The sequence below is a fragment of the Apium graveolens genome, chromosome 7 (genome assembly GCF_009905375.1).
Source record: "Apium graveolens cultivar Ventura chromosome 7, ASM990537v1, whole genome shotgun sequence".
NCBI lineage: Eukaryota > Viridiplantae > Streptophyta > Magnoliopsida > Apiales > Apiaceae > Apium > Apium graveolens.
In genome coordinates, this window is record NC_133653.1 from 266271310 (window position 1) to 266343398 (window position 72089).

The 72089-nt window shown below is 33.4% G+C and overlaps 7 protein-coding genes across 12 annotated transcripts; 3 read left to right on the forward strand and 4 right to left on the reverse strand.

Moving 5' to 3' along the window:
• The first annotated feature begins 5455 nt into the window (after positions 1-5455).
• LOC141671592 (pentatricopeptide repeat-containing protein At4g39620, chloroplastic) lies at positions 5456-8008 on the forward strand. 2 transcript variants are annotated; one of them, XM_074477874.1, is made up of 3 exons: positions 5456-5866; positions 6489-7747; positions 7834-8008. In XM_074477874.1, exons 1-2 carry the CDS (start codon positions 5522-5524, stop codon positions 7635-7637), a joined length of 1494 nt encoding a protein of 497 aa, XP_074333975.1. In that variant the 5' UTR covers positions 5456-5521; the 3' UTR covers positions 7638-7747; positions 7834-8008. The 2 variants fall into 2 exon arrangements, with proteins under 2 accessions (XP_074333975.1, XP_074333976.1); XM_074477875.1 differs by having other exon boundaries at positions 5728-5866; positions 6497-7747.
• Positions 8009-8134: 126 nt separating this feature from the next.
• Positions 8135-11595, forward strand: LOC141671593 (cytochrome P450 71AU50-like). Its single transcript, XM_074477876.1, has 2 exons — positions 8135-10645; positions 10766-11595. Exons 1-2 carry the CDS (start codon positions 9773-9775, stop codon positions 11381-11383), a joined length of 1491 nt encoding a protein of 496 aa, XP_074333977.1. The 5' UTR covers positions 8135-9772; the 3' UTR covers positions 11384-11595.
• Positions 11596-14488: 2893 nt separating this feature from the next.
• On the forward strand, positions 14489-18304 carry LOC141675084 (glutathione hydrolase 1-like). Of its 2 annotated transcripts, none has more exons than XM_074481800.1 (7): positions 14489-14586; positions 15660-15979; positions 16276-16794; positions 16887-17119; positions 17217-17481; positions 17591-17728; positions 17847-18304. In XM_074481800.1, the coding sequence occupies exons 1-7, from the start codon at positions 14565-14567 to the stop codon at positions 18075-18077; spliced, it is 1728 nt and encodes a 575-aa protein (XP_074337901.1). In that variant the 5' UTR covers positions 14489-14564; the 3' UTR covers positions 18078-18304. The 2 variants fall into 2 exon arrangements, with proteins under 2 accessions (XP_074337901.1, XP_074337902.1); XM_074481801.1 differs by having other exon boundaries at positions 14586-14723.
• Positions 18305-19019: 715 nt separating this feature from the next.
• Positions 19020-26978, reverse strand: LOC141675085 (TGACG-sequence-specific DNA-binding protein TGA-1A-like). Of its 4 annotated transcripts, XM_074481803.1 has the most exons (10): positions 26502-26978; positions 26099-26161; positions 25187-25440; positions 25008-25082; positions 23978-24037; positions 23780-23857; positions 23584-23647; positions 22068-22336; positions 21156-21380; positions 19020-19597 (listed from the first exon to the last, which is right to left on the reverse strand). In XM_074481803.1, exons 3-10 carry the CDS (start codon positions 25367-25369, stop codon positions 19442-19444), a joined length of 1110 nt encoding a protein of 369 aa, XP_074337904.1. In that variant the 5' UTR covers positions 25370-25440; positions 26099-26161; positions 26502-26978; the 3' UTR covers positions 19020-19441. The 4 variants fall into 4 exon arrangements, with proteins under 4 accessions (XP_074337904.1, XP_074337903.1, XP_074337906.1 ...); XM_074481802.1 differs by lacking the exon at positions 26099-26161 and having other exon boundaries at positions 26502-26977; XM_074481805.1 differs by lacking the exon at positions 26099-26161 and having other exon boundaries at positions 19020-19594; positions 26502-26969.
• Positions 26979-31460: 4482 nt separating this feature from the next.
• LOC141674888 (uncharacterized) lies at positions 31461-32468 on the reverse strand. Its single transcript, XM_074481587.1, has one exon. It carries the CDS (start codon positions 32466-32468, stop codon positions 31461-31463), a length of 1008 nt encoding a protein of 335 aa, XP_074337688.1.
• Positions 32469-39254: 6786 nt separating this feature from the next.
• On the reverse strand, positions 39255-42757 carry LOC141671899 (UBP1-associated protein 2B-like). The gene is made up of 2 exons (XM_074478330.1): positions 41543-42757; positions 39255-40011 (listed from the first exon to the last, which is right to left on the reverse strand). The coding sequence occupies exon 1, from the start codon at positions 42696-42698 to the stop codon at positions 41553-41555; it is 1146 nt and encodes a 381-aa protein (XP_074334431.1). The 5' UTR covers positions 42699-42757; the 3' UTR covers positions 39255-40011; positions 41543-41552.
• Positions 42758-48490: 5733 nt separating this feature from the next.
• Positions 48491-49192, reverse strand: LOC141674889 (uncharacterized). Its single transcript, XM_074481588.1, has one exon. It carries the CDS (start codon positions 49190-49192, stop codon positions 48491-48493), a length of 702 nt encoding a protein of 233 aa, XP_074337689.1.
• Positions 49193-72089: the final 22897 nt, after the last annotated feature.

Below are 72089 nucleotides of genomic sequence, written 5' to 3' on the forward strand. Positions count from 1 at the left end.
ATATTGGCTAGCCCCGCTAGCCTCTTACGTGATTGGACTAGTCCCACTAGCCTCTTACGTCCCTGCCCAATCCATCAGGAATTTATTTGGAAAACCTTTACGTTGGAAGGTATAGAAGATTTGACTAAATTAATTTTTACATTACCAGATATGTGAAATCATTTGGACTCATTCAAGTCAAAAATTATTCTTTGGTTAAATTCAAGAATTCAAAAAGGTAATAAACAAATTGGAAAAATGAGGGATCGTAAGTTAAGGAAATGACCAAACATTAATAAGGGTATAACAAGGTTGTTATCAGGATAGTTCTAACGAACGATACATAAACAAGGCATAAGTTTATTATCATATGAATCTAGGTTAACAAGGTATGAAAGAATATGAAAGGTTTATTACGTCTCTTAGGGTCAAAGAATCAGAAATATAGCCAAATATGAAAACAGGGTATAAGTGCTTGAAACAAGGGGTTACTATCAAGGTTTATCACAAGGATCAATAACAGTATTACGAAGATTCTTTAATCTAGCAGTGCATAACATCAATAACCTCTCTATAATCAATTCACAATATAAGGCAGAGTTACTTGCCTCGAAAAGCTTTCCTATTTTACGGAGTTCAAGCTACCGCCACCTAAGACCCTTTTTCCATTCCTAGCCTGAATGTCTTCGCTTTCCAAATCTACAATACAATACGAACCCTAATTAAAAATCATATCATTCCCTGACGTTTCTTAGAACGTCTTACCGTCTACCCCAATCATATTATCTCAATATAACTAAATCATATAGAACACGTATCGATTAACTATTCGTATATCCTTCATACCAGTTATAAGTCATTTACTTCACATATAGCACATAATCACGAATTCAATAACCGGACACATTCCTGTATAACCAAAACTTTAAACTTATACTCTATACATATATACTTCATTTTCGAAAACTGAGCGTGTCGTATTCGCAAATACGTTAACCCTTTAGTCAAAGACAACAATCAACCAAACCTTTAGTCGTTTATACTTAAAAATAGGTAACATACACTTCACCTTACGCGATTAAAAATCTAACAATTAACATACCGAATCAAACATGCAACTTGATTAATGTTCTTTATCACCGAATATAAACCTTAGTGATCAAATTCAAAACCACATTCTATACATGCAAATTATATCTTAACACATATCATTTCAAAATCAATTGAGTTTAATCTTATATCTTATAATTACATACATTCGGATTTAATCAAATAATTAGAACCGATTTATTCAAAATTTCGAACCAAATAATAATTCTAAAATCTAAAATCTTCACTTAACATATTCAAACCAAAATGCAAGAACCAAAAACATATTCATTGAGTTTAACAAACAAATCGAACCCAAAATTCATTTTAAACCGAATATCTCAAAAATATCAACATGCATAACCTCGAATCGATAAATCATGTTAAACACATAGTTTCGACTTTATAAAAATCAATACTCAAAATTAATTACTTCAAATTTCATACCAAATCGACATGCATTATCTAATTTAATTTAAATAATCATTGTAGGACTCAAACAAGCATCATAGTCCACTGTCGGCTCGCCGGAGCTCATCACTGACGGCGGAAAGGTCTCGGAGATACCCCAATCGGGGTTTTCTTCAATGAAACCTCACCGATATCTCAAGAATCCAGTTAACAACCACATGCAAGCATTCATCAACAAATTTTCTGCATAATGGAACTAAAACCCGAATCAAAAACAAGAACTCGGGAGAGTTCATCACCGAATCAAGCACAAACACACACACATATACATGCAACCATGTACGTATATATAGAAGATGAGAGGAACTCAAATCCTAAATTAGGATTGTGTTTTATTAAGAAAGTCGAAGAGAGCGGGAAGAGAGTAAGAGAATACCGAGAGTAGAAAGAGGGGAGAGGAGAGTTCGAAAGAAAAGAAAGAGAGAAACGAGATAGTAGAGCTGCGGGGAAAGAAAAAGAATGGGAGGGAGTGTATATATACTTGGTGCAGGGGCACCAAGGTAATTTCACCCCTAAAAACTAAAAATCTGATTTCTCTCTTTATATATTTCTATTTATGCCAAAATTGAAATAACAAATATAATTCAACTTGATTCAATACGCAAATGGCTCAACTTTTATTTTTATAGCATAAAAATTTCAGGACTATTCCAGAGATAATAAAACAAATTTCACACCTTAATCATATTTTAATGATTTTATAAAAATATATATGGATCAAATAATAATCCTTATTTTTATCCATAAAACCCCTTTTGAAAATAATTAAAAACTGGAAAATCACAAAATCACACTTATAACTTTCAAATAACATATGTTCACATAATAACATCAACCACATTCCATATTTGCACGCCTCAATACGTGATTTCCCTTTTAATTGCTAATTACGTGTATAACAATTATTCGGTAATTCACACAACAATATATATACTTCACAATTATGAATCCATATAAGAGGAACACACATAGGACTAGATATCTTTTCATATCGTAATATAATTCACACTTAATCTTATTCTTAATCCCTCTTTCATTTAATCCACTTTTCATATAACAGGTTTCGTTCAACCTGACGACCCGACAACAACGGATCAGTTATACTTCTCAAACATATTTTTACCTTTTATTGATTCATCAAACTGGAACGATTCATTTTACGTTCCCTTTTACTATTTCACAGAAGTTACACATAAGCCACCGAATTATATAACTTAATATTTTATACTCATAAATCCACGTAATCCACAATTATAACACAAAACTGTATTTTATTCATATAAATACATCGCGAACTTGGAACCACAATGATCCACAATTATCTGAAATACTATATTTGATTATAACTTGGAACCGATCAAAATCAAAAAATATATTATCTGAACTGAATATGACGCGATGTAAGTAATATTCATACATAAAAGAATTTTATGTTTATGATAACATAATTATTTAATCATAAGTTTTTATAAATGTATATTATATTATCTTAAGAATATTACATTTAATAAAAAATACTTTTTTAAGTCTCACAAGTTAAAAAATTAAATAAGTTATGATCCGAAAATATTCGAACCGAATTTAATATGAACTAGATTAATTTGTCTGATCTTAATATATGAATTTCAATCGATTTTAATCTGAATTAGACCTGAACTGAATGACATTCCGATATGATCTGAATGCTCTCTAAATATATCATAATTCAAATGTGGATCCAATCCGAAATTAATCTAATCCAGAACCGATCCGGTTATTTGAATTGTCGGATCTATGTATAACTTTTTTTAAGGGTTATATGGTAATTTCGTCACTCAACTGATGTTCAACTAGTAAGTGGATCATCAAACTCAGAAAACTTTCAAATGAGTAATTCAACTAGTTAATCTTGCAATCCGGTCACTAAAAATTTAAAAACTTCCACGTCCGTTAAGTTGAGTTTGACTTTAACGAAAGTCCTTTAAATTTTTTTTAATTATCATAAAAATATATTTCATAATTATTAACTAAGTTACAAATAAACCATAGTTTATATATAAAATCATTATCTGAATTATTAATTTAATAATAATTAGTCAAATTTTATCAAAATTAAAATTTGTCATAGTTTATCTTTAATTTATATAAATTGAAAAAATATATGAAATGTATAAAAATATTTTTATTACCTAGCAGATAACCTACATTTTAATTCCACCCAAAAATTAATGTAAGTTTTACTTTTCTTTTCTCAAATATAATTTTTACTAGATAATTATCAAATTCGTGTATACACTCATAATTCTTTTAATAACTTCACCACTGTAAATTATTATCAATAAAATTTATAGTTAAATATTTACATCAAATATATTATTATTATAATATTAATTAATAATATTATCTCATAATCGAAAAAAGTAAATTAATTAAAAATATAAAATAAATAAATAATTTGATGACTTTATTGCAAGTTTTTTAGTTCGATGACCCATTTACACGTCGGTTTATGTTGAATAGTATTTTACCTCTCTTTCAGTATTATACATCATTTTTTTATTTTTAATATTTTCTACTGGCAATAACCCGATTAGAAATTTTAAATAATTTAGTGATTTGACCGCAATCTTTTTGATTTAGGTAACTGATGATCCACCGGCAAGTTAGACCTTGAGTTAGAGTGAACTTTTTTATTTAACCCAAGTTCTTTAATAAAAAAATTGATGGCGTTAAGTCATTAATAATCAAGTAATTCAAGATTTACAACACGTTATTCATAACACGTTTTGCAGCGGTTTTCAAAAATAATATTTCATTTTTTTTATTTCTTATTTGATCTTGGTCATTCTAAAATTATGAATAATAAATAAAAATAATAAATCAAGAATTTTAAAAAACATCTATTTCGTTAAACATGTTTACTCCAATGAGTCGCTCTCTCGTTATTCACAAATCTGATATCATAAAATTATATTATTTATTAGTTAATAATAAATATAATAATTTTTTTTAATAATATAAAATTTTGATAAAATTAAAAAAATAGATTGAAACGATATCGGAGGCTCAACTTCACCGCCCTCGTCTCCTCCTTCACATTAGTATAATAATATAACAATACATTGATTTTAAAAATATTGAAAAAATATATTTATAAATAATTGTCTTTGTAATATTTCATTGGCTATAACTTGAAAAAAAGTAGGAAAATGTGATGTTGTAGAAACATTAGAAGAATATTACATGTCTTTGTAATATTTCATGGGTTAAAACTTAAAAGAAACAAATTAGGAAAATATAATATAATAAGGTGAATTTAGGAGAAAAAGAAGAAATGATATTAAAAAGGAAATTTAACATGGTAAGTTTATTTAAAGAGAAATTAAATATTTTAGGAGAATATTATGATGATAAGTTAATTTCGAAAATTTTAATTGAAAATGATGTAGTAATTTTAGGAGAATATTAAAAATAATACTAATATATTTGAGAATTTACCAAAAATACTAAGTTTTCTAAGTTTTCTTGCGATTTTATTATTTTCTGAATTTTTTTTTCAAAAATACGGAATCAACCAAAATCAACCGGATATACAATTAGTTGAATAAAGATTTTTTGGTTGATTTGAGTTTGCATGTAGTTGTAGAAACTGGTAAAAGGTTGCATGCAGTTGATTTCAGTTGCCAAAAAACTGTATTTTTGAAAAGAAATTTGAAAAATAGTATTTTTGTAAATTTAAAAGTATTTTTACAAATTTTTTAAAAAAATGACAGTACATTTACAAAAGTATTTTTAAATTTGGATATTTTTCAAAAAGACCGTAATATATTTAGAAAAATATAAGGGTAACCGTAAATTTTGATATTTATTAACTAAAAAAATTAAAAAAGTTAGAAAAATAGAATGTGACTCTGAACGACTAATGTATATTGATTGATTTCTTACTCCCATCACATAGTTGTTCAATTCTTGAGGCCATTTCCATTTTGTTTATGCAAGAAAAATGTCACTAAATTTCCAATCTTTATCTCTTCACTTAAATTCTTCCCCTCAATTCACCTACCTTTCTCCTTCAAACTTGATACATACACACCCATGTATACATACACCAAGACCCAGGTCCAGTTTCACCTGTTTCTCCATGACCCGGCCCGGAAGAAAAATGGGTTACAAGACTGAACTTATGTCTGAGTCAGCAGAGTTAGTTAGGACACTAATGAGGAACATTAATGATAGAAAGCCACTGACAACCACCTTAGATAAGTATGTTAAGGTTGTCAGAACTGATCATTGTTTTCTTCTGTTTGAAGAACTTGGGAGGACTGATAAGTGGCTTCAGTGTCTTGAGGTATGTTTGTGTGTGTATATATGTATGTAAAGTTTTAATTTTTACTGCTCTTTTTTGGGTTGTGGGTGTTTTTCGATTTCTTGGTTTTTGTTTTAGTATTGTTTGAATTTTTATAATTTTTGGGTTTTTTGTTGGTCTATCGGTTTCGAATTGAGATAATTTTGGAATGATACAATGTGCATGGAATTTGAATATGGGAATGAAGTAAGAGGTTATGATATTAATGATAATGATCTTAGTGTATACATGTACTTCTTGGATTGATATATTTTGGATCTTGATAATGTGTCTCGTATTAAGTCATTAGTAAGTTAATGTTGTTGCGTAGATTAGGTTCTTATGGTAGTAATCTTGAAGGTTATGCTAAAAAAGGTGATATATGATGCTTGCTTTCTAAAGAGCAATTTGAATATGTTGTATGGGAATCACATTTTCTTGTTTACGATAGTGGATCAATTAGTTTTGTTATTTATAGTCCTTGCTAGTGGCAGCATAACTAAATTTATATTGGGGGTTTTTGTTTACCGGAGTTGCCTTATTTCAAGATATGTGTTTATAATTAATAAAAGTTTCAGTTGTTCTTGTCTTGGATATATTCTAGACTTAACTTTATAGTATTTAGGTGTTCAGATGGATGCAGAGACAAAGGTGGTATATAGCAGATAATGGAGTTTACTCGAAGTTAATATCTGTAATGGGAAAGAAAGGTCAAACCCGGATGGCGATGTGGCTTTTCTCTGAGATGCGTAACAGCGGATGCAGGCCTGACACATCTGTTTATAATTCTCTAATCAGTGCCCACCTGAACTCACGGGATAAATCTAAGGCTTTGGACAAAGCTCTTGGATACTTTGACAAGATGAAGGGAATGGAACGATGTAAACCGAATATTGTGACGTATAATATTCTACTGAGAGCTTCTGCTCAGGCAAAAAAGGTAGATCAAGTGGAGGCCTTGTTTAAAGATCTTAATGATAGTGTCATTACCCCTGATATCTTCACTTTTAACGGCATGATGGATGCCTATGGTAAAAATGGAATGATCAGAGAAATGGAGTTACTGCTAACTCGAATGAAGAGTAACCAGTTGAAGCCTGATATCATTACTTTTAATTTGTTGATCGACTCTTATGGTAGAAAACAAGAATTTGAGAAGATGGAACAAGTGTTCAAGAGCTTGTTACGCTCCAAGGAGAGACCAACACTTCCCACATTCAATTCGATGATCACAAACTATGGAAAAGCAAGGCTCAGAGAGAAAGCCGAGTTAGTTTATGAGAAGATGACTGGCATGAAGTATACACCAAACTTTATCACGAAGGAGTGCCTTATCATTATGTATGGATACTGTGACTGTGTATCAAAGGCAAGAGAGATATATGATGGAATGGTAGGATCTGAGAGGGAGATGAAGGTTTCAACTCTAAATGCCATGCTCGAGGTTTATTGCAGGAACAGTTTACCAAAAGAAGCAGACACTCTATTTGAAAGTGCACGGATGTCTAGGGTGTGTAGAACAGATTCGTCAACCTACAAGCTTCTTTATAAGGCATACACCAAAGCTGACATGAATGAACTGTTGCAAAAATTGCTAAAACTCATGGACAAGGATGGTATCATTCCAAATAAAAGGTTCTTTCTGGATGCTCTTGGTGCTTTTGGGTCTTCGAAGGCAAATTCTTTACAGGCAAACCAGTTACCTGCTACGGACAGAAAATCTCCTCAAAACAGAAAAGCTCCTCTAAAGGCGGCTACTTTTATAAAGGCATAGTTATGCGTGCTACATTTATCAGTACAGTCTTAGCTACGATTCGTAGCAGACAAATTAAATCAAGGAGATAGTTTCTGAACTGCTGAGTTGATTTGATTTCTAATTACATGGTATGCCTACTGACTCTTATCCAAATTTGTAGTCATAGAGATTGTTCCGAAAATTACTCACTTACAAGTATATACATGTTTCCCAGGGAATGAAGCAAATTATTGATTTCACCAAGACGTCAAGTTTCATGTTTTCTACAATTCCCATGACAGGTTATACTTCAACAACTTGTACTATAGAAGCAGTTTTTAAGGGATATTATCTCTTTGTAATGTATATCTTTGTCAAATTTATTATATAGTATTTATGTTTGAATCGTTTCCCGGAAACCAATGTTTACACTGAGATATTTAAAACTCTTTTCCTGTTGTTATTTCAAACAAACTGTGGTACCTAGGTAACTTTTATGCTAATATGTTATTTCAAGAATAGGCTGATAGTATGTTAAATATGCTATCAATATGTGCAGATACTGCTATTTACAAAACCGATAGTTGATACCTGTGTTTCTTGGTTGTCTTATTTATAGTGATTTCGTTAAAAATATAAGTTCAGTACCAAGATACAACTGACCAATCCATACTTGAATGTACTGGCAGTAATTTTTTCAATGATTATCACCTTTTTCTGGAAGACCGATAAAGACGACTTTCTCCCTTTTTGTCCCCGTTGCAAATATAAGTTTCAATTCCAAAGTACAATGTTATCCAGACTTGGCTATGGCTGTCAGACACAGCTGCGGATCCAAGTCTCAGATTCTTAATAAATTTAGAATTATTGGACATGTATCCGATATCAAACACAGGGGCGGGGTTTCGCCTGTAAGCTTAAAATAAGTGAAATTTCATATAGTCTTAATCCATTTTACAATTTAAAAAGAGTGTCTTGCATACTAAAAAAAATAGCGCCTTCTGACCAATAAAACTTGTTCACATATTTATACATGTCAAATTCGTCACATAAAGTCAAAAGGCTAATACTTTAAAAGTCATTCATGAACCTCAATCTCTATAACAAGTTGGTGTAAGGCCTTAGATATCATTTTGAACTTTGATGTTTGCAAAATGTGTCCGATTTTGAACATGAAATAAAAAAACCGATCCCATATCCACACCCGTGTCATTTCGTGTCATGTTATGTCCGGTTGACAGAGATTTGAGGAAAATATTGGAGAGTTAGGGTAAAGGAGGCCCCCAAATTCTTTTTTTCTTTTTCTGGTCATGTTTGTATCCCCAATTCTGAATAGGCTAACAAAGTAGAACTTGCAAGGACCGAAGTTACAAAAGCAAGTCATAATGTAAGATATAAGATTATAATGTACTCAGCATTATGTTTGATGATAATTGACATGTATTGTGATGACTGTGTTTAAGCAAGGCATCACTGTTCATGCCAAATATGCTTTTCAGTCATAAATAGCATAAAATATAACAGCCAAGTAGTGGCTATATTTAAATATTGAAACCAGCCTCAATATTTAAATATATGCAAAAAATAAAAGCCAAGAGGATGAATATAAAATTCAGCTATTATTTACACTCTTGCTGCATTATAGATGCTGAAAGTGAAAGAATTGACTATATACAAGTAATGCATAAATTAAACAAATGTCTTAGTCTAAGACCCTTTCAAATCTTACATCTTCACCTAAAAAGAGTAGGAATATAGTCTATAAAAAGAACAAATATTAAGATAACATTACTTGATTGACACCTGTGCCACCTTGTTCCTGCTTCTATTTCCTTTTAGTCTGCTGCCGTCCCTTGCTTGATTCCGCTGTGCAGATAATCTTGTGTTCTTACCATATATAAAGTTTGTAGCTTTTTTTCGAATCATTAATGCAATTGAATACGTACTTGGTGAATGAGATTTATATTTACTGTACTACCATGACTAGTCAAAGATTCTGAATCGGCAATAGGAAAAAAATTGTGTTGATATGCCGTTTGCGTCTTTAGGCAGATACAGTCACCCAGACAGAGTCATAGTGGTTGTAGTCTGTTTGTCATTTTGTCCAGCAGAAGGAAATAGATACTTTATATAAGTAAGCAGTTTGCGTAGCAGAAGTCTAAGCCACCTTAGTCATGGACTGGACTTGGCTAGCAATTGCAGTTGTACTTGCTTACCTTCTCCAAACATGGTTAAAGAAGAAAATTCTAGGAAGAAAATTACCGCCGGGTCCAAGAGGCCTTCCCATTCTGGGACACCTCCATCTGTTGAGTAAAAACCCTCACAAAGATTTGCAAAAATTAGCCGAAAAACATGGTCCTATAATGTCGATGCGTTTTGGATTTGTTCCAAACATCATTGTGTCATCACCTCAAGCAGCTGAGCAGTTTCTTAAGACGTATGACCTGAATTTTGCTGGTAGACCATCTCTTGAGTCTGCTAAATATATTTCATATGGCCAAATAAATTTGTCATTTTCAACATATGGTCCTTACTGGCGCAATATGCGCAAGTTGTGTACCCTAGATTTGCTCAGTAATCACAAGATCAATTCCTTTGAAGCTATGAGAATGGAAGAGCTTGAGCTGTTGGTAGATTACATTAAAAATGCAGCTCAGGAACGAACTGCTATCGATCTTGGTACCAAGGTTTCCTCTATGATCTCGGATATGACTTGTAGGATGATTTTCGGGAAAAGATTTGACGATAAAGATTTAAAAGGGAGAGGGTTCCAAACCGTGATTCAAGAGGGCATGCAGCTAGCAACTGCCTTTAACCTTGGTGATTATTTTCCTTATCTTGGTGTACTTGATCTTCAGGGAATGACTAAAAAATTGAAGGCTATGGCAGAACTATTTGATGGGTTTTTAGAAAAAATTCTTAATGACCATGAACAGTCAAAGGAGGATAAGCAAAACAAGGATTTTGTTGACACCATGTTGGACATTATGAAATCTGGAGAAGCAGAGTTCGAGTTTAGTCGTGCCCATGTCAAAGCTACTCTACTGGTAATTCACTTTTCTATATGTATATACAGAATTTTGTTTTGCTCTTTTCCAGTGCATTCAAGTCTGTCAGCTCATGTGATATGTCCCAACATGTTAAGTTTTTTGATTTGTTTTTTGCAGGACATGTTTGGTGGTGGAATAGACACAACTGCAACTGCCATCGAATGGCTAATCTCTGAACTATTAAGACATCCGCGAGTAATGAAGAAAGTCCAGAACGAGTTGGAACAAGTAGTTGGTATGGATAAGATGGTGAAAGAATCAGATTTAGAAAGCTTAAAATACTTGGATATGGTAATAAAAGAATCCTTCAGGCTTCATCCAGTGGCACCATTCTTACTCCCTCATGAATGCATAGAGGACTGCACCATTGATGGCTTTTTTATTCCTAAGAAGTCCCGAATAATTGTGAACACATGGGCTATAGGCCGGGATCCCAAGGTATGGACAGATGCAGAGCATTTTAACCCAGAAAGGTTTGTTGATAGTAATATAGATCTTCGAGGACGTGATTTCGAACTTCTTCCATTTGGCTCTGGAAGAAGAGGGTGTCCTGGAATGCAATTGGGTCTCACTGTCCTTCGCCTAGTGGTAGCGCAATTGTTGCATTGTTTTGATTGGGATCTTCCGAATGGTATGCTACCCTCAGAACTTGACATGACTGAGGAATTTGGGCTTGTTGTTGCAAGGGCTACACATCTCATGGCCATTCCGACTTGTCGCCTTCACAAAAGTTGATTGCAAATCGGCTACTACTGCTTGCTATGAACATTACATGTTATAATTCTGTTTTCTTCCATGATTTGGTAATGCACTTAAGTGTCGTGTACACAGGTATGGTGATCCAGACTTGTTCTTCCAATTTGGACAGTAATGTGTTCATATTTTGGCACTTCATGCTATATAGCCTTATCTGTTCCTATTTGCAATCTTAAACACAAGGATTATGATGCACACTTGTTCTTCCAAGTGCCTTTATGTTTTCTTCAGGAAGCTTAAAAAGCATTGTCCGTTTTTATGTCTAATCAGTCATCGAATATAATATTTCTATACCGAGCCTCCATCATTCCTACAAATTAGTTTTATGATCACCATTAGATTCCCAAAAATATAGTCATAGTGTCATACCAAGATCGTTGAACTTTTGCATTCAACTGGAGAATGAGAAGGTCCTAATATACGCAACTTCTATCCGCAACACATTTGCTTGAAATTTGAGACTCTAGGCTAAATTTTTTGATGAAATGGCACGTGTTATCTTTTAATTCGTGGAATTCATATTAATACATGAGTGGTTCATTTTATTTATGAGTGAACATTCAATAACACGTTGACAACTCATCATTCGGGCATGGTTTTGGGAAGCGTTTTTTTGGAGTCGAGCATTTCTCTGCTCCTTTTTGAACAGAAAGATAAGTCTGCATTGAAGTATGAACACCTGTAGTGTATAGTGATTTTGACATCCATTATAGTTCAATTTCTATGGAGTGCATGTTTTAGAATCACGTTTCAGTTCCAGATTGGTCCCGGAATACTGTAATGATAACACTTTAACATGCCAATAACCGAAAGGTCTTCTTATCTCCTTGTATATCGAAAGATCTGTTATTATTCTAGTCCAGCTTCATTAGTTCTGTTGTAGTACTAATTTTGACACTTAAAAATTAATGTAAGTAATAATAGCTTATCTGTTGTTGTCACGGTTGAGTTAATTCAAGTAATAATAGCTTATCTATTGTTTTTCTTTTAGATTATGGGTTCGCGAAATGATTGGATTTCGCTTGTATTTTTATTTTTCTCGGGTCTCGAAATTCCTTTGAGTATATACGGTGAAACCTCGTTAAAGTAATAGGGTCGGGAACAAAAAAAAATATTACTTTAACGAGTTTATGTGTTCATTATGTTGGAACCGGAGAAAAATATTATTTTAACGAGGTTAATATTTTATCTATTATTACTTCATCGAAATTTAACTGTACTTATTTGTAAGTTATTTAATTCTAATTATTCAAGAAGTCAATAATCAAATGGTTAAGCTAAATGTAATCACCATGTGATCAACAAACTAAACAACAATGTACCTTAACTTGAGTATTTAAGCCTAATTATTCAGAAAGTCAATAATCATGTGGTTAAACAAAATCTAATCACCCTGTGCTCAAACTAAACGAATGTATTTTAACTTGACATTATAATTTAGCCAGCATATATAAGTAAATAATCAATTTGAACAATTATATCGTGGTTCCTTGCATGATGGGATCTAATTATATTGAGAAGAAAATACTTAATCGGTGTGTATTTCTTTTTAAATTTAAGATTTAATAATAAAGTATTGCCATACATATCCTACTAAACATTGAATTGTCTCATTACCCTACTTGGATAATATTTTATGCTATAATATTAGGTTGACAAAATCTTTATAAAATTTTACATGGTTAGGATATCTCTTAATTAGTTTTATTCTATCCTTTTTCGATTTGGATTTAAACAATATTGGATGGAAAAGTAAGATTTAAATTCAGAAACGGAATGAAGTTTAGAAAGAAAAATCAGCACAAAAAAAATGATACTGAATTGTATTATTCATTGAAATTGATTTAAATTCACAAACGGGATATAGTTTAAGGAGAAAAATAAAAGAAAAAAGAAATGATAATGCATCGAAATTATCCCTTTGATTTGATTTAAATTCAGAAATTGAATGAATGTTAACCACTTGCCTTTGTCTGGTTGGTACGATCAAGAAAGGGAATAAAGTTGTGGTTAAACAATACTGCACTTTTTTTTGATGAAAACAATACTGTACTTTAACTTGACATGATAACTTAGCCGGCAAATTTAAGAAAATAATCAATTTGACTAATAAGTTTAGGGAACGGAATATGGTAGTTACTTCCGCTTGATGGATCTAACTAAGAATTCTAATGCATCGAAATGTGACTTAAATACAATTTAACTTGATAATCACACGTGATTTGTAAGCTATTATATGAACATATAAGGTTTACCTAGTGCGCCTAAGTGGTTTGCAGGCTATTACGTCTACGTGAACTCGTGGGTTTACTTAGCGCGCATCTGAAGGGTGTAGCTGCAGGTTACCTATGATAAAAAAAAATTACTGTTAAATCTCGAATATTTATTTATTAAGGTTCTATCGTAATTATATTAAAAAGTATATATTTAGGGGTGTATTGAATTAAGATTTTTTAATTCATTTATATAATCCATGAATTTTAATAAATTATATCTGATTTTGATTTTACGCGGTATCTAAATAAAATGTTGTAGAGTTGATAAAGAGTCTTTAGAATTTAAACACATACACAATTCTTGAAAATCTCATAATTAGGATTAGATTTCAAAAATCATAAAATACATTGAGCAATCCCACAAAATCCAGCATTTTATGAAGTCCAAAAAAATCCGTCATCACGTGAATACCATCAGATTTTAATGGATTTTAAATAATTACAGTTGAATATCATCAGATTTTTAAGCATAATTTAAAATTCTCATTGAATACCACCAGATTTTATAGAATAATTTAAAAACCTAGTTGAATATAATAAAATTCTGATACATTTTTTAAAATCCCATACGCCAGGATTTCATGAATGGAAAAAAATATTTTAAAATCTCAATTCAATACACCCCTTAATCAGTATATATGCTTTTTTAAATTTAAGATTTAATAATAAGGTATTTGCCATTCTAACAACCATTCAATTGTCTTATGCTCTTACTTGGATAATATTTATACCATAATATATTAGGTTGACAAAATCTATATAAACATAGTACATGGTAAGGATATCTCTTCATTAGTTTCATTTGATCCTTTCTTAATTTGGATTATAAACTGCTCTTCTCTCTGCTCCTCTCAACAGCTTCAGCTGGGGCTTGAAATAACCAAATGAAGGCCAAAAACATGTCATGTGAGTTCACAAACACATTCATAAAACACATTTTTTTTCTAATTGATTACGCACGCACTCAGGAATCGAACTTCTAACCTTTCACAAGGGGTATAAGAGCTCAACCGCTCTTGTCGTACATTTTAGTACAAGTTTCTGTGAGTATTTCTTAACAGCTTAGTATAAATTTATAACATCTTCTCATTTTTTGTACTTGTTTAAGAAAACTATAATTAGTTGATTATGTACACAAAATGCATATTATTTTGATCCTGCTGGCTAACTTTTACAAAGTAAAAAATGGTTACCAGAATTGTTTGTACTACTCTAGAGACTTTAGGAAATATGTTGTCCCAAGCAAATTTGTACTCATAATATTCGATCAAGATTTTAAAAATTTATTTGAATTTTAAAGTACAGAATATATTCGAGTTAGATCTTGATTTTAATTTCTTTTAGTTAAGAGAATTTCATGTTTTGGACATCTTGATGGATGTAAAAACGAACTTGAGCCTTATGGAATAGTTCAGTTACAAAGGGTTATCCCATGTCGTTCTTAAAATTTGTTAGAACATACTCCCTCCGTCCCTCCCAAATGTTTACATTTGGGTGGGGCGTGGAGTTTAAGAAAAATGATAAAGTAGTGGAGAAAAGTTGAAAAAGTGAGTAAAGTAGTGGGACCGATTAATATTATATGTATAAAGTGGGTATAGTGGAGGAAAGTAGTGGATGTAGTTAATTTAAAAATTATAAAAACCTTACTATTTTTGGAAAGTTTTGAAATGTAAACAATTGGAAGGGACATCCAAAAAAGGAAAGTGTAAACAAATGGGAGGGACAGAGGGAGTATATGTTTTATAAGACATAAGCTTATTTATCGAAAAAAAAAGTGTGCTGTCACCGTCATCCATCGAATTTCTCGTGTGTACTCTGAGCATTTAAGTGTCTGCATTCTGTTAGGGGCCCACGCGGCCACCCCAGTGGGTAAAACTTGTCTGTACTCTGCAATATTACAATGGCTAGAATTGAGACAGGCATTTTTATTAGTGATTTTGATTTTTATTCCAAATGTTTATAAAGAATCTGCTTTGCAGATATGTTTGTTATATGGGCCTTTTTACTGGTTCTGCTCCTTTCTCCATCACACATTGCTGCCACATCTCGACGAGAGGTGATCACAGCGCGCCATGGTGCTGTTGCCACTGATGATGGTAGATGTTCATTAATCGGAAGAAATGTGCTTCGTGAAGGAGGTCATGCTGTTGATGCAACAGTTGCTGCGGCTCTTTGCTTAGGTGTGGTGAGCCCTGCTTCTAGTGGCATTGGTGGAGGTGCCTTTATGGTTTTCAGATCAGCTAATGGAAAGGCACAAGCATTTGACATGAGAGAAAGTGCTCCAATGCTGGCTTCCCAGGTATTTTCTGTACTATAAACACCTGATTACAGCCTGATAAAACCAAAATTACCTAGTGGTCTGGTCACTCTTATATAAAAGGTCGTACACAGTACACAAGACTCTCGCATTAGCAGGAAAGATCCAATGTAGGCAGCATTACCCCAATTTTATATATTGCATATGTTACTCAAAAGAAAGGCTTTTCTTGACACTACTTTACAGAGGATGCAACTTTGGGAATTTAAATTGAGTCTTGCTATTCCAAATTTATATAAAATGGACTTAAGTTTTGCAATTTTGTTACCTTCCTGTAGAATATGTATGGTGGAAATGCTGCTCTAAAAGCTAGTGGTGCACTCTCCGTCGCTGTCCCAGGAGAACTTGCAGGCCTGCACAAAGCTTGGGAACAATATGGAAGGCTCCCGTGGAAAAGACTTGTAAGACCAGCTGAGCGTCTTGCACGTAGAGGATTCAAAATTTCACCATATCTACACATGCAGATGGTTAGAACAGAATCAGGTATAATGAAAGACAAGGGACTTAGTAGCATATTGACATCGGATAATAGTCTCTTGCAGCCCGGAGATATATGTTATAATAAAAAACTAGCCAAGACCCTTAGAGCAATTGCGGAAAATGGAATCAGGCCTTTCTATAATGGCTCAGTTGGGCTTGATTTGGTTCAAGATGTGAAAAAAGCTGGAGGGATACTTACAATCAAGGACCTGCAGCAGTATCAAGTCAAAATGAGAAAACCAATCTCTGCTGAGACTATGGGGCTTAAAATACTTGGTATGCCACCTCCTTCTTCAGGAGGCGCTGCCATGGTTTTGGTACGCTTCTCTTTCAGGACTCAAAATTACGTTCTTAAGAAAACTGCATTATACACTCTACTAATAAGACATTTTTAATTTTATGGTCGTAGATACTTAACATTCTAGCTCAATATGGAGCTCAAGGCCTTTCAGGCTCCCTTGGCATTCATCGGGAAATTGAAGCTTTGAAACATGCTTTTGCAGTGAGGATGAATCTTGGTGACCCAGATTTTGTAAATGTCAAAAATGTTGTAGCTGACATGCTATCTCCTAAATTTGCAAAGGAGCTCAAGAAGACCATATATGATAACATGACTTTCAGCCCTAGTCATTACGGTGGCAAGTAAGCAGATTATTAATCAGGAACATATTAATCTCAGCAGTTAACTTATTAGCTACATATCTAAAGTTGTACATGTAATTTTCCCCCTCAATCACAGGTGGAATCCGATCAATGAACACGGTACCAGCCACCTGTCCATTATAGATAGCGAGAGGAATGCTGTTTCTATGACCAGTACTGTAAACTCATATTTTGGTGCACAGATTATGTCTCCAACTACTGGTATAGTCCTTAACAATGAAATGGATGATTTCTCCATGCCAATTAACACCACTGGAGGTGCTGCACCTCCACCTCCTGCAAACTTCATAGTTCCAGGAAAACGACCACTGTCATCAATGACACCTACCATCGTCCTTCAGGTATTACAATCATCATCATGCGACGTTCTTAAAATCACAGAATCCTCTTGTTCTGCACCTTTTATTTAATTTAATTCTATGCTGCATTCTTCTGAATGCCTTTTTACAGGGTAAACGCTTGATAGGCGTTGTAGGTGCAAGCGGAGGATCCATGATCATTGCTGGAACTACAGAAGTATTCTTGAATCATTTTGCCAAGAAAATGGATCCTTTATCTTCTGTCATGGCTCCAAGAGTATATCATCAGGTTCTCCCTGGAATCCTTTTCCATAATTCTATTACTTCATGCATCATTAGGGTCTCGAGAAGATCCCAATGTACGCACATTGCTATCATCCAACATCAAGATATGCTTGTGTGTGCAGTTGATTCCTAATGTGGTGCAGTATGAGAACTGGACAACAGTCATTAACGATCACTTCGAAGTTCCAGCAGAAACAAGGGCATCTCTCCAGAAGAAGGGCCATGTCCTGCAAGGTCTTGCAGGAGGAACAATATGTCAGTTTGTAGTGAATGAGGAGGTAAAACATTCGAAATTAGGAAAACTTGTAGCAGTAAGTGACCCAAGAAAAGGTGGATTCCCAGCTGGTTATTGAATTTTGAGAGGCTACTTGGGAAGCAATTGCTTGGTCTAAAAGATGGCCAATTTTTGTTTCTTTTCCACCATATGAAGGCTATATGTGAGCTTTCCATGCTACAAAGAAAGCAATGTCAAATAATTATTTTTTTTAAAATTTATTATAGATTTTTTTGCTGTTCGACTGTTCGTTTCATGATTAAATGTTAAATAACATAAATTCCATTTTTAGTTCACAATTCACAATGATGAGCATTCTGCACATTTTCTGGACATGAAACAGAAAAAAAAATCTGTAATTCTTAGAAGTAAAATGATCACATAAAATTTAAACTTTAGGAAAGAAACTGAAAAGATGGGGTTTGTCCACAAACTGAAGCAGTGTTACATGATCTTAATTCTTCATCAACAACTCAAGGAATGAATCCCTAAACTGCATAATGAGAAGCTTTTGCCATTGGATTTAGTCTGCTGGATTTTCTACTGAATGCTACTTAAAGGATCATGAAAAACCTCAGGCTCGATAACTGCCATTCGACCATTAAATATATCAAATTCTGACCATTTGAAAGATGGATCAGTTCCGGGAATCATTTCTAGGTCAAGAAATCCTCAACATGGAGTTGCTACGAGGAATTCACCAGCAGAGAATCACTAACAAGGATATTCTCATTATAAGCATTGTGTTTCAGACGGTCGAGTGGCTGCTCTGGTGCTTCAGATTACTATTATCATAGATTCTCTGTAGACTGGCTTTGGTCCATGATGAATTTATGATGGATGGTAAGCTTCCGACTTTTACCTTTCAGAAGCCCCTGCTCCTTGGCAACCTAAGTATTCATGTTTTTGCTTATAGTACTTCCTTTCACTTGAAAAATTACAAATTCCATGGTGAAATTTACGAGGTGAAAAATAATTACAAAGAAGCCTAATGCCAGAATAGAGAGATGTGCGGGTCATGTAGAAACAGGAACCGGAATGCTTTCCAAAAAGAAGGAAATACTAATATGTATTGAGCATTGTTGCTCAAAATATTTCTCATTCTATGATTCCTCTTGGTCTAATATACATCTATATAGTATTTTTTAAAGTGACCATTAAGTGGCTCAAGAATTCTTCATAGATTGACACCACAATTTGGCAATCCATACAAATTGTCTCATCTATCTAACCTGGCTACATTCATGATATCTACAAGTTGACGCACCTTAATCAGATGGAGAAAAATGTGTTCACGTCCAAGAAGGCTGATGGAAAACCCCTAGTTGCAGAGCTTAAATTCCTCTTGCAGTTTTGTATCGCGTACTAACAGCAAGAATGAACAGCTGACAGTTTGAATTCATCACCCATAATTCTGTGACTGGAAACTATTAGGCTGCATAATTAAGTAGGCTCACGTGGGCGAGTTTCCCATAACAAACTTAGGGCCCTGAGGCGTTGACAGTATTCTCCTAACACAAGCAACCCTTGTGCTGTTTGGCGGGTATCTAGGATGCGAGCCATTTGTTGAAGAGTTACCTGGCGAATGTGATCAGCCTGCTATGAAGAAATTAATGGAGTTAATGAACTTGTTTACTCCATGTTGGATTGCAACTGACAAGTACTTACTTTGCAGATACTTAAAAATTTATACAACATAGAATTGGCTCTACAGTCCAACTTACAGAGATCATTTTGTACCATGTATATGAAACTAATTAGATATACGAACTCAAGTGTATTAGTTAGAGGACCTGAGACATGAACTTTGCAGAAAAACTAACTTACGGACCGAACAACCCTCATAAGTAATGATATAGCTATAAAATTTATATATAGGCAAGATCAATAATGCTCATCTGCCAGACTGGCACTTCCTTTCAACAATGTTTTTCATTTTCTTATTACTAAAGACCAGAAGCGCACAAACGGAGTCTCTTTATGATAAGGAATGTCATAGGCTCATAGCCTAGTGATTTTCTACGATGTTTTTGGTACAACGATGCCATCTTGATCTTCCAAAGTTTTGACCTTCTGATTGCTACCAGCGTAGAAGTAAATATACGAAGTTAACTACATTAATTTACTAAGTAATATGGCACGCTGAACTAATTTTTAAGGTACATATTTTAGCCATGACAATCAAAGTGAGGAAATTGTGAAAATTGAATCACAAATTTGACTCAAATTTCGGACAAGCCTTATGGTGATTACAAATAAAATGCTCCCACCAGTTTTTTTCTGTAGACCATACCCCTAGCACAGCATGGTGACCCATAAATGAATCCAGAGTAAGGCCATAAATTTACTCAGCCAAATTGAATTTCAATAATCAGGTTCCAGCTTTAACTTAACAAATCAGTCCAGGTCTATATATTTATTGGTCACGTGTTTTACTAATCTCACCTAAAAACAAAGTGAACAAGAGCTTCTTGCAAATGGCTTGTGCCGAACTTCAAAAGCCAAGTTATTCCAAGCATATACTTTAATATTATTTCTTCTCGACTAAAGAAGTATGACCTAAAGTTGGACCAAGTTGGTTAAAAGTTTTGGGTTATAATTGGCCTAAAATGTAATTAAATTACATTTTAATTTTTGAAGATAAAAATACTAACGAACCATGCTCGAGATGCTGAACCGGACCAAATTTGGATGATAATGAGCCAAGCTTCAGTCCAACGACGGTGAAACTCCACTTGGCTCGTTAACCATAACACATGGAAAACTTTATTATAGGCTCCAACTTGGGTACTTAACAAACTGCTAGAACAAACTCCAGTTTGCTAGTAAACAGCTTAATTCATTTAGACCCTACTGCAGAGCAACCTGCTAGGATATTTAACAACCAATTTATGAATTGAGACAAAATTGTCTCGGTCAAAACCCAATTTTTAAACAGAGGGAAAACAACTTGTTGTCAATAATGGTCCTCACATTAAAACGCTCTAAATTACCATATCAGTGCGAAAGTTCCTCATAAATCTCACCGCATGCAGATATATCATACACTTGCACATGCACACTAGAATGATTATATTGTTTGAGTTGCACTAAAAACAAAATGGGTATAGAAAAATTAATAACATGGGTGGACGAAATAAATCAAGATTAGTATTACCTGATTAACAAAGCTCACCAGGGCATCCAGCCTCTCCATTGCATTAGAAATTTGTGGGAAGTAGCTTCCTTCACCTAATTGACCAGCTGCCAATGCATCAGACAGGGTTTGTTGGAGTTTATCCATTCCCTGTGAAAGCGCATCTTCAGTTTGTTGGCATGATTGCTTAAGGTTGCAAACTTCAGCATGTTCTTGCTCCAAGAGGTCAAGGTGTGGCAAAAGAACCTGCATAAGAAAAACACTATAACGAATGATATACAAGATAATGATATTTATGCTACTAGTGCAGACTGTTGTTGGAAATTAATGAATAATAGCCTTAATCATTGTCGTATACATTAAAAGAATCTTATAGTGTTGACATTAGCAGGATTAATAACCCTTTGGGATAGGACTATCTGCTCTAGTTTATTATAAACCTAATACTAAAGTTATCATTTACTATTTCATTTATCAAGATTGTAGGATTAAATAGTCCTTTCATAAACTAAATCCTGAAGGAAAAATTGATCAGGAAAATGTTTCCAAAATTATACACAAGAGCAGAGAGTCCTAAATATTCAAAAGCTTATTTTAGTAAGTATTATAGATGTCCAAACTTGATAATATATGAAACCATCACTCTTCTTGCAATGACTAAAAAGACTAACAAATGCCAATCTGTGCAGTTCACTAACAAATGGAAGACCTTCCCCTGCGCTAAATGCTGATCTATTTTTAACCATCTCTATTTCGTTAGTAACCTATTCAGAAGATAATAAAGTAAAGCATTTGTATATAATGATGTATGATGTGGAATGTCATGAAATGAAGAACCTACTACTCTAGGACAATTGTTCTTGAGGGGTAAAAATCAAACTTAAAAAAAGTGTTGATGAAAGATTAGCAACTTGAATGGAAAACGTTCATCACCTTTAAAAGCTCTGATGGTCGAAATCCTCCAATCCACAAGAAAAGTCGTTCAGCTGATGTTTTCCACATGCCTGACATGAGATAGAAAACATCAGCCTTTGCAGAAGTTGCTTTCATGCGGAAGAGATCAGAATAATGATTCATGACTACATCAACAAGGATGCACAGCTCTTCATCAGTATAAGTATAAATAGCTGTCTTCAAATTGTCGACTAGTCTGTCTTGTTCTTCCACCCAGCTTCCATATGCCAAATCAAATGCACAAATACCTGCAAGATCCAACAAAATTAGGTTAAAGTTAGGTCAGAAAAGTACATTGAATCTCAAGATATAATGAGTCTATATTAATATGATGATAAAAGCAAAGTAATTAATGACATATAAAACTAAAAAAATAACTGTATTAAGCGCCTAAAAGATATAATTGTTGGAAAAAATACATGTAAAGGTGTGCTTACAAGTTACAATACTACTATCCGTTACATTAGAAGAATACTATCCCTGTCAAAAGAAAAACAATATTCGCATAACCATGGCAAACAGGCAAAGTCTTCAGCAATGACTTCAACCGCTAACTTCTAACTAAATCAATGGAAAACATAATGCAACCCAATAGGAGTTGAATTCTACTACATGATATGGTAGACATAATTCAAGTATTGAATCGAGACATTAATATGTGAATTGTGAAATTAAAAATCTGTGGTGCTTAATTGTATGTACTTGTACTTTAATTGATCATGGGAGTGGCTTTGATGGATATAAATATGCACCTTAAACATTGTACTTTAGAAGAGGACTTCAGAAACCTAAGGGTAGATGATTTTTAGCAAAGCAAAAGAGATGTGGATATTACAATAAATTAGCATTTTATATTATTAAGTGAAGAACCTTTTTTCTTGGATTTGTTTGCTTTCATAGTTGATTTTTCGGTTTATTATACACTATTACGTGGATTAAGTCGATAATTAAAACCGTCAAATCAGTCTCTACACTTCTGGATTCTTCTAAATTACTTGTGCAACATGACTTTTCTCGGTTGCATTAACAAAGAGGCACACTTATGGAGATACACATGGTATTGCTGTTTTATCTGTTGCACATACGTCGACGGTAGACATCTCTTTCTTATTTTCTGCACATTTTGGATGCACACCAAGCTGCACAATTTGATTAAATCTTCTTATAGTCATTTCTTATTTACTTATTAAATAAGTTTCCACTGGAGAAAGACATGAAAAAACTGATACTCTGAACAAATAACTCTTTGCAGATTTGCAACAGGTGCTGTGGTCTACTGCTAGAAATATGGTCTTGAGTTTGGTTCCAGCATCCCCCTCCCCCGACACTTAAAAATATATCGGCTACCAAAAACAACTCTTTTAACATTTCGTATATTTGGTACCAAAGCATTAACTTCAAAATTGGGAATATAAAGGATTGGAAAACATTAATATTTCCCGTAACAGTTGCCAACAAAATCTGAAGTAATGATTTGTAATGTCAATCTACACACCTGAGTTTATTGGTCCAGAGAAACCTGGAGGAATAGCATCTAATCCAACACCAATAAGTGCTCCCTGCAGACAGAACATTTAGTGTCAACTAAACTTATCCATTCCAAAGGGAAATTAGAAAAAATTATGTGACTTTTTCCATTAATTTCTAAATTTTTGTATTATTTAAGTATTGAGGTCTCAGTTTTCTCTTACTTGCTGCCTAGTTCTTTCCAACTCTTGCTCCAGTTGAAGTAGCTTCGAACGACTACTTTCCAGCTGCTGAACATAGGCCTACAAATATGTAAATGGATATTATAGGTACTAGCAGGAGTATCACAATGAAAAACCGGAATGTTTGTCATTACTTTTCTTAAGAATTATAATGCAGTATGCACACCCTTTCCTCGGTACCTTTTTCCTCAAACGACTTTTCCGAGCAGCCTCACGATTTTGTGCAAGACGTCTAAGAACCTGTATGTAATTCGATGTTTATTACCATCACTGACTATAACTTCATAACTTAATTCAATGTATACAAGAATAATAAATTACAAACATCTAAGTTAGCACTATAAACCCTAGAAGCACCATTATTGATTTTGAAGAACACTAGTACATGTAAAACTTCTCATAAAAGAGCAGAACATGTCCCCTGAACCCTGATATAACAACAAAATATCAAATTCGTGTTTGTTTTGTGATCATTGAAAACCATTCTTGTCTTAAATTTATGTGGTAACTGGTAAGTTAATATTTAAAGGAATTGGTAATGCGGGAATTTATAATTTTTAGCAACTATCGTGTACTTTTGATCACATTCATGTATGCCGCTATGGTTGGTTCGAGATTCTTCGACATAAGATAAGTAGATTATTAGGAATATTTTAGATTATAAGTAGCATAGTAATAAAGGAGATGTTTCCTTGTTATTTCGATTTATGATGGTGAGTTGGTGACTTAATATTGAAAAGTAGATGTTGATTAGAAGTGGCTCCCTTAGTACTAGAATTTTACTTGTTAGTTAAATTATAGGAGTTAAAATCTTATAGAGTATATTATAGTTACTGAATTACAAATTTTGAGCATAGATCTGTGGATAAATTTTGTGTTTCCACTGAATCATTGAGGAGATAGGTATCCATCTAACCCTTTCTTAACTTCGTCTCATTTCGTCTGGAAAAAAGTGTTAACACGCGAGCAAGACTACGATCTAAGAAGCCATGTAATCTATATGGAACAATTTGTTATGTTTTTGGTGCAAGCACAAATCAGTATGTGCCTTAGCCAAAACAACCACTATGAGCAAAAGTTTCAACTCCTCAAGATATTTACAGTCAACACTGTACAAGATAATTACTATTTTATAAAAACAGACAACCAGCGATACATAAGCATTAAGGTGCCGAGAAATTAACAGAGACGGTAATGCAGTGTACATTACCTTATCAACTGGTTTATTTGTTTCCTGGTCATACTTGTTAGAATGTCCAAGTGTTTCGTGTGAAGTATCTTCTGACTAAACAAAATAGTGTAGACAGATTTCTATTAGCAAAATGGCAAGCACAAAATCACAGTATATAACTATACATGGAGATTAACATACGAAAACTGTAAATTCACCTGGTTGTCTAGTTTCGTGTCCACCTCAACAAGCATTGAAGTAGGCGTGTTCAGGAAGCCATTACTTTTAATATCAGCCCACATGCTCATCTGGTGCATAGGTTCATATATTCCTATATTCCTTGAGGTGTCATATATTTCCATATTCCTTGAGGTGATGTAAGGGGTTGATGGAGAATTCATGTTTGTAACACGGCTGATGAATCAAATTCACTAAACTGCTAGCATCAATAAAACGAAGGTGTATAAAGTGCCTACATAAAAGAGAAAACTAATAAACCAAAAGCCAAACGAAGAAGCAGAATAAAAACATATAAAAAGTTGAAGCCTAACTTCCGAATCAATCTTGAGGAATTACTTAATAACCAAAATCTTAACAGATGTAGTTGTAGTTTCTTTACTCCTACTTTCCCCATACCCTAATTTTAAAAAGGACATACTGAGAACGCTTAGTTTGATTAGTGGAGGACTAACATGAATGATTGTTCCATGATAACCTTTGCTTTTTAGGCCTCTGTCCTTCTAAGTACACCTTTTTTGACAAATTCCTAACTGCACCTACAGGAACTCTTTCTGCCAAAGTCTCTATAAGGGATTACAGTTAAGGGATGTCACAAGACAAATGCTAATGCATAAAGATAAATTTGTAACCCGTATATAGGTAGCCCTCTACAGTCTCCACAGAAATCGCTATAGTACTTCTACTTATATACTACAAAAGATGCAGATAAAAGAATGCCATACTATTAAAACTCACAAGACAAAGCATCTAAACCTCGGTGCATATTTAGAAATTAATCACAAATGCAACAAATAGCAATTAAGCAAATTTTCCGAGATATAATGGCAAGTAATATAAAGTGAAACATCATTAATCCACAAATGGCTAGAAATAACCTAAAATGAAATGACCTTTATAAATAGAAATAAGACCAAAAGTACAAAAAGGCTTCAAGCTTTATCCATGTACCACCCCTATCAATACCACAAGCAATAGTATGGATTATCTGAATATCAAACATAAGCTAAGCTCATGATCAAACACCGTGACAAAACCGAATTCTCCTTAACCACGCAAACTTACAACAATCTGAATTTCTGCAGTAATTGACTTTCTTTCCTACCGGCTATGCATATTTACTTGATCACCACAATTCTGTAAAAAGTACTACTAATTTGGCAAGAACATAACACATAGCATCAATTCCTGAGCAATTTAATCAAAATTTTCGACACTATCACTATCACTATCTCAACCTTATATCAATCTTAAATAACTTCTGTTCCAATCAAAGCACAGAGTCGAAAAACTTACTCAAACTCTCCTCCGATTCCAACCTAGCAACCTCAATTCTCGCCTTCTCGGCCTCGTTTCGATATCAAAGAACAAGAACAACACAAGCAGCATCAAATCATTGAAACAGAACTATCCAAGCCATACTAAATCTATTTATACTAATCAACAAACACAAATACAACACTTATGCACTTCTGTATAAGGTCAACATATAAATACACAAACACATATGCAATCATACAAGTATAAATATATATAGTAGGATATATATGTGGATAGATATGAAGAAGGATGTATTAGTATAATTAAATCTAAATGAGTGTTGCGTGAATGTGTTTTCATGAGCAACAGTCGCATATTGTCATAGTCATATTTCCACTATCAAACAAAAGTCCACACACACATTCACACACTAAATTTTATTACCTACTGTTACTTTCTTATAATAAGTCAGACAACGCGACAAAGTTCTAATCTAGTGACGAAGACTGAGTCCCTGTTTCGACTAGTAATTTATAATTTGTATCGCACTTATGTCACTTATAATAACTATAATAACTAAACTTACACGATAAATTCCTAGTTTAGTGACGAAGACTGTGTTACAGTTTCGAATTATTTATAATTTGTACCGCACTCGCAACAGTATTAAAAAAGTACTGTTACGTACTTATGAGTTGTAACCAGTACTGTTAGAGAAGCTTGAAATATGCGCACCCAAGTCTTTTCAGTTCCGTTATTGTATGAACCTTCTTATAGCCAAACATTAAGTTACACATCATTGCATGTTGACGTAAACAGTGACGTCATTTTCCGGCAGAACGGGCGGTGGTGTAACGTGGAGACAAGAGCTTGAGGGTGACGCTTTGAGAAGTGCGTCGATGAATAAGTTAAGTCGTAGATTTTGATTGAAGTGAGGCTTTGTCGGTTTGGAGCTAATGTCAAATGTGTTTGTGCCCGTTCATTTTAATTGCACATCCTTGACATAAATATAAAAATGTCCTAAAATACTAGCTATAACAATATTATATTGAACCTCTGTAAAAGTAAATATAGGAGAAAAAGAGAAAGAAAGCAGACTAGAGAGATGAAAGCTGTTTGTGTGTGTTTTTCTTCATCACAAACAAAGCTATTTATAGCCAAAATAAGAGACAAGCAAATTAAATGTAATGTGAAGATTTCCAAGTCTAAGCCTAACCTTACTATTTAATCTTTGACAATAACAATCAATTTAGAACACTCCCTTTCGATTGTTATTTTAGAATGCATCATAGACTGCCTCGTTAAAACCTTGTCAAAGAAAAACCTAATGGGATAAAAACTTTGGCGAAGAAAAAAGAGTACAATCTCCCCTTGGAAAAACTAATCATTCTCCAAAATTTTGTTATAACAAATCCTTGAATCGACGCATTCCAATGTTATGTCGTAACTTCCCAAATGTTGAATTCGGTAATGATTTTGTGAATAAATCAGCAAGGTTGTCACATGATTGAATTTATTGTATATCAATTTCACCATTCTTTTGAAGCTCATGAGTGTAGAAGAATTTGGGTAAAATGTGTTTCGTCATGTCTCCTTTGATATATCCTTCCTTGAGTTGATCAATGCATGCGTTGTTATCTTCAAACATAATGGTAGGACTTCTAGTGATGTCTGATAATCCACATGATTCCTGAATATTCTTGATGATAGATCGCAACCAAACACATTCTCTACTAGCTTCATGAATTGCAATGAGTTCTGAGTGATTTGTTGAGGTTGCCACTGTAGTTTGCTTCGTAGATTTCCAGGAAATGGTTGTACCGCAATATGTAAACACATATTCAGTTTATGATTTACCAAAATGAGGATCTGACAAATATCCAGCGTCTGCATATCCAATTAACTGAGATGTCGAGTTTTTCGGGAAGAATAATCCAAAGTTTGTTGTTCCACGAAGATAACGGAATATATGTTTGATCCCATTCCAATGTTTGTCCATCGGAGCAGAGCTAAATCTAGCCAATAAATTCGCAGCAAATGCAATATATGGCCTTGTATTATTTGCAAGATACATAAGCGCACCAATCGCGCCTAGATATGGGATTTCAGGATCAAGAACATCTTCATCATCTTCTCGTGGTTGAAATGGATCTTTATCAGGCTCTAAAGATCTAACCACCATTGTAGTAGTCAATGGATGAGATTTTTCCATGTAAACTCTGTTCAAAACCTTTTCTGTATATGTGGTTTGGTGGAGGAAAATTCTTGTTGACAAGTGCTCGACTTTTATCCCAAGACAATATTTTGTCTTTCCAAGATCTTTCATTTCAAACTCTGTCTTTAGGTATATGACAACATCATTAACCTCTGTAGATGTTCCTACAAGATTTAAATCATCCACATATACAGCAATAATCACAAAAGCAGATTGTGATTTTTTGATAAAAACACATGGAGAAATTTGGTTACTAATTTACCCATTCTTTTGCAAATAACGACTTATTCTGTTATACCACATACGACCAGATTGTTTCAGTCCATACAATGATCGTTGAAGTTTAATGGAGTATATATGACGAGGTTTCTTGAACTCATCCATTTTTAACCCTTCTGGGATTTTCATAAAAATTTCACTATCGAGTGAACCATATAGGTATGCAGTAACGACGTCCATAAGACGAGTTTCCAAATTTTCTTTAGATGTCATACCTAATATAAAATGAAAAATAATTCCATCCATCACTGGCGAGTATGTCTCTTGATAATCAATGTCAGGCCTTTGAGAAAACCCTTGTGCTACAAGTCGGGCTTTATATCTCATAATTTCATTCTTTTCATTTCGTTTTCTTATGAATACCCATTTATTCCCAACAGGGTTTACACCAATTGGTGTTTGGACAACAGGTCCAAATACTTCTCTTTTACGCAATGAATTTAATTCAGTTTGGATTGCGTCTTTCCATTTTGGCCAGTCTTTTCTTTGAAGGCATTCATCCACACTTTGTGGTTCAGGATCAAAATTTATGTCTACATCCAATACTGCGGAATACACAAATACATCATCAATTATGGCTTTACTTCGATCCCATAATTTCATATCATGCACATAATTTATTGAAATTTCATGATTGTTTAATCCCGTATCTTCAGGGGATGGAATCTCTTCAGGAGATAATACCACTTCAGGGGTATTTGCTTCCTCTGGAGCATGTGCCACTTCAGGGACAATTTTCTTTATTTTTCTTTTTCGTGGTGCAACATCTTTTGCACCGATCGGTCTACCACGTTTTAGGCGTGGCTTTGATTCTGTAACCAATTCTTTAGTATCTGATTTTTGAATTTGTATATCTATTATGGCTGGAGTATTTACTGCAGGTATATGAGATTTAGTTATATTTCTAGAATCGTTAAATGCGTCAGGCATTTGGTTTGCAATATTTTGCATATGGATAATTCTTTTAACTTCAAGTTCGCATTGACCGGTACGTGGATCTAGAAAATATAGTCCTGTTGCATTCCATGATAGGTCAGAATTAACTTTATTCGAATGTTTATCTCCCCCTAAGGGAGGAAACATAGACTCGTCAAAATGACAATCTGCATATCTTGCGGTAAATAAATCTCCAGTTAAAGGTTCCAGATATCTAATTATAGATGTGGAATCAAAACCAACGTAGATACCTATTCTTCTTTGAGCTCCCATCTTCGATCTTTGTGGTGGAGCAATCGGTACATATACCACACTTCCGAAAATTTTGAAGTGAGAAATATTAGGAACTTGACCAAGTACCAGTTGTAGCGGAGAATTTTGGTTGTAGGAAGTTGGCCTAATCCTAATAATATTAGCAGCGTGAAGTATTGCGTGACCCCAAATAGATGTAGATAATTTTGTTTTCAATAACAGAGGTCTTGCAATAAGTTGGAGTCTTTTGATAAAGGACTCGGCTAACCCATTTTGTGTATGTACATGAGGAACTGGGTGTTCAACTGAGATTCCTACAAACATGCAATAGTTGAAAAAAGTTGCAGATGTGAATTCGCCGGCATTATCTAAACGAATTGACTTGATGCAATGATCTGGGAATTGAGCTCGTAATTTGATTATTTGGGCAAGTAATTTTGCAAAAGCATCATTACGAGTTGAGAGAAGACAAACATGAGACCATCTAGTTGAGGCATCGATTAATACCATGAAATACCTAAATGGGTCAGATGATGGGTGTATAGGTCCACATATGCCGCCTTGGATCCTTTCTAGAAAAGTTGGGCTTTCAAGCTGAACTTTAGTAGGGGATGGTCGAGTAATCAGTTTTCCTAAAGAACATGCTGAACATGGAAGGTCATTGTTGGAAATAACTTTAAAATCTTTAAGAGGATGACCAGTAGAATTCTCTATAATACGACGCATCATAGAGACACCAAGATGACCAAATCTTTCATTCCAAAGTATAAAAGCTTTTGGATCTATGAGTTTGGAAGCAATGACATTATGTGACTCAATAGTTCTAATTTTTATCATATATAATCCCGAGGAAAGTGAGTGAAACTTTTCTAAGATTTTCTTGTTGCTAGGATTAGCGGAAGTAATAAGAAGATATTCTCTATTAGCCTCAGATGTAGTTTCGATGTGAAAAATATTGAATCGGATATCTTTAAAACTAAGAAGATTTCTAGTAGACTTACTAGAATATAATGCATTTGTAATGTGTATGTGGGTACCATTAGGTAAGACGAAACTATCTTTTCCAAAACCTTCAATTATATTAGATACGCCAGAAATCGTTCTAACTTGAGCTTCAGTTTTGGTTATTTGGGTAAAATATTTTCGGTTCTGTAAAATCGTATGAGTTGTACCACAGTCAGCAATGCATATATCTTCATAATTCATTCTGTATATAATTAAGAAACATAATTTATTTGATAAGAACATAACACACTACATAGTTCAAACAAAATAAAGCACACAATACACGCTACTATAGTAATTATATGAAACTAATCTTCAGCCTCCCATATGGGAGTTTCGTTAGGTTCATTCGGATCATTAATGCTTATTCCTCCAGTTGTGATTTTCGGGAAATCATCTATGTTATTGTTGGCGAAATTTGTTTCTACCATTTTCTCTTTTGATTTTTGAGAAGATTGGTATAGCTTTAAAAGATGATTTGGGGCATGACAATTACGTGTCCAGTGCCCATCCATGCCGCACCTATAGCAAATATTTTCAGTTTTTCCTCCTCGTGGTGTCTTTCTTTTACTCTGTGATACAGATTTCCACTTCCGGTGACCAGAGTTGTTATATGGACGAAAATGCCCGTGGCTCCGACCTCGTCCACGGTACCGACCTTGGCCCCGTCCGCCTCTATACCCTTTTCCACGTACATTCTGCTGGAATGACATGTTATTTACTTCAGGTAATGGGGCAGATCCTGTTAGACAGGATTGATGATTCTTAATCACCAATTTATGATTCTGTTCAGCGACGAGAAGAGTTGATAGAAGATCCCCGAACTTAGTAAATTTGCGCTCCCTGTACATCTCTGCTAAGTTGATATTGTTGGGGTGAAAAGTTGATAGTGTTTTATCGATTTTTCTTTTCTCCGTAACTTTTTCACCACACATAATAAGCCTAGAACTTATTTTGAACAAAGCAGAGCTATATGCTCGGACACTCTTAAAATCCTGAAGTATTAAATTAACCCAATCATTTTCAGCTGCAGGTAGATAAACTAGTTTCTGGTGATCGAACCTATCCTTTAGATTTTCCCATAAAATAAAGGGATCCTCGACTTCTAAGTACTCAGATTTTAAATCTTCATGCATGTGGTGTCGGATAAATATTATAGAGGTAAAGTTTTCTTCGGCCGTAGATTTATTTTCTGCCTTTATTGTATCGCTTAATTTCTTTGAACCCAAATGCAACTTTACATCTTGTACCCATGATAAATAATTTTCGCCAGAAATATCCAAGACAACGAACGACAAGCTTGTAATATTTGTCATACTAAATCTGAATTAACACGAAAATTATTAAATTTTAATTCATCAATGTGAATATTACATCAAATCCTAGTTAATAGGGTGTGTTAACAAGTACGCAATAATCAATGTATATATCATTATTATCACTGATAATATAAACAAATCTATATATAAAATGACAAATGGATTTTCACCCGCCATACGGACGTGTGCGTATGCAGGTTATCTCCGACCAACAATAAATTAAAGTGGACAATCTTGCATAAGTTAGTTATGGGCAAAGTTATTATCCGATAATTATGCAATTTATAAATTAAGGTTCCCATTATATTTCGGTATTACCCAAAATTAAATGGTACCATAAAATAATTTTAATAGGCGGTGCTCCGGCCATATATATTTAAATTATTAGTAGAGGGTGTAACCACGTCTACTTCGGTCACACACATATATATATATAGAGGGTGTAAACACGTCTACTTATATATATGTATATTTAAATTAAAATTATAACTTCTCAGTTTCGGCAGGACTTCGTGCTGATAACGTGTTGTATAATACTAGCTATAACAATATTATATTGAATCTCTGTAAAAGTAAATATAGCAGAAAGGGAGAAATAGAGCAGACTAGAGAGATGAAAGCTGCTTGTGTGTGTTTTTCTTCATCACAAACAAAGCTATTTATAGCCAAAACAAGAGACAAACAAATTAAGTGCAATGTGAAGATTTCCAAGTCTAAGTCTAGCTTTACTATTTAATATTTGACAATAACAATCAATTTAGAACAAAAAATGTATTAATCTAATAAATTTATTTGTAAAAAAATATACACAATTGTTTATCACAAGTTCACAACTGTGCGTCCATACATTTACTACTACTAATTCCTATAATTATTCACAGAGTTTTATAATGTTCACGCATTATATTCACAAATATGTTCACCTATCTTTTTTAACGAAATTTTTTATGAACATTATAATTAAATTTTTGATTCAAACTATATTATGATCAAAATTAAATGATTTAAAAATTGAATTTTGAAATTAATTTTATATTAAACTCATTTATAATCAAACCAAACTCAAGTCGAACATTTATAGAATCAAATTCTAAATTATTTGTGAGCATATCGGCTCATTTGTAGTTACATCAGCGGCGTAGCCTTTCTCAATAGAAAATTTTCATGACCCGTATAAAGATAAATCTAGGAACACATTAGTAATGTACAGACGAACCGTTCAACCGCACTAAACCGCTCGCAACCGAACCGCATTTTGCAGATATTCGCAAAACGCGAGTTGGTTGCGGATTTAAATTTTAAAAATCGTTTGTTCGCGGTTTGGATGCGGTTTTAAAACTCGCAAAATCGCAACATATATTTATAATAAAATATCTTTGTTAATTGTACTCAAAATTAGCCCATTATTTTAATATCGTCTAGTACCGCACTTCGTGTTTCGTTTGTTAAATTTAGTTCAGTGTTTCGGCAAAACAAGGAATGTCATTTTAATGTAAAGATATTAGTTTTATTTACTATTTTTTTAGATTATTCAATTAAAATGACTATTCTCATTAATTTACATGTTTTAGTTAGCTGTACATGAATTTATCTACAAAGAGCATTTTATCTAAATGTTTAGTTTTTTTTCTTAATAATTTATATTAAGTAGTTCAAGCTCAAATCGAACCGTAATAATCATAAATTCGCAATCGTAAATGATGCGGTTAATCGCAACCATAAACGTGGTTACATGAGAAGATTCTCTAAAATTGTTATTCACGATTTGATTTGACTTTTATCTTAAAATCAATTCGATCGGGACCGCACACACCCCCGAATACACATAATAAAAATAACAAAGAGTATTTACATTATAATAACATGTAACAATTGTACGTCCATGACCTGGCCCCTTATCAAAACTGATGTACACGATATAACAACTACTACTACTTGGCAGAGAATCTGAGTTTCGAAAATGTCAAATTGTACCAAAAAGAACGAGCTAAAAATTTCTCCCCGCTAAAGGTTCCTACATCGTAATTCGAGACAAAATAAAATGTATTCCTCTTTCTAATCCCCGATATGGGTCGGTCGTTTGATTTTTTTCAGATATATCAATGTATTTTGAATGTATATTTTAAATATTTTTTTTTTATTTTATTGGAATTAAAATATAATTATTATATTCTAATTCAGAAAAAAATTAAAAATATCAATTTTGACTATAATTTCAAAACTTCTAAAAATACGTAAAAAAAGGTCAAATGGATCAGAGCGGGTACTTATATTACCCAAAATTTGCGTTGCACGAATTATTAATACAAACTAAAATATATTCACGCTATATATAAATAATTAACTTTTGATTTTTTGACACAGGCTTTTAGGAGTTTTGAACGCATAGTTAAAATTATAATATTTTAAAATCTTTGATTTTGAATAAAAATATCAATACAATAATTTTATCAAAAAAAATAAAAATATATATATATAAATTTAACTGCATAATCATAACTTCTAAACATGTGTCAAAAAATCAAGCCATAATTATTATTTTTTTTAAAAAAGATAATAAAAGAACTACCGCGACATTTAAACTTTTTGATTTGAAGGAGCCTTAACTTCACTATAAATGGAACCCATTTGAGATGTTTTTATACGCTTTGACTTGGTTACATGCATAAAAGCATAATTCTTGATTAACAGAGTACTTAATTAAAAAATTGTACTCCCTCCGCTCCACTAGATTGTTTACGTTACTATTCGGCACGCATTTCAATACTCGTTTAAAATATATTTTTATAATATTTTTTAAAAAAAGAATTTGAAAAAAAGTTTTATGTTTAAATTTTTATTCAAAAAAATTTTAAAAAAAATATTTTGAAATTATATTTTATTGAAGTCTCGAAATATGTATAAACAGTGTACAGTAAACTATTCTTTAAGTACCTGGACCTGGAATGTGATCTGATCTCTTTCTTTCGCCTAATTGATTAGTTATCTAATTCAATTATGGAGGTATAATGTAATACTTATGTATTATCCACTTTTATTAAAATAAAGATTAGACACACAGGCATTCAATTTTAATAATCACTAAAAGCTTCCAATGATCTTGATGACCTCTAAATGTTATGAAACCATACAACTCTTTAGTTATTGGCCCTTCAAACCTCTGCAGAGACATTCATAATTTTTTTCAAAAACTCGTAATTCCAATTGATCTTTTGTATCAAAAGAATGAAAGTTTCGCAGTTCATCCCAGAAATAATCTGGACTTTTATAATATTAGCCTTTTGCCTTTTTTTAGCATCTTACTTTTAACAACATGGCAAGGAATATCTTAAAAATGGATTGAAATCCAACATTAAATTATGATTGGCTCAGCTGGTTAAAAAGAGGAAACTATCCTCTTGGTCACGGATTCGAATCCCAAATTTATGATTATGCCTCCTGAGTCAGAGCGTGTCGCTTAAATGCGGTTTACCTTGGTTCACATGGTTTGCAGGCTATTGCGTGAGCTGGTACGATTTACCCAGTGCGCACCCGAAAGGTAGCGGCTGCGAGTTATCTACGATAAAAAAATAAAAAAATAAAAAATCCAACATTAAATTATGAAAATCGGTCATTCTTGCGCTGAAGTATGTCCAGAGCAGACAAGCGCGAGTCCTGAGAAATTTGTTGATCAATTGCGAAAAAAATAAAAATAGGCCCTTTTATTGGAATAGCATAAATTATTTATTTAATTATAATATATTTTTAGTCATGTCAATTTACACTAAAATAATTTGATGGAGCCCAAGAAGCAAAACAATTTTGTTATAATATCAAAATTCAAAAAGAACTGTGCACATAAAACTAAATCAAATGTTTAAAATTAAACTTATCAAATCAAATGCTAAATTAAACATAAATAATAAAAGATAATAATTTCAAAAATAAGCTATAGAAGTAGACACGAAACTTAAATGAAGTTAGATTTTGCAAAATTGTTTTTATGAAATAATTTATTATTCATCTATTATCTATCTATCTATCTATTATATTATATTATATATATATAATAGCTCAATATGAGATATTGGTGAGACATTTTATTCTATTTAATTGATGAGATAATTTATTCAACATTAAATATCTAAATTACCTTTATATTTGTGATGTATTAAAAAATAATTTTTTTTGGAAATCGAACCTTAACTTTACCATTTCTCTGCACACATTATCACGTGTCCTCACGTGTTCTTCAAATAATGAATATTTGGCTTTTTTAGTAGTGAGGCTTACCAAGAATTTTTAATCATTTTTTTCTTCTAACATTTTCGGTTTAGTATTGTATTATTATACATTATAAGTTAGTAATGTACGATAACAATAAGCCAATATGGGGTAATATTGAGATATTTTATTATATTCTAGATTCATGGGACCTTTTATTCGAGTTGAAATTATAATTTGACCCCATGAATATTAGTGATATGTACTGTATGTAATCCACTTTTAAATTCATAAATTATTCATATTAATATAACAATATAAATAATGAATCTTTATAATATATAGATTATTTTAATGTCATTTTCAGGATTGATGCTCGATTGAGTGAAATTTGATAAAAAATCGTTTGACATTAAGTATATAATAACTGGTTAACGCGGCCACTCAATTAGTTATTTATAATTATATACATGACACTCGAGTGCGCGCGCGTCCTGCGTAGTCGAAAAATATTTGATATTTTAATCAATATAACATATCAAATAAAATTAAATTAAGAATTTGACAAGTGTTAACAAATACATATACAAATCATAATACTTCGATATATATATTTGACCTATATTTTATGAAGTGAAATACATCTAAGGATTATTTTGTCTGCCGTTTTATGCATATAAAAAAAATTAAAATGTCAAAACGGCACACGAAGTACCCTTTTATATTTTTTACATAAAATTTACACGATATACCATTTTGAAATAATATTTAATACTATTATTTTCAAAAATAATATTTTAGACTATTTTTAATCCATAAATAACATTTAGGCCACCACCCGCCAGAGAAATGGGTGGTTATTGGTTAAGTCCCAACTAACGTTATCTAAACACCTCGTCCAGCAAACTTTATAAATGCACACTTTCCACAACTGATCTCCTCAAATTTGCATAATCTACCTGTATAAAATATTCTTTTCCGCCATATCTACCCGAATTTTTGGCAAATCGATCTAGCTTTTTCCTCTAATCTTATAGGTTAGTTAGGTGCACTATTTTTAAACAATCATTTCAACCTTTACACATAGTGTTTTTATTTTTTGGATAATCCCCTTTCCCTATTCTCATAGTCCTCAAATATTTTAATCTTGTTTTACTTTTATGTAGATTTGGCAACTTTTGTTGCTTATATCCACTTAAAACGACATCATTATTTTTTTTGAATTGACTCAAATTTTAATTAAATGATAAAGTTATTATTAGAAAAAGAGGAAATTGTATTTTTTTCATAAATATGTTTAAAGTATTGCATATGTAAATTAAAATTTAAAATTGATCAATTTAACAAAAAAATGTCAAATAAATTTGTTTTAACTAAAAAAAATACTCCCTCCATCCCTAAAAACGTTTCCTATCTGTGTTGGACACGTTTACCAATCCACACTTTTGATTGTTAATATCTTTAATTTTGTATTAGTATTAAATATAAAAACTTCATTATATTAAAGTATTCATAAATATGAATCGAACGAGATCACTCATGACTATATTTGATCTTATAGGTTAGACGTAAATTGATAATAAATTACTTAGCATAAACAGGGTCCGAAATTAATATAGAAAATGTATATCGGAACGGAGGGTGTAGCATTTTTTGATAAGTAGCACTTCCACCAAAACAATCTAAAGTGGGGGTGGCCCAAATGCGAAACACATTATCCCTTCATATTCGTATACTACATAGATACTTGTGTAACTTGGCATATGAACGTCACTTAATTGATTTATAACTGGTTCTTCAATTTTAAATAAAATTCTTCTAGCAAGTGGCGATTATAAAAGGGGGGAGGCACTAGGAGTGGCCGGTGTTGCGTCACCAAAAGAAGTTTAGTGGTAGAGTATATTTTTATTTAATTATGACTTATTTATTAATCAATTTCTTCTGGAAAATATTCTTCAAGTTCGTTAGTTCTTTTAGTTTTATTACAAAATTACAATATGAAAAGATAAATAAAAATGTAACAGGAACCCGTGCGTCGCACGGGATTAGATTTAGGCTAATTTTATTAATAATAATAATATAAGATCTTGCGTGAACATGTACGTTCATAAATTAAAAGCCCTAATGTTTTATGTCAGGCTATTTGAAAAAATTTTGAAAACTTAACATATTTATAATAATAAATATAGTATAATCTATATGATTATACTATATTTATTATATTATAGTATAATCATTTACGTGATTTAATCAGACCATCAAAGAAATGCAGTTTTCTTTGTTTGTAAAGAAATATATGATTAATAAAGTAAATGCGTGTATAAAAATATTTAGAGGACATCTTAAATTTTAATCTTCACCAAGTTAATTCCCAGATTATGTTTAAATCGAGTGTCGTCTGAAGCAATTTGGGGTCCAGAAGTCCAGGTATAAACTTGTGGCTTCAACACTTCAAGCCCAGCAAAGGTGTAGCTAAATAACTTATGACTATATGGGCTGGGCCAGCCCAGGTCTCCAGCCCAGGTCTCCAGCCCATCTAAACGTAGTTCTTTGGTGCATACAGTATTTTAAAATAAAAAAAAAAATTCGACTAAAAAAATTATATAATATGGTGGCCATATCGATCATTTACCACAAAATAAAAATTGCATAATTAATTAAAGAAAACAGTACTTTATGATTGAACTGTTCGAAACCATATTAACTAAAATTTCAACATCAATCCAACAGTAACCAAAAGTTAAATAATGAAAATGAATTAAGAATAAAAAAAATCAAGATATGGAATTAATAAAGGTGCATTCCTAATCAAGATAAAACACAAGTCACATAATTCAATATCACTAAAACTGAAATAGCACCCACAAAAAAACAACACAAAAATACTAATGACAAAGCAAAAAAACAAAGAAAAAAGCATGCGAAATCGCCAAATATTCACAATGATAATAAAACATGCAAAAAGGTAGGTCACACTGTATGAATATATAACTTGACAAAACACGAACTAAATTATTGAATTGAAATCAAAGGAACAATTGTTAAAATAAAGGTTTAAGAAATAATGTATATATATAAAATAAGCTGAAGGATGATATCAGTTGCTCTTGAACGCACATCACGGACCGAAAATGTTTAAAAAAACTTGAATAGGAAGTATCAAAAGTCTATTTTTGTAAAACACCAAGAAACCAAAGAAATAAATCAAGGTGATATTCATATGCGTCATTACGGCATGAACACCAGCCTCTTGATGCTTAGCTTGATCTACAAACATGGAGCCAGCATACATAAAAGGACGGAAGGTTGCAAAAAACTTTCAGCCTCTGGAACACATCTGGACGGTTGTGAAAATACACAAGTAAACAATATAAGTTTCAAAGAAACTAACTGGTAGTCAAAACAATGTAGAAACTTCCACAGGCTATGATCCCTTATATAAAAGAATATTTAGGAAGGTGATACTAAGTGTATAATCAGGCAACTAAAATATCAGAAGTGCAATGTAAGTATTCATGGGAGGAGAAAAATGTCTTTAACAGAATAATAATAACAGATTGTACAAGTTATTCACATTACATATGTCATTACAAGGTTGAATGGAAGTGACCTAAAGATATATCATATATCACTGACCAGAGTTGGGGTTGGGGATAAGCACCTTTGTAAGGAAAGTACTATCTAATAACACTCGGTTTGTAAAATTGTAGGAAAATTTTAGGAACAAAAAGAATATTTGGCATTCCCTAACAATGTCATGTTACTTGTTTTAAAGTCAGTAAAGCAAAACAAAGGAAGAAGCCATTAGAGATTGTGGAGGATCCATAGACAGCAAAAGGTTACAGATCTATTCCACCGAATGGCTAAAATATGCCAAACTTAATAACAGGAGTAAACTAGAAAAGACAATAAGCAAAGCATCAAAAAATAATGTAAAACGAAACTTCTTCCAACCGTGTCAAGTGTGAAATAGCTAATGAAAGTAAGTTATCTTATTTATTTGAAAAAGTAGCAAATATACTATAGCATCAAAAATCAAAACCATAATATCAACACAAAGAAAGTGTAGGCCGTAGGGTGAACAAAAAGAACAATATAAACATACTAATAAAAAACAGAGTAGTTTCAAGGAAATATGACATGGAAAAATCGGAATGCCTTCCTTTGTCCAGCAAAAGTGTATATAATGATCATGTTAAAATCTCAAAACAAACCAACAAAACAATGTAAGCAATCAAAAACAATTACACTGAAAGTCAAGAAGTACCGCAAAAAACTGGACTTGGGTAATATATGAAAACACAAACAGAAGAAACCTAAATCAAAATGCCAAAGTCCAAACAAGGAGGTGGCGTGTGAAAAGAAGCATAAAAACATAAAATTCCAAAAAAAATAAGAAAACATACCACGCATAAGTTCAATAGCTAATAAAAGCAAGTTCTCTTACTTATTTGAAAAGTAGCGAACATACAACAGTTTCAAAACTTGATATCATATTATAAACACAACGAAACCGAAGGGTGAGCAAAAAAACATTACAAACATACTAGTTAAAGACAAAGTAGTTACAAGAAAATAGGACGTGGAAAAATCATAATAAGATTCCATAGAAGCATCTCTAATGATCACGTAAATATCTCAAAGGAAAACCAACAAAATAATGCAACCAGTCAAAAAATGTTATATCGAAAGTTAAGAATGCCATATAAAATTGGTTTAGTATAATCCATGAAAACATAAACAGAAGAAACCAAAATCAAAATGCAAAATAAGGTGGCTTGTGAAGCATAAAAACAAATATTCAAAGAACAAAAAAAAAGTATACCACACACACAATCAATAACCACTGGAAGATCAAGAAGCCTTACTGATTAAACTCTACCCCAAGTTTGTAGCCGGGTAGGCATTCAGCAAACCCGGAAACACTGGGGCATAACTAGAACCATTATAAGGCCCCAATACGGATTGACTCGCACCTAAACTTCCTAACCCCTGAACCATCATCATACTGCCATAACCCATTTGTCCAAATTGATTTACCCCAACCAAGCCTTGCCCCATCAGCGGCGGGCCCAATAAACCTCCACCAAAATTCGCAAACAACCCTCCTCCGTATATCGAATTATAACCCATATGAGGCGCCAACATTGCATTCAACCCCGAATTCTGCCCTAACAGCCCCGCATTCTGATCCACCACATTCGGCAAAGGCTGCATTACAGTCGTAATCGAACTAACACTCTTCCCACCCTTCCCACTATCCGCCATTCGACAATTCAACACCACTCCCTCAAAAACCTTATTAGGCTGCTCCAACACTCTCTTCACACCGTCCAAATTCTTATAAACAAACAACGCGTACCCCCTACATTTCCCCGTCCCAGCATCAAACCCCAACGGCCCCGCCTCAATCTCCCCAAACCTCTCAAAAAACTCCCGTAATTTCCCCGAATCAACATCCTTCCCCACATTACTCACATAGATCTTCCTCCCACTAAACCCTTCCAAACCCCCCACATTCCCTACATTCCCAACACACGCTAGCTGACACGAAACAATCCTACCATCAACCCTAAATTTCCCAATTTCTAACGCCTTTTTCGCCCCATCTCTCGACTTAAAAACAACAAAACCAAAGCCTTTAGCTTTACCAGTGTTCTTATCTATAATCAAACTACATTCCTCAATTTCACCATACTTTTCAAAACTCGAAACAAGGGTTTGGCGAGTAGTGTCCCAATTAAGGCCATAAACAAAGAGTTTCCTATGGGAAACATCTTTTTCGGCTTTTTCGACAATCTTGGAGAACACTAATGGGGTTTTGAGAGCTGAGTCAATTAGAAAGGTTATGAGTTGGGGTTTTGTGTAGGGTTCTAGACGGGTTTGGAGGGTTTCCGGGTCGGGTTTTTTAGGGTTTGGAGATATGGGTTTGTTTGGCTTTTGTTTCTTTTGTTTTTTGATTTTTTTGGGGGTTTTAGGGTCTGGTTTTGTGGGGGTTTTGTTCTTCGATTTCAGCTTTTTCATTGCTGTGTGTGTGAGAGCGAGAGAGAGGGGGAGGGGGGGGGGGTTTGCAGAGATTGGAGTCTGGAGAAGACGGCCGAGTGATAAAAAGTACGGAATCTGCCCAAAATACTTATTGGCGGGATGTTCCGCCAATACGCATGCGGGGATGCAGATTCAGTTTTTAAAATTTTAACAAAGACTACGCATGTTGAACATGCGTATTCATCTCTGAAATGCGTATTTCTGAAATGCGTATTTCGTGGGTATTTTAGGCGGTTCGCGCGTATCTGGGCATTTTGGGCAGTTGAAGGTGGAAAGTGGTGTATTTTGGGCATTCTTTCAAAAGTACGAATGTGATAATAATATCTTAGAAATTGAAATTTTTAATCATAATATTAAAGAAAATATTTAATTACTAAAAAAAATTTAATCGAGAGAATTGTATTTTACATCCTTTAATTTTGAACCAAATATAATATTCTATATTTATTTTCATAAATTATAATTTGCTACCCTTAATTTTTAATTCTTATGCAACATGCACACATGTACAGTTACAACTAAAATAATGAGGGGTAAAATAGAAATTTTAATATTAAATATTTAAAATTTTAGTTATAATTTGAAAAGAGTTAAAATTATTTATTTTAATGAATTATTCCTCTTAAATACATATTAAAATAATAATAACGTCAAATAATTAAAAAAGACGATGCAACGAAATTATTACTAAAATTTATTATACGATTAAAATTAATTTTTTAATAGATATTTAAAATATATTTTTTTGTGAAATTTTAAAATTTTGGAATTAACACCTTAAAATAAAAATGAAATTCAAATTAGTAGTATGACTCGAAAATTCAAAAATATAATATATATATATATAATTCAATTTTTAATATAAATTGAAATATGTAAAATATATGTTAATTAATTTTTAAGCTGAAATACGTAATTTGCCCATGTCTTATAAACAAAATATGGTAAAACGGACGTTATTTGTATCGGGTTTCAAACAAAAGGAATGCAAAATATAATTTATAAAAATAAGTATACAAAATTGAATTTGGACGCGATGTAAATTGCAATTTTCTCATTTTAATTTGCACTATTTATATAATTACATGAATTCAACTCATTTTGTAAGAACTAACTTGACAATAAGATTTTATTACTAAATTAAGTTAGTGTAGAGTGAAAATGAATTTTTAATTAAAAATTGAACTAGAAAATATAATATATATTATAATTTGTTTAAGTATACAACAAATTTTTTTTTTGAAAAGCAGATAATATAAATAAAGGGCAGAGCCCAACCAATATCCATACAACAAACCCTGCTTAGCATTAACCTTAACCAACCAAACTAAACTTAAACAAACTAATAAGTCCATTAACAAACATAAGCATCCCATTAAAGTTCAAACCATCAAACATATTTAAAAATAAATAAACAAAAGCAAATGTTCAACTTCCTCTTCTTCACAGCTCTACGACTTCATCTTGTTCCTGAGCTCCTCCATTGCCAAGATCAGCCCCTTCAGCTGAAGCCCAATCACCACCTCAAAACCTTCAATCTCATTGTTACCCACTCCCTCACCAGCAGCTTTTTCACCAGCCAACGCAACACCTTGCAAGCCCGGACCCTGATCATCCTCCACATTTGCATGCAGAACATCCAAATGAGGATCAACTACCTCATCCCGTAACACAACAAGCTCAATCTCCCCTTGTCTGATAGCTCGAAACGTGGGATCAATATCTCTCAGTCACATATCCAGATACCAGAGTTCCTTAATTCTGCCAAAATCCTCTTCAACAATCACTATCCGACCCCAATTACGAGCTCCATGTTCATCCAAATAAGCCGCCAATGCATTGGTTTCCCTATCAACGAGCCTCAATTCATATTTGTAGTTCTTATCTGTTTTTCTTTGATTCAACTGCCACAACACATGTGCATATTGAGGCATTCCCCTTATCACTGTTGAGTTATACAGATCCCAATAAGCATCCACATGATCCGTTTCCAAGATAAGGTTCTTGTAACATTCGAAATAAGCTTCCTTAAGCCCCTCAAGCAATGCATGAAGTTCATTTTCTCGTTGATCCTCAAAGTCCAATGAACCAGCAGTCATATGAAAAATGACCCCGGCCCCCATCTCTCAAGACCGTTCATATCCCAGAATGCTGCCCATTAGGCAATGCTTCTTGAGAGAAGAAGCAATGGACATTACATTTTATAATCCCCTTCCAGGGCATCAACCACCTTGCATTCACATTGACATTTTCTGCTTCCATTGAAGAAAACTAGAAAAAATCCTAACCAAGCTCTTCTATAAACTTGATAAAATGAAATACTAGAAGACACTAAACAGCTGCATGTAACATTGGTGCTTATATAGCTACTAAAGAGACCCCCTAAAAGCTGTGATATTTACGCCTACAAATCAATACATCTCCCTAAGCAACCGATTAAGCTCCCAAGAAGAATCCGGAAACTTTTTCATTTGCCCAAGTTAACATAATTACACTATAGGAAAATTAAATGAGCCTAAAGACCTATAAAATTCTAAAATAAAATGTAACCAAAAAAGCTCTCAACCCAAAAAAAGTGCCCCATTAATACATTATTACTCTTAAGCTGCATGCATGGGAAAAAACTGAATTACCCTCCGCTCAACTCTAAGCTTACCAAATAAGCTCCTCTTTTAGCATTTGCATTTGCTAATGCATTCCACTCTCTCCTAATATACTTAAGTTGAACTGATAAAAGCTTACAGTTCCATAGCTTCTTCTGGAGATCACCCAAATTAGTCTTGGAAACCAACAACTTATTGTTTGTTAGGATTAAAATGTACTTAAGTTGCCAACTACTCTCCTTTAGAATCTTTAACATAGTAATCAAAGCAGAAATTTCTACTTCAAAAACATATGAAGCTTCTGAAGGACCTGCAAATTGCAGCAGCATTTCCCATGATATTGACTGAATGACTCCACCAATTCCTGCTATTACTCCCCCTGAATCTTTTTATAACTGCCATCAATGAAAACAATAATATCAAACTTCTCCCTAAAAACTAAATCCCACCAAAAATCTTTTTCACTTGCTGTAACAGCCCCAACGGGATTATTTCTCCACCATTGAGCTCTCTGTTTGCTAAGAATTCCATTTGCTAAGCTCCATTCCAAAGCTCTTCTCTGGACTAGAAAATATACTTGATTTAAACTGAAATAGCTGGTCTGAAATAGACATTTGTTTCTATACAACCAAATGGTCCAAATTGTGGACACTAGAACATTGGACCAAACTTTCTTGATACTAGTTTGAGAGAACAAATCTCTAGATTTCCACATACACTCCAAGTCCCCTATAAGAACCTTAGAAGTTATGCCCCACCAATCAAGTACAAAAAACCATATATTTCTAGAGAAAATGCATCCCCAGAGTAAGTGATCAAGAGACTCCTCCTCAACAGCACAAAACAAACAAATTTTTGACCCTTTAAAACTATTAATCCTATCAGCCAACCATATCTTAGTTGGGATTATTTTAGAGCGTACTTTCCACAAAAAAAGCTTAACTGATTCTGGAACCTTAAACCCCCGGATAACTTCCCAAGAACTGTTGTTGGAAATTGATTCTTTACTTATTAGATCATAAGCAGCTTTACAACTATATTGATCTCCCAAGGGAACCCAAATCAGCACATCTTGTTTGCTACTCAACTCGATAGAATATATGATCTTACCAAGCTCTGTCAACTCATCTAATTCCCAAATCCTTAGCTTTCTTTTCCAAAAAACTTCACCTGTCTTATCATAACAATCCCATAAAACCTTTACAATTCTAATTTCTTTGAATTGTAACTTAGAAATACAATAAAGCCTACTAAATTTGTCCAGTAGTTCCTTATCTGCAAACCACAAATCTTCCCATAACAATGCAGATTCTCCATCAAAAACTTCCCATTTCAAGCTTCCTGGACCTAGTAAACCTATACCGGACAAACTTGCAACTGCCTTAAGCACATCACTAACTAGGACTGAATAGGACTTTGAATTTCTCTGAGTTTCCAAATCCTCCCACTTTTCACAAGTATATTTATCTCTCAACCAGACATTCCAGCTAGCATTTCTACCAGACTGCCACCTGAACCACCATTTACATAAGAGCACTAGATTTCTTTGCTGAAGCAGGCTAAGTCATACCCCCTAACTTTTTAGATTTGCAAAGCAAATTCCAAGATTTTAAATGCATTTTCTAAACACAAATTCCTCCTTTCTCATAAACGTTTCCCCAGAAGAAATCCCTTCTAATTCTTTCCAATTGATTACAAACTCCAACTGGAACTTTGTGCAAAGAAACCCAATATATTGGAAGACTATCCAAAGTGGATTTAATTAAAGATAGTCTACCGGCTTGATTTAAACTATCCCTTTTCTAGTTAGCTAGCTTGCTCTTAAATTTATCAATTAGAGGCTTCCAAAAAATGAATTTCCTTGGACTTAATCCAATTTGACTTCCTAAGTATATTAAAGGCCAAGTCCCTACCATGCAACCAAGATTTTCAGCAAAAGAAGCCATATCCTTCTTTGATAAGTGACATGAGAATAGCTTGTTTTTCTGAAAATTAATCTTCAAGCTAGAAAGTAGCTGAAAGCATTGCAATACTCTTTTGACTCCTCTTAATGATTGTATAGTACCTTTTAAAAAAATAATTGTGTCGTCAGCAAACTGCAGGTGTGATACAGTTCTACCAGCCTTCCTGACTTGCAAACCTTCAAATAATCTCAACTTACTTGCTTTGACTAGCATCGTACTAAGTACTTCTCTAGCCAAATTGAAGAGCATTGGGGATAAAGGGTCCCCTTGCCTCCGCCCATTAGAGATGTTGAACTCTTTAGAAAGGCATCCATTAACCAGAACTGAAAGCCTAATAAACTCAAACAAGTCCTTTATCCATTTAATCCAACCAACTCCCAAGCCTAAACACTCCATGGTTGAAAAGAGAAGTCCCAGTTAACAGTATCAAAGGCTTTCTCGAAATCCAGCTTTAAAATTAACCAAGGGTTAATTGAAGTTTTCATGGAATGATACACCTCATTAACCAGCATAATGCTCTCTGCAGCCTGTCTACCCTTAACAAGGCCAAATTGGTGCTCATCAATCAGCTTCTCATAAACATTTTTAAGTCTCTGAGCTAACACTTTAGTTAGCAATTTAGTCACACTATTAATTAGACTTATTGGTTTAAAATCTCTCAACATTGTTGGCACTTTAACTTTAGGTACAAGTACAACAAAAGAAGAATTACACCCAAAAGATAACACACCTTTCTCAGCAAACGAAATGAAGTCATCTAAAATTATCCCTTTGAGGTAGTCCCAAAACTCCTTAATATACTTCATATTCATACCATCGGGGCCTGGAGCCTTATCATTACTGAAGAATTTCAGAGCTTCCTCAACCTCTTCCAAGCAAAAAATTTTCTCTAGCTGATTAGCCTCCTCTGAACTCAGCCTAGAACTAATCAAGGAGTCCAACTGAAAAACCTCCAACTTCTTTTTTTTATAAATGCCTTTGAAGTATTGAAAAAAGCTTCTTTGATTCCTTCAGGACTACTCACCAACTTATCTTCCAAAATAATTTTCTCAATTCTGTTTTTGCATTTCCTTTTCTGTATGACCTTATGAAAAAACTTAGTGTTTTTATCCCCTTGCAGATTCCAATGTAACATTGCTTTTTGTTTAAGCATGGAATCTCTTTTTTTAAAACACAAAGCTAAATCTCAAGTACACTTTAGAACCTAATCATTCCAAATATGTTTCATATCAAAAAGCTCCAACTTAGATTTTAATTCTTCAATTTGCAAATCTAGACTATCTTTAGACCCTGTACTCCAATGCTTCAAACCTAACTTGAACGTTTTCAGCAGCACTTGGAAATTTTCCTTAGAATCAGAAGTCTTGACTTGCTTCCAAAAGTCATCCATATCCTTTCTAATCCCCTCCTCTTTTAACCACCAATTAAAAGCCTTAAAGGGTACCGGACCTCCCTTGAATTGATTAATCGCTAACAATGTTGGCTTACGATCAGACACCATCCTATGAAGAGCTAGTTCTTCCCGGCAACCAGTTAAAAACCAGTTATCATTTACTAAGAATCTGTCCAGCTTGCTGCATTTACCATGAGGACCAAACCAAGTGAACTCCCTATTTACCAATATTATATCACACAAGTTATTATTTTTAATAAAATAATCAAAACCTTGAACATCCCACCTTCTATATGTGAAATTGACACTTTCCCTATCATCCCTAATACTATTGAAGTCCCCCATTATACAAATTTTCTCATTTCTGGCAATACCCATAACAACTGAAATGTCTTCCCATAATTTCTTCTTATATTGCAAGCTTAGAGGACCATAAATATTCAACACATGAAAAGATTCCTCAGAGGATATGACTTTAAAATGAATCCATTGGAAATTCTTATAAGAAGCCATTCCAACACTCTTAAAAGACAATTCATCTCAAGCTATCAACAGTCCTCCAGACAAACCCTCTGAATTCTGGATTAACCAACCATGTTGATCATTTGCCCAGATTGATTTTCCCCAAAAATTTAATCCAACTGACACACTTAGTTTACTGCAAACAAAGTATATTTGCATCCACTTCCTTCATCAAATCTTTGATCATTCTTCTTTTAATTGTACTCCCTACCCCCTACAATTCCAAGAAACTATCTTAATGTTTTTGGCTGACATAAAAACTGATTGTTAAGTACTAGAGAACCATATCCAAAGAATCCCTCATAGTTCCCCCTGCTGCAACTGTGTTGCTACTTTTTTCAAAGCAACCTCCTTATTCCCCAAAATCTTTAACCCCATCAGCTCAGCACACTCTATAATTTCATTTGCTATCTCCTCAACTGAGCCTTCCTCTGTTTCTTATTTGTTCCCAACTTCTTAGTATTACTAAAGTAAGGTCCCAGCCTCTTACTTCTCCCAAATTTATGTTTATGCCCTAGCCCATGTTTACATTTCAAGATAAAAGGATTCTTGATTTTTCTGCCAACTTTTCTAGGCCGTCCCACTCCTTTAACTTTTAGATTCACCAATCCGTTACATAAAGATCCTTGTGAGTTTCCAACTGAATCCACTGATTTAAATTGTCAGATTTGTCCAAAGTTCCTTCCTCCTGACAAGATGAATTTGAACTTTGAATTGCCTCTTTCCTACATTAAAAAGTGACTGGTACTTGTTTACCTATCAATTCTTTACCATTAACAGTCTGCCATTTTTCTATTAATGTACTATTTTGCTTTAAAGCTTCTTCCAACAAAATAGTTTTCCCATCAACTTCTGAGTTGTGCAGTAACATTTTTTTAGAATTACTCATACTATTGAACCCTTTTATCAAGTTCCCATCATCAACTGCCACAACAATTGGGTTCCCCCTTGTTCTAGCTAAAGAGCTAGAAATATCCTTCCTTATTTAGAGACTCAAGATTCTCTGATTCCTCCAATTCTAACATCTGATCATTACTACCATTTTTTATGACTAAATTGATCTCATTGCTTGAAGCACACATAGGCTCAATTTTCCCTTTAAGTTTTCCTAAATCTGTTATCTCAGCAAACCTTACTGGAAAGATTCGCCCGTTAACCAAATATTCATTTCTTCATCAATCTTATCTTGCCTGTCCGTAGAGACACACACTATCGGATCAAAGAATTCACTTTCACCATCTATTTGACAGGACCAAGAAACCCAGTCTCCTATACATCTTGTATATCCCTTAAGATTTTCTTCCAGCCAAACATTCATAGGAATGCCTGGAGTTTGTAACTAAGCAGTCCTAGGAATAATCAAATCATTATCCAAAAATTTCTTATAAGGCTAAACCATTTACGGAAAACATTCAGTCCAATTTCCTCCCAACTCTTGTCACTCATGTTGGCCAGCAAAAATTTTCTGGAACTTAAACCTATTACATTTATCTTGTCTAATCCTTCTTTAATTAACTTATTTTGCAAAGAACTAGTTGTTTCTTCAAATCTAGAAAACACCACCTTCGTCTCAAACAGCCCATCTTCAACATCCTTATTAATTACAGCCTCAATATACTCAAACATTTCTGTCCCCGGGTTTGATTCAACATTTTCCTTATTATGAACTTCCTTTACTTTGTCTTGCACAACGGTCTTCTTACTTTGCTCTTTAAACTTTCCCTATCGACTTGAACCCAAACCCCTATTGCTTAACAATACCTTTACTTGCTCCTTCCTAACTGCTTTTTCATTCAAACTCATTTTGATTTTAGAGCAAATCCCCCCTTTCTCCTTACCATTCAAAATAATTTTCCCCGCCTCCAATTTAAATATTTTCTTAACAAAACCAAACCTTTTCCCGTTCCTATCTCTCTTCCTTGGTAAAATTATATCCGGCACTTTTCCAGCTGATTTAAAACAATCCCATAATTCCCAAGTTTTGGCTTGCTCATGGATGTTATATAAAAACATAGTAAAACTTGAAATATTACTTACCTTATACTTTTTCTTTTTGTTCTGAATTGATTTCCAGTCCTCTTGTTTATCAATCCTGATTTCTTAAATAACCGATTCCTTAGACACTGAAGATTCCAAAATCTGAGCATATGTCTTAGCTTTCTGTGAATTTTTACTACTTAGAGACACTCTTGCTTTCTCTTTCCATTCCAAGCCCTCTCTATTCTGTAGACTTCTCCGATGAATCTGATTGAGTGCTTCCGTAACTGCTTGCTTATCTCCCCTGAAGAAGCTTTCATTAGTCTTTTTGTCCAAAAGATCCTTGTGAGCCGAAACAAAATCCTTAAGGATTTGTTCGCCATTATCAAGCTTTTCCTTCCTCGAATCACCAAATTGTACTATCTTTCCTCTGCCTCTATTTCCACCATCCTGAGTTCTAATTGCTCCATTTTGCTCCGATTTGAAATTGTTGCCACCGACGCCGACGAAAGAGTCGTTGAGTGAGAGAGAGAGAACCATCGATTTAAGTATACAACATATAATAAATATAAATTTTAGAAATTTAGTACAAAATTTTTAAAAATAAGAAAACAAATGTAATTATAATAAATATAAAATTCTAAACACCTATTTATGATAAATAAAAAATATTTAAATAAGAATAACTATAAAAATAAAAATAAAGTAAAAACATATATCATAACTTTGTTTTAGTACATCTAACACATGTACAATTTATAAGAAAAAATAAGTTAGTGTCAAATAGGTAAACTTTATCCTGAAAGATTAGTAAGTTTGTAGTTTATTAATACTAGACTAAAACTCGTGCGATGCACAGATTGTTTTTAATATTAAATAATTTTTGAATTTAATTTGAAGTAAAAATTTTAAACTCTGAATTTATTTATTAGATTTTTTTGATAATATGATTTGATAAGCCCGCAAGGGTTGGCTCAGTTGGTTAAAGAGAGGAAAACTATCCTCTTGGTCACAGGTTCGAATCCCACAGGAAGAGAATTTATGATTATGCCTCATAAGTCAGAGCCTTTTGCTTAAATACGGTTTACCTTGGTTCACGTAGTTTGCATGCTATTATGTGAGCCCGTAGGGTTTACCCAGTGCGCACCCGAAGGGTAGCGGCTGCGGGTTACCTATGTTAAAAAAATATGATTTGATAATTATTTTAAATATGTATGTGTATAATTTAGTGAAATTTTAGTTTTTAAAGAAATATCACTAATTGCAAGATTTAGTTTGTTGAAATTCATAGGCGTGTTTACAAAAAATAATTACGTTTTAATTAAAAGATAAATTTTAGCTCACACCAATGGTAAACGAATTATCTTTACATTAGTATACCGAACAAATCTAACTAATTTTATTCAAATTTATTTTGGTTTGATTTGTTTATACCCGGATCAATGATAAAAAATTTATGTATCAACAATAAAAATTTTATGTTAACCCGAATAAAAGTACATATTATTTTATTTTAGCCGGTATAGTAATTTTCTTATTTTAATTATGATTTATCATGAACCAAATAGTATAATTTTTTTAGACCGGATGAATAACATGTATTGATTTATTTTAGTCCAACGCAATTATACTAACTAAGAAATTATCTCTATTTTCATTTTATTAAATAGTAGATATTACAGAAATTGAAAAAACCCGTAATTATATAAACCCAAACATTTACACGCATATCTATAATCAAACTTTTAAAATTTTGGATGTTACGATCGGATCCCAGTTATCCCACAATCCTAAGCATACATTATACCTAACAACGAATTAGGTAGACCTTAATTTTATTTTAACACGGATCAATAATACAAAAATTACCTTTAGTGTGAATTTAATTTTAGTTTTAGCGTACATTATTTTGTTTTAGCCAAAGGCCCGTTATATCAACCATCTAATTACATGTAGTTTATTTTAAATTTTATTTTAGCTCTGGTTAAATATTATTTTATTTTAAGCCGAATAGATAACATATTTTGTTTTATTCTAATGACATTATATCAACCAACGCATTATACTGTTGCCTGGTTTAATAAAATATATTTTAAGTAGATCAGTAGTATTTATTATATTGTTTTACCCCGAGGTAACAAAACTTGGTTTTAGTATCAGACTTTTATGTCAACCTAATCCATATTTAGTTTTTTATTTAATTTTATTTTAGCCCTGAATGAATATTATTATGTTTTAGACCGAATTGATAATATGTATAATTTATTTTAGTGTGATGGTATTATATCTTTCAAATGAATTTGCTTTCAATTTATTTCAGTCCGTTTATCTTTTTATTTTAGCCTGATGACATTATATCGACCAAACGAATTTGCTTTCGAATTTTTATCAGTCTTTATTATTTTAGTTTAATCCGAGACTGCAAATACAACTAATTGTACGTAATTTATTTTTATTTTTGATTTAGGATTAGATCAATAGTATAATTTTATGTAATAGTATATATTATTTTATTTAAATCAAAATTATTAGACATATTATAATTCTATTTGTATTTATATATTTATATTGTGAATATTAATCTGTTTATGAGAGTATTTTATTTTAAATATTACTATAATTACAGTGATCAGATCGATTACCAACTAAATTTTTATTGTTTCGTTTTTAATATAATAGTATATATAGATATATAACCAAGAAAAAAAGTTTGAAACTGTGGGTGAGTAGCTCGGTGATTATTTTGTTTGAGAGTCCGCGTGGATTACTTGTTCGAAGATTATGAAAACCTTTTGGGACGTATAATTTAGGGAGACGTTTGTGATAAAATCAGAATTGTACTTAAATATGGTGACCATCAGTATTTGAGTACAATACTAATTTATACATGTAATGTTGTATATGTTTTAATATCAATCAAATCAATAAAGTAAGTTAACGACAATATTAATATTATATTATATTAATAAGGGGAATTAAGTAATTTATCGGGTACCGACCGACCGACTACCAAACTTTTAATGTTTCGTCTGTTATAATATAGTATAGATGTAGATCAAGATTTATTGCAGTCATACTATCTTTGCACAGTGCCACATAATCTTGTAAAAATCAAAATGGGGCCGAAAAATCAAATAATCAGACTCAAAAGACCAAATATATTGTAACCAACCTGTATCAATGGAACAATTTGGAAACGTTATTGTTTTGTCTTTATAATCTAACCAAAAAAATTAAACATTTATATAATACTATATAACTATTATAATATATATAAAATATTAAATAAGACCTCCTATAATTAGCTATATTTATACTATACTTTTATAAGTTGATTTTTGATAAATTGATTGATCGATTAAAATCTTCCAAAAAATATGTTAAATTTTTCCTAAATTTAATAAATAACTACCTAAGTTTTGAATCTGTCAACAATATAGTATAAGAAATAATTTATATCATTAACTTCATAAATACATGTTTAATATATCATATATCATAATTTACTTTTTTCAAAATAAATATAAAATTTTATATAAAATATAAAATCATAAATATTAAAATTAGTTATCACACGGATCTGATGTTTTTTTAATTATGTTAAAAGATATTTTCAGGTTAAGTTAGAGAATAAACTTCTAAGCATTTAAGATATTCAATGATGCTCCACCTTTTGGTGTTTTTAAAGAAGTTAAAAGTCATTTTACCCAAAAAAAAGTTTAAAAAAGAACGTATAAGTTGTTTGTCAATGTGTGTTGGATAGTGATAACGTATTCAATTTTTAATTTTAATTTACACTCATTTGTATCAATAATACTTTCAAATTTATTATATAATATTTTTACAACACTTGTTAGTAATATGTTGTAAGTTTGATGATAATTCACCAAAATACCTTAGTAGATTTAATTAAATGATTTTTGTAACTATCAACGGATAACCACACTTGTTCATCCGTTGATATAGTAGCTTCTGTTTAAATAAGTTTTTGTAGCACATTCTTATATACTATAATGTCTTAGAGAATTAGAGGTTGTAGGATATTTTAAGTCATGTTGACTACTAAAATGATATGCAAAATAGGTTGGCTAATTATAAATATTAGATGCCTTGTAATTTTGCATAAATGAAATTGTGTCAACTGCTATGGAAATACTTTCAACGGATGATTCGAATGACTCAAGATACTCTCAACGAATGATCCAATTGAGACTCAACGGATAATCTACAAAGTCTCGACGGATAACAAATTCAAATATCAGTTGATAGTTACTTGACAGTCACATGGGTTGATTGTATACAAAAGGAATGTGGCAGCCTATTTGCAGGTTTATGAGAACAAAGAAGCATTTCCATTTCCATGCTTACTTGAAGAAATACAAAGATGCTGGATAGAGAGATGAAAAAACATGTGATTAGACTTAGACATTTTGTTTTATATGTTTGTCTTTTTCATATGTAACTTGGTGATATATAAACCAAGAGTAGCAAGTAGATTAAGAATCAAAAGATTGAACTGAGAAATAGAAAATGCTACATCTGTTAGAAATTTTCTCTGTTTTTTCTTTGTACCTTTACTTATAAGCAGCTGTGTGCATTCTTACATCACAGAGTTCTCAATCAATATATATCTCTAGTGGAAAAGATCAATCCACCAGAAAGTTTTTAAATCCTTGTGTTTAATTACTTTGTGTATTAAACACATATATATTTGATTTCCGCACACTTGCATATTCAAACACAGATATATTTTGTTAAAGAGTTTTCTTAATTTCCAAAAGAAACCAAGAATTACATTCAACCCCCCTTCTGTAATTCTATTGTTAGATTGTTTGGGAATGACAATTGGTATCAGAGCAAGCTCTTGACACATTAAGAGTTTAAAGATCAAAATAACTAACAACATGAGTAGGGAGGATGTTTGAGTAAAGATCCTTTTTCTGGATAAATATAACTATCACCATTGGAAGGTGAAAATGCACTCGCATCTTCTCTCTCAAGAAGAAAGGTATGTTGATTGCATCGAAAAAGACCCTCATATTTCTCGAACAGCTGCTACAGATGCTGAAGGAGCTGCTGGAAATGAACAGACAATTCCAAAGCCACAATCAGAATGGACATATGAAGACATTGAGCAAGTGCATAAAGATAAAAAGGCTATGAACATTATGTTCAATGGTCTTGATAGTGATATGTTTGATAATCTTATCAACTGTAAATCTGCTAAGGATATTTGGCATACAATTCAAATTATATGTGATGGAACTGAACAAGTGAGGGAAAATAAGATGCAATTTCACATACAATAGTATTAGCACTTTCATTATGAAGAAAGTGAGTCTTTAAGTGACATCTTTAGTAGGTTTCAAAAACTAATAAATACACTGAAGCTGCATGAAAGAATCTACCAGACAAAAGATTCAAACCTAAAATTTCTTAGATCTCTACCAAAAGACTGGAAGCCTATGATTGTCTCTCTTAAAAACTCTCAATATAGGAGTTTACTTTGGAGAGACTATATGGCATTATAAAACTTATGAGCTTGAGTTGGAACAAGATGAGCAGTTAGAGAAATGAAGGAAGTAGGGAGGATCTATTGCTTTGGTAGCTGAACAAGAGAAAGTGAAGGAGATGAAGGTTGAAACTGTGGAATCTGCATCAAACTCAAGGGTTTGTGAATGCAAAGAAAAAGGGCTAATGGCTGAGCATAAAGATCGTCTTAGTCAGGATGAAATGAAGGACATAGATGAACATCTAGCTTTCCTATCAAGAAGATTTTCCAAGCTCAAATTCAAAAAGAATTTTGGAGCAACCAAGCCAAATAGAAACATGGTGGATAAATCTAAATTCAAGTGTTTCAAATGTGGCTAGAGTGGTCATTTTACAAATGAATACAGAAAGCCTGATTCTAAGAAAAGAAAGTTTGAGCTTGTGGATTACAAAAAGAAATATTTTGATTTGCTCAAACAAAAAGAAAGGGTTTTCCTTACTCAAGAAAATGATTGGGCAGCTGATGAGGTAGATGAAGATGAATAAACAAGATATGTCAATCTAGCTCTAATGGCCAAATCAGATGAAGCAAAGGTCAGTTCTTCAAGAAATCAGGGAAAGAGAAGGAATATTTGATATCTAGATAGTGGTTACTCAAGGCACATGACTGGAGATTCTACCATGCTCACTGAGTTCAAGGAGAGAGCTGACCCAAGTATTACTTTTGGAGATGACATCAAAGGGTATACTGTGGAATATGGCTTGATTTCAAAAGACAATGTCATCATTGAATAAGTTGCTCTAGTGGATGGACTCAAACACAATCTTTAGAGTGTCAGCCAAATATGTGACAAGGGCAAATCTGTAAATTTCAATTCAGAAACCCGTGTTGTTACAAACAAGAAGGACAACAAAGTGGTTCTCACTAGAGTGAGATAAAGAAATGTGTACCTGGCTGACTTCAATTCATCCAATGCAGATTCTATCACTTGTCTTTTCAGCAAAGCAAGTCAAGATGAAAGTTGGCTATGGCACAAGAAGCTGTCTCATTTGAACTTCAAGACTATGAATGAACTAGTCAGGAAAGACCTAGTAAGAGGCATTCCTTAAGTTGAGTTCTCAAAAGATGGATTGTGTGATGCATGTCAAAAGGGAAAACAAATCAAAACATCATTCAAGAAGCTTGAATCTACAATTGAGGAACCACTGCAACTATTGCACATGGATTTGTTTGGACCAGTCAAAGTGTTCTCAATCTCAAAAAAAGATATTGTTTAGTGATAGTGGATGATTTCTCAAAGTTCTCTTGTACATACTTCCTTAGATCTAAAGATGAAGCTGGTGAAATCATTATCAATCATATAAGGCAAGTCAACAATCATCCTGATCTCAAAGTTAGAAGAATAAGAAGTGACAATGGAACTAAGTTCAAAAACTCTGCAATAAGGTTGTTTTGTGAAGAAAACGGGATCATGCAAGAGTTTTCAGCAGCAAGGAATCCATAACAAAATGGAGTGGTGGAAAGAAAGAATAGATCTCTACTTGAAGCTGCAAGGACTAATCTAGAAGAATCAAAATTACCAACTTACTTTTGGGATGAAGCTGTAAATACCGCATGCTACACTCAGAATATTTCTTTGGTTAATTAAGCAAAATGCATGAACCCTTATCAATTGTTCAAGAACAGGAAACCAACTCTTAAATTTCTTCATGTTTTTGGATGTAAATGCTACATTCTAAGGAATCAAATTGAGCAACATGGAAAATTTGATGCCAGAGCTGGTGAAGGTATCTTTGTTGGATATGATGTTGGAAAAGCATATAGAGTCTACAATCTAAGAACCAACATTGTTATGAAATATGTACATGTTATGTTTGATGATTAGAAGATTGAAGGACTGTAAGATGAAGGTTTCCATGAAAGCCTCAAATTTGACAATGTTGACATGAACTATGATGATAGTGATCAAGAAATAATTTCTAAGGAATATGCAGAAATATCAGCAGCAAATGAAGCCCAGAATTCTACATCCGTCGAAAGACAAAGTGCAACATCCGTTGAAAGACAAGGCGCATCATCCGTTGACAGACAAACTGCAGCATCCGTCAAAAGGAAAAACTCAACATCCGTTGAACCATCAATAGGAATTGAAGGCTCTTTTAGATCACACACAGAAAGGAACCCAACCTCAAGTCAAAGATCCCCAAACTCAGGGGGAGTTTCTTTTAATCAAAACTCAGTCATACATCAAGACAACTATGAGGCCTCTTCATCTAGAGCTAATCTACCACAACAAAGGAAATGGACTAGAGATCACCCATTTGAACTAATTATTGATGATGCATCTTCAAAGTGTAAACAAGGAAAGTAATTCAAGATAAATGTCTATATAGCAGCTTCCTATCACAGGAAGAGCCAAAGAAGGTAGAAGAAGTTTTGTTGGATCCTTATTGGGTTCTAGCTATGCAAGAAGAGCTAAACCAATTTGAAAGGAATGGAGTATGGAAGCTGGTACCCAAACCAAAAGGCAAGAATCCTATTGACATCAAATGGGTATTCAGAAACAAGATGTATGAGAATGGCATATTCATAAGGAATAAATCCAGATTGGTTGCTAAAGGCTATTGTCAACAGGAAGGGATATATTTTGATGAAATTTTTGCTCCTGTTGCAAGACTTGAAGCTATCAGATTTTTTCTTGCCTATGCAGCCCATGCCAATTTCAAAGTCTATCAAATGGATGTAAAGAGTGCCTTTTTAAATGGAGATTTGGAGGAGGAAGTGTATGTCAGTCAGCCTCCTGGTTTTGAAGACCTAAACTTTCCAGAATATGTTTACTATCTTTTATAAGCACTCTATGGATTGAAGCAAGCACCTAGAGCCTGGTATGATACTTTGTCAAAATTCCTTCTAGAAAATCATTTCACAAGAGGTACTGTTGACAAAACTCTTTTCTTTAGAAATGTTAATGGCTCTAGTATACTTGTTCAAATTTATGTAAATGATATTATATTTGGCTCTACAGATGAAAAAGTTTGTAAAAAGTTTGCGAAACTAATACAAAGTAAATATGAAATGAGCATGATGGGAGAACTAACTTACTTTCTTGGTCTCCAAGTTAAGCAAGTTAGTGATGGAATATTCATTAGTTAAACCAAATACATTCATGATCTTTTAAAGAAGTTTGACTTTATGGATTGCACACCTGCAAAAACTCCGATGGCCACTACCACTAAACTTGAAATAAACACAACTGAAAAGTCTATAGATATTTCAAATTATAGAGGCGTGGTAGGTTCACTTTTATATTTAACAGCCATTAGGCCAGAAATAATGTTTGCTACTTGTCTTTGTGCTAGATTTCAAGCTGATCCTTGAGAATCTCATTTAGTAGCTATTAAGAGAATTTTCAGATATCTAAAAAAAAATCAAAACTTGGCATTCGGTATCCTAGAGATTCTGGTTTTGATATAATTGGTTACTCAGATGCAGATTATGCAGGCTGTAGAATAGATAGAAAAAGTACAACATGAACCTGTCAGTTTCTTGGATACAAGCTAGTGTCCTAGTTTAGTAAGAAACAAAACTCAATTTCTACTTCCACACTTGAGGATGAATATATTGATGTTGGTAGCTGTTGTACACAGGTTTTATGGATGAAGAATCAACTATTGGATTATGGTCTACATGTGAACCAGATTCCAATTTTCTGTGACAACACAAGTGCCATTGCTATTACTGAAAATCCTGTGCAGCATTCAAGGACAAAGCACATTGACATCAAGTACCAATTCATTCGAGAACATGTCATGAATGGTACTGTGGAACTTCATTTTGTACCAAGTGGGCAGCAACTTGCAGACATCTTTACCAAGCCAATCGATGAATCAACTTTCACTAGGTTGGTAAGTGAGTTAGGTATGCTTAATTATTCCTAAGTTATTTTTGATGTCTAAGCAATTTGAAATACAGCCAGAAATAAATTTGATTTTTCCCAAAAAGATGAAATTTTGGCTAAGTCAAAATTTACATCTCGACGGATGTTCATTATCCGTTGAAAATGAATATCCGTTGAATTTAATTATCTGTTGAAGATCAAATATTTTTCTGGGTACTTTATATCTCGATAGATATTTGTTTAATCTATATCCGTTGAATCACTTTAATCATAGCCGTTAAATTTATACCTTATCCGTCGAATTTACTTACAGTATGTGTGTATATGTCGATGGATAATCTTGAGAATTTCTATAGTTTATTTTATTTTTAAACGGCTATTTTTTGGCAATTTTCATTGGTACTTTAGTATACCTTTAATTTTTATTTTATTAATTTTTTGAGAAAGTATAAAAGCCCCTTTCAATTTTTCATTTTACTCTTATCTTTCTCATTATCATCAAAGCAATTTTTACTCTCTTCATCTCCAAAAACACACTTTCTCTGTAACTGCTTTCAATCACAAAAATGGCACATGTAGTCAAGATTATGTCTCAGTCTGGATTTGTCTATGAGAAGAACAACTTCGTGGCACGGGTGGAAAAGAACATTGCTGCTTCTAAGGACTATCACAAGATGTTAGACTTCATTCGTAACTGCAAACTAAGATATGATATACTTGAGTCTCCAGTAATCTACTGTGAAGTTGTCTACTCTCAATGACTCGTAACAATTCTCGTACTTCCAACAAATGCGCCAAATATTACGTCCAGTTTTCTGCGAATACAAGAACACCATTTGGTTGTCCGAGAACTCCCTTTGGTCTGCACCTGAAAATAAAAAGAATGTGAGGGATTGTCCCCCCGATTCACCTCCAGTGTAAGAATTACGGGCCTAACAATTAGTATCAGAGCTTGTTATTAACATGGAAATAGTTTAAGATCTGAAAATCAATCAACTATGTAAGACACAGAAGAAGAAACACAGAATCCAAAACCACCACCCCCAGCCACATCACAGATTAGCAGCAACATGAGTAGGTATGAAACAATCAAGGTGCCAATCCTGAAGATACATGAATGTCCAATATGGAAAGTCAGGATGGACATGTGTTTGGAAGCTTCGGATCCTGAATATCTAAACAGAATTTATGATGTTCCTCATAAACCAATGAAGGTAGATGATTCTGTTGCAGGAGAACCAGAGGAGATGGTTGACAAAGACATGAAGGACTACACTCCTGAAGATCTTTTATCTATTATGAAGGATGCTAAGGTTAGACACATCTTGCACAACAGTCTTGATAATGTTTTGTCCAATAGGGTTATTGGATGTAAAACAACAAAAGAAATATGGGATGCTTTAGAGGTAAAGTGTCAAGATACAACTGTTATCAAGAAGAACAAGGGGATAGTACTTACTCAAGAATATGAGCACTTTGACTCAAGAGACAATGAGTCCTTAACTGAGATCTATGACAGATTTCAGAAGCTTCTGAATGACTTATCTCTTGTCAATAAGGAGTATAATTTGGAGGACTCAAACTTGAAGTTCCTATTTTCTATCCCTGAAAAGTGGGACTTTAAGGTCACATCAATAAGGGATAACTATGAACTTAGTGACATGCCTCTAGATGAGATCTATGGAATACTGAAAACTCATGAACTAGAGATGGAGTAAAGAAGCAAGAGGAAATGATCTAAATCTAGACCAGTAGCACTCAAAGTTGAAGAGAAGCCAAATGAGAAAGCTAGGAGAAAAAGCTACTCCAAAGGAAAAGCTATGATTGCAAAGTTAGATACTGAATCATCAAACTCTAATTATGACTCAAATACTGATATTGAATCGGATACTGATAGTGATCATGATAACAATGAAGACATAGATCGAATGGCTGCACTTTTGGTTAAAGGCTTCAAGAAGATGGTCTACAAGAACTTCAAGAAAGGGAGAAGATTTTCCAGAAAAAGATCTAGTTCCTCAAACTCTGATAAGAGGAACAACAAAAGAAATACTAATTGGAAGGAATCAAGATCTGGAAAACTTGACAAGTCAAAGGAGAGATATTACAACTGTGATGGAATTTGACACTTTGCTGACTGCAGAAAACCCAAAGCTGACAAGAAATAAGCCCTGATCTCAAAAAAGAAGAACTGGGATGATTCATCAGATCAGACGATGGGATCGATTATGCTCTCATGGAAAATACTGATACAGAGGCTGAAAATGCTGAACTAAAGGGTAACAGGAGGAAGACTCTAGTCTTGGACAGTGGATGCTCAGGACACATGACTGGTTATAAATCCCTGCTATCATAATTTGAGGAGAAAGCTGGCCCAAGTGTTTCTTATGGAGATGTAAACTTAGGAAAAATCTTGGGATATGGCAAAATCAAAGTTGGAAATGTCATCATTGAAAAGGTAGCTCTAGTTGCAGGACTAAAGCATAATCTGATCAGTGTGAGTCAAATTTGTGACAGAGGTTACCATGTGTTAGGTCCCAATATGTTTGTAGAAGGGGGGGTTGAATACAAACTATACCGTTTAATTGAATTTAATGCGGAATAAAAAAGTGAAACAAAATTCAAGTTAAATAAAACTATTATTAAACTTGAAAGGTGTTACAACAACGATATCGTTTACAAGGGATTAATCTCAAATTAATTATCACAAATTTAGAATAAATTCGATATGAACTTTTTCTATTTTTGCAATAAAAAAGATCAAATCTAGAAGCAATTTGAGATTAAGTTCTAGGGATTTTGATCCGCTAGATAGTTACACAAGAACAAGAGAATGATTTCTAGTGGTTTAGATTTTACTTTGATTTCTAGAAACTGATAATCTTGAAGTGCAGTTGAGAGATAAAATATTTCTTCTGCGGCTGATGTGTTCTTGGTTGGTTGAAGTGTTGAATGTATATTTTTTAATGTCTGCTGTTGTTGTCTTTAATAAATCAATCAACACAAATCAATTGAACTGACAAGACAATCGGCGAGACAATCCGTTGAACTAGCAAGACAATCGGCATGACAATTGATTGAACTAGCAAGACAATCGGCATGACAATTGATTGAACTAGCAAGACAATCCTATAGCTGGTAGAACTAGCATGACAATCGGCATGACAATCTGATTGTCATACCAGTTCAATTGTTTGTCATGCTGAATTAATATTGAATATAAATTCAAAATCAATTCTGAAAATTCATAATATTAATTCAGAATTAATTAATCAATTAATTCAATTAATAAATAAATTAATCTTTGCAGATATAATTTATTTTCTTAATTTAATTATATGACTTAATTAATTAATAGAGAATTAATACTACTCTTCAACAACAACCATTCTTCTGAAAATCACTGAAACTTATGAATCAATTCCACCACTTCAATGTTGACACTCGATGTACTGTCTGGTTCATGAGTGACTAACTTCCGTGACGTTTCTTCATGTCTTGACTTTGATAACTTGATTTTCTTCAGATTAAATCCCTGTAATTATCTGATACCCTGACAAGATCTCTGTCACTTGATTAAATCCACAATCTTGATTTATATCACTGAGGCTTGATCAATTTCTTGAACTTCTTCTAGTGAATTAATTCTCCAAGTCTGTAGATGAACATTGTTTCTGAATCCTTTGACATAAGTTACTTTGAGAGATCTCTCTGACGGTAGATCCACTATTTACTTGTCACATTCTTATTTGAGTTGAGTTAAATTCTCGAATAAACAAATAGGCTATGACATATGCCTTTCAATCTCCCCCTATTTGTTTGTTAGACAATAAAAACAAATACCTAGAGGATAACTCAACTAACAAATATGAAAAAGATGTAAACGGAAATGCAAAGTAAATAGCAGAATAGTTCTGGATTATATTTAACATTTTCCAGATTCCAAATAGATGTTCCTCTAGACTGAACATATCTTCAAGTAGTTTCATCTTCATTTGTACAACCACATTTCCTGTTGAGAAGCGCATATCTCTCTTGATTCTCCCCCTATGAGAATTAACTGCTTAAAGGAGATCACCTTCATTTACCACATCTCCCGTACAATAGGATCCGCAGATAAAAACCAATGGTACTCTCCTTTTGGAAAACAACTTCTTCCCTTATGAAGAATAGTGATAAACCAAACCACTTCTTCTGATTACTAGGAAATCACCTTGTGTTTACCACCTCTCCCGTACAATAGGATCCGTAGTTACAAACAACAATGGTGTGGTGTAGTGTACATATACTTTATCTTTTTCCTCCTCCCTGCTATTTCTCCCCCTTAGTTGAGGAATCCTCCAAACTATTACTTAAGCTTTTATCTCCCCCTTAGAGAAGGAATGTATGCCGTTGTCTGAAGGAGTTCTCATATTCCACTTGGTTGGAAAAGAATTAACAAGTAGTTTCTCTGTCTTCCTCACTGTGAGTGTGTGATTCCATTTTAGTGTACCTCACATGTGTTTCACTCTTCTCTCCACTCGTGTTTACACTCATTCTCACAAGTGTATCACTCTTCTCTCCACTCGTGTTTACACTCATTCTCACAAGTGTATCACTCATCTCATAGCTCCAAAATTCAGCTGTACCTGCAAGGAAAATCACCTTAGCCATTCTTAAGGAGGTCACAGGTGGTGCAATGGGAGTTCACAAATCCCCATCCTTGTTAAACTCGTCAGATGAATCTGAGTCATAATCTACAAGTTGCTAGTTTCCCTTTTAGGGTTCCAGATTTGAATTCTGGGAAGGTAAACAATGATCCAACGAATTTAGCATAAAGATCAAAGTTCCCTTCTAATGTCTGTGAAGACATTTCCTTGTGACTCATCAGGTAATATCTGAATCATTGTCAACAAGTTGCCGATCTGCACCTATGTCAGATCCACTATCCGCAAATGCATCAAGGGGATTTAAGCCTGGGGAGGTAGACACTAACCACTAACATATGACTATTGGATCAGTATCCTCTCCTAACACCTGTAAAGACAATTGGTCTATTAAAAGAACCTTGAACAATCGAATCTGACCTTAAAATGGTCGAAACTCTTGTTTCCGTCAACTCCTCCTTTGTGTGTGTAACCTTTCCTTGTGCATCAAGAATTGTTTATGTTTGAGGTGGTGACACTACATCGAATACCCTGGTCGACATGCAAATTTCAATAGACGCACCCTGTTGAGAGGATGAATCTAGTGACTATTTTTGTGCCTTTTCAGCCATTACATCTTTTTGAGAAGATGTATGGGAGCTAGCAGTTGTCTCGGTTTAAATACTACTCATCTTTGTAGGAGACAGAGCTGCTGGGTTGACTTCAGAACCTTCCTTATGTGGTGCACTAAGGCACTATCTCCCTCACGCTCATTCATACTTCATTTTAGTGGTAAGAGAGTGTTGGTTGGTTATGTTTCTGTGTTTGTCTTTACAGTCTGGGATAGAAGTTGTGGGTTTTCAACCTTATGACTGTCAATGAAAGAAAGCCATTGGAGACTGAACCTGTATCACATAACATATGACAATATAGAGATAAAATGTACTTAAGATGTATAATAAATGAAAATTATACATTTAATCTTTTGAGAGAAATGATGTACAATAGTGATTTCAAAAGATTTTAATGAAATAAGAAATCACTAATGTAGAAAGAAGTTTGATTTTCTCCTAAAACTGTTCGAGTGCACAAGTTTGTTTTTATGCCTAAAAAGATAAATGATTTGATAAGACACAGACTGATGACCTAGCAGTATTAAGAAGAGAAGGAAAGATTTTGTCTTTCAATATGAATGAGCTTTTGTTAAAGCAATGATCACTTAGGGTAAAGTCTAAGTAATTCTCATTCATGTCAAAAGCTCACAATTATCTGCAACAAAATATTAACAATATATCATTGACTGATACTTGTCAAGTACTTTAGATACCAATAATTATGTTGCATACTATTTTTAAAATATATATATATATATATATATCAATGAATTAAATACCAATTATCTATCAAAAAGATATCAGCATTCAATTTCATATATCATATAATTGTTAACTCCTAACAACTGTACTACCTCAAACAATATTTACAATTATAGAAAATACAAATAAAAACTTATATAAATATAGCAAAAATACAGAAAATATTTACAAGTTCAATGATAACATTACCAGCTTGCGAACAGCTATATCCCTCAGTTAAACCTTTGCTGTTATCTCCAAAGGTAACCACTGGGCCAGCTTTCTCAACCATATTTGATAGCAGGGCTCTATCTTCGGTCATATGTCTTGACGATCCGCTGTCAAGAATCCACACTACCGGTTCCACCTGTTTACTGCCCTGCACTACAAATGGATTAGACCTTCTTCGGAACCCAAGCTTGGTTGGGTCCGGCATACTTGTAGAATTGGCCTTTGTCAGGCAAAACAACATTCTTAATTTTTATGTTCTCAACTTTCTCAATGACTGGATATTTGACCTTGTAAACAACCTTAACAAATTTTTGTTTAGGCTTAGGCACAAATGTCTCCTTTCTAACCTTAGAAGGATTAGCAGTCTTAGACCTATCATGCTTCATATTATTCACATGCTGACGAGGAGTAGTCTTATCACTAGAAACATGCTTACCATTAAAATAAGCATACATCAAATTGAAAGCACAAGGCATACAATTAGGAACACCACATACTTTATGAGAGGGATTAACAACAGGCAAATTATGCATGGTAGACATGGCATTTTTGTTATCCAACTCATGTGTGTCTGAGTTAGTCTCAGTTACTTTCACAACTTTGACTGGAACTTTCGACACACTTGACTTGAAAACAACCTTCTCATTAGCAAGATCTTTAGCACGTATTTCTTCTTGAATAATAAAGGAGGTCTCATCAAATGGTTCAACAATTGATCCTTTATAGAGGGGTTTATCAACACCCTTAAGCACATGTGGTACTTCCCTATCTTTAGCACATACATGAGGAGGGGAGTTTATGCCTAATTCTCCAATAGCGGCATTGTAATCAAAACTTATTCCAGATGTTTGATTAACAACTAGCTAATTGTAGAACTCTTTAGCCTTCGAACAAGTAAGCTTAAACCTTAGTCTCAAGACCGGTGATCTTGTCTTTGAGAATAGTTTCGAGTTATCTATAACAGTTAACTCTATTCTCTAGAAAAGATACTTGTTCTTTTAACTTGTCTTGATTAATGTGCACAAGTCTTAATTCATTGATCTCTTTCTCAAGGTCTTTGATCTGTTGACTTAACAGTTCATTATCACGACGAGCACAATCTAAGGAACCTCCTAGATGATAAACTAATTCAGCATCAGTAAATTTTACCTTTTTTCTTGACGATGAAGTGTTTCCATCAATAGCCATAAGAGCAAGATTCACATCTTCTTCATCTTCACTATCAGTATCATCCCAGCTTCTTCCCTTTGCCAGATAAGCCCTTTTAGAGTTACTCTTCTGATTTGAATCATAAGAGTTCTTCCTTACTTGCTTTGGCTTCCTGCATTCTGTGGCAAAGTATCCCAACTCATTGCAGTTAAAGCATCGAATGGTGCTCCGATCAACCATCCTTGTTTTGTATCCACCACTGCTGGTGTTAGAGGATGAAGATCTACCTTTCTGGAATTTGTTGTAGTTGGACTTGTACTTGAACTTGGGATTCCTCTTGAATCTGATATTGGAGAATCTCTTGACAATCTGGGCCATTGACTCATCTTCCAATTGCTCCAGCTCTTCCAAGGAGTAAAAATTATCACCGGATTGATTTGTAGTAGGAGGATCATATTCTGCTACTATCACATTTTCCTCAGCCTTGGAAGACCGTACCATTCTCTCTGACTGTTGAGATTGTTGTTGTTGTTGTTGACCTTCAGCTACTAGAGCAGTAGATGTGCTGACCACTCTACCTTTCCCGTAGACTTCCTTCCGCTGAATCTGCTCCAACTCATAGGTTTTTAACACACCATAGAGCCTTTCCAAAGAAATCTCACTCAGATCTCTCGCTTCTCTTATGGCAGTGATTCTATGTTCAAGATGAGTTAGCAGTGTTAAAAGGAACTTTTTGTTGACCTCCCTAAATGAATAATATTTTCCATTTATGTTCAGGTTGTTGATCAATGCATTATACCTCTCAAACACTTCAGTAATTCCTTCTCCTAGATTGGATTTAAAATGTTCATACTCAGAGGTTAAGATCTCTAACTTGTTCTCCCTAACTTCCTCTGTGTCTTCATTAATCACCTCAATAGTTTCCCAGATGTGTTTGGAATTTTTACAGTTCATCACATGTCTGTTCATCAAGGGATCAAGGAAATCAACTAAAATTAATTGAAGGTTGACATCCAAGGAGGTTTCTTCCTTTTCAGCAAGAGTAAAATTCTCAGGCTCTTTTGCATAGGTTCTAGCTTTGGTAATTACAACATCATCTTCTATAACCTCTGGTTCAATAACCATCGGAATTTTTGGACCCTTCTTTAACACGTCCAGATATTTGGGATTTGCAACTTGTAAAAACAAGAGCATCTTCTCTTCCACATAATATAATTTTCTTTATCAAATAGTGGAATTTTAACGGTTCCAACTTTTTGTGAAGTCATTATGAATTTTTGAAGAAATAAAAATTCAAGGAGTTGAAAAATCACAAAAGTCTAGGATCTTGATTTGTTCGTTAATCAGAAGGCTCTGATACCAATTATTAGGTCTCAATATGTTTGTAGAAGGGGGGGTTGAATACAAACTATATCGTTTAATTGAATTTAATGCGGAATACAAAAGTGAAACAAAATTCAAGTTAAATAAAACTATTATTAAACTTGAAAGATGTTATAACAACGGTATCGTTTACAAGGGATTAATCTCAAATTAATTATCACAAATTTAGAATAAATTCGACATGAACTTTTTCTATTTTTGCAATAAAAAAGATCAAATTCTAGAAGTAATTTGAGATTAAGTTCTAGGGATTTTTATCCGCTAGATAGTTACACAAGAACAAGAGAATGATTTCTAGTGGTTTAGATTTAACTTTGATTCCTAGAAATTGATAATCATGAAGTGCAGTTGAGAGATAAAATATTTCTTCTGCGGCTGCTGTGTTCTTGGTTGGTTGAAGTGTTGAATGTATGTTTTTTTAATGTCTGCTGTTGTTGTCTTTAATAAATCAATCAACACAAATCAATTGAACCGGCAAGACAATCGGTGAGACAATCCGTTGAACTAGCAAGACAATCGGCATGACAATTGATTGAACTAGCAAGACAATCGGCATGACAATTGATTGAACTAGCAAAACAATCCCATAGCTGGTAGAACTTTCGGTGAGATAATCTGTTGTACTACCATGACAATCGGTACGACTATCTTCTGAACTAGCATGACAATCGGTATGACAATCTAATTGTCATACCAGTTCAATTGATTGTCATGCTGAATTAATATTGAATATAAATTCAAATCAATTCTGGAAATTCATAATATTAATTCAGAATTGATTAATCAATTAATTCAATTAATAAATTAATCTTTGCAGATATAATTTATTTTCTTAATTAAATTATATGACTTAATTAATTAATAGAGAATTGATACTACTCTTCAACAACAACCATTCTTCTGAAAATCACTGAAACTTATGAATCAATTCCACCACTTCAATGTTGACACTCGATGTACTGTCTGGTTCATGAATGACTAACTTCCGTGACGTTTCTTCATGTCTTGACTTTGATAACTTGATTTTCTTCAGATTAAATCCGTGTAATTATCTGATATCCTGACAAGATCTCCGTCACTTGATTAAATCCACAATCTTGTTTATATCACTGAGGCTTGATCAATTTCTTGAACTTCTTCCAGTGAATTAATTCATCAAGTCTGTAGATGAACATTGTTTCTGAATCCTTTGACAAATATTACTTTGAGAGATCTCTCTGACGGTAGATCCACTATTTACTTGTCACATTCTTATTTGAGTTGAGTTAAATCCTTGAATAAACAAATAGGCTATGACATATGTCTTTCACCATGTCAATTTCTATGAGGAGCATTGTGAAATTGTCAGTAAGTCTGATGGCAAGTTTGTAATGACTGGTGTAAGACATGGTAGTTTATATGAAGCCAGGGTCTCCACAAGCACTGTTGAATCAGAAGTTTGTCTACTAAGTAGAGCATCTGTGGAAGACAGCTGGAACTGGCATAAAAGACTTTCTCACCTCAATTTCAACAATATCAATAAACTTGTGAGAAAAGATCTTGTGAGAGGATTGCCCAATGTAGTGTTTACTCCTGATGGCTTATATGAATCATGCCAGAAAGCTAATCAAAGGAAAACATCTTTCAAGAGTAAAACCGAATCCTCCATTCTTGAACCATATCATCTACTTCATATTAATCTCTTTGGTCCAGTAAATGTTATGTCAATTACCAAGAAGAGGTATGCACTCGTAATTATTGATGAATAGACAAGATACACATGGGTGTATTTTATGCACACCAAGGACGAATCTCCATCCATTCTTCTTGATCATGTGAGGGAGCTGGAAAAAGGATCAACATACAAAGTGAAGATCATCAGAAGTGATAATAGAACCGAATTCAAGAATAGCTCTATGGAAGAGTTCTGCAAACTCAAGGGGATAAAACAAGATTTGTCTACACTTGGAACTCCACAACAAAATGGAGTTGAAAGAAATAATAGGACTCTCATAGAAGCTGCAAGAACCATGCTATAAGAAGCAAGATTTCCTACCTACTTCTGGGCTGAGTCTGTGCAAACTGCTTGCAATACACAAAATGCGACATTGATGAACCGGCATGGAAACAATGCGACATTGATCAACCGGCATGGAAAAACACCATTTGAGATGGTGAAGGGAAATAAGCTAAATTTGAAGTACTTTCACATTTTTGGTTGTAAGTGTTTTGTTCTTAAAACTCATCCGGGGCAGCTGGCCAAATTTGATCTAAAAGCTGATGAAGGAATTTTTATGGGATATCCATTGTCTACAAAAGCCTTCAGAGTTTATAATCTGAGAATAAGAACGGTCATGGAATCTATACATGTATCTTTTGATGACAAGAAGATAACATGTCTAGAAGATGTAGATGACCATGACAAATTGAGATTTGAAAATGAAGTACCTTATGCTGAACTTTTAAATCCCGATCCTGATACAATAAATCCTGATATCACTCAAAGCTCTGATGATCCACATGACAATGGAAATTCTTCTAACACTGAAGCATATGTTAAGGGGGAGCAACATGATTGAAATCCAGATATTTCTACAAGTGATTCAACTCAAGGAACATCAATAGATAGATCATCAGACTCAAATTCCTCAAACTCTGATGAGTCAAATGCTGATAATAATGGGAACACTGATTTAGGGGAGCATCAGGAAACAATAGTGGTACTACTCAAAGAAATAACAGAGAATTCATGAATCAAGGGGGAGGTTCGTCTTCAAGGAGTCAACTTCCATCTGCAAGG

Excerpts from the sequence above, each read along its gene's own strand:
- LOC141671592 (XM_074477874.1), top strand. The coding sequence starts at position 5,522 with ATGTCACTAAATTTCCAATCTTTATCTCTTCACTTAAATTCTTCCCCT. Across the intron at positions 5,867-6,488 it reads AGTGGCTTCAGTGTCTTGAG|GTGTTCAGATGGATGCAGAG; the intron begins GTATGTTTGTGT and ends TATAGTATTTAG.
- LOC141671593 (XM_074477876.1), top strand. The coding sequence starts at position 9,773 with ATGGACTGGACTTGGCTAGCAATTGCAGTTGTACTTGCTTACCTTCTC. Across the intron at positions 10,646-10,765 it reads ATGTCAAAGCTACTCTACTG|GACATGTTTGGTGGTGGAAT; the intron begins GTAATTCACTTT and ends TGTTTTTTGCAG.
- LOC141675084 (XM_074481800.1), top strand. The coding sequence starts at position 14,565 with ATGAAGGCCAAAAACATGTCAT. Across the intron at positions 17,482-17,590 it reads CACCTACCATCGTCCTTCAG|GGTAAACGCTTGATAGGCGT; the intron begins GTATTACAATCA and ends GCCTTTTTACAG. Across the intron at positions 17,729-17,846 it reads CTCCAAGAGTATATCATCAG|TTGATTCCTAATGTGGTGCA; the intron begins GTTCTCCCTGGA and ends TTGTGTGTGCAG.
- LOC141675085 (XM_074481803.1), bottom strand. The coding sequence starts at position 25,369 with ATGAATTCTCCATCAACCCCTTACATCACCTCAAGGAATATGGAAATA. Across the intron at positions 23,648-23,779 it reads TGGAAAGAACTAGGCAGCAA|GGAGCACTTATTGGTGTTGG; the intron begins GTAAGAGAAAAC and ends TTCTGTCTGCAG. Across the intron at positions 22,337-23,583 it reads CTCTGGACCAATAAACTCAG|GTATTTGTGCATTTGATTTG; the intron begins GTGTGTAGATTG and ends TGGATCTTGCAG.
- LOC141674888 (XM_074481587.1), bottom strand. The coding sequence starts at position 32,468 with ATGACAAATATTACAAGCTTGTCGTTCGTTGTCTTGGATATTTCTGGC.
- LOC141671899 (XM_074478330.1), bottom strand. The coding sequence starts at position 42,698 with ATGAAAAAGCTGAAATCGAAGAACAAAACCCCCACAAAACCAGACCCT.
- LOC141674889 (XM_074481588.1), bottom strand. The coding sequence starts at position 49,192 with ATGGCTTCTTATAAGAATTTCCAATGGATTCATTTTAAAGTCATATCC.